Source organism: Mobula birostris, chromosome 12 (genome assembly GCF_030028105.1).
Source record: "Mobula birostris isolate sMobBir1 chromosome 12, sMobBir1.hap1, whole genome shotgun sequence".
NCBI lineage: Eukaryota > Metazoa > Chordata > Chondrichthyes > Myliobatiformes > Myliobatidae > Mobula > Mobula birostris.
In genome coordinates, this window is record NC_092381.1 from 110,427,981 (window position 1) to 110,488,928 (window position 60,948).

The 60,948-nt window shown below is 42.3% G+C and overlaps 1 pseudogene; it reads left to right on the forward strand.

Moving 5' to 3' along the window:
* Positions 1-19,745: 19,745 nt before the first annotated feature.
* On the forward strand, positions 19,746-59,937 carry LOC140206244 (cytochrome P450 2C18-like; annotated as a pseudogene).
* The last annotated feature ends 1,011 nt before the right edge of the window (positions 59,938-60,948 follow it).

Consider the following 60,948-nt stretch of genomic DNA (forward strand, 5'->3'; position numbering starts at 1 on the left):
TCTTTTCGCAATTGCAATTGAGCTTCTTTCTATTGCACTTAAGTCAACTACATTATTTCAAGGTGTTAGAAAAGGGGACATGGAACACCGTGTATCCCTATACGTTGATGACCTCTTACTTTATGTTAGCGACCCTGTAGGTAGTAGTCCTGCTATTGTGTCATTATTAGGTTAATTTGCAGCCTTCTCTGGCTATAAACTGAACTTTCAAAAAAGCAAATGCTTTCCCATTAATAACTTGGCCCTACAGATCCAACAGGAATCTTTGCCTTTTCCTTTATCTCAAGATGGTTTTGTATACCTAGGAATACACATTACTCACTCTTTTACATCTCTGTTTGAAGCTAACTACAGGCCTCAGGTTAGCCAGATGAAGGCTGATGGCGCAGTTTACCCCTTTCTATAGCTGGGAGAATTCAGTCAGTGAAAATGACAATACTTCCTAGATTTCTTTATTTGTTTCAGTGTTTGCCAGTTTTTTTATCTAAGTTATTTTTTAAATCAGTCGACCAAGCTATAACCTCCTTTAGTTGGGAAAATAAGGTCCCAAGGGTTATTAAGCGCACTCTCCAAAGAGGTTGTGACGTAGGTGGAATGGGTCTTCCCAGCTTTATTCATTATTACTGGACATCGAACGTTCAAAAGGTATTTATTTGGCTCCACCGGCCAGATATAAACTGGTGCCTGCTTGAGACACGGTCTTGCCACTCCTTGTCTCTCCCAGCTTCAGTGTATTCTTCCTTACTATTGAAATACTCTCAATTCCATCTAACCCGACCGTGCTCTCCACCATCAAAATTTTTAATCAATTTCGCTGCCACTATAAGTTCATATCAGCTTCAGTTTTGGGCCCCATTCATAAAAACCATTTATTTCCTCCCTCCACATTCAATTCACCTTTCAGACAATGGGGTTTGAACGGTCTTATGCGCATTAAGGATTTGTATACTGATAACATATTTGATAGTTTTGATAACATAGAAACATAGAAAATAGGTGCAGGAGTAGGCCATTTGGCCCTTCGAGCCTGCACCGCCATTCAGTTATGATCATGGCTGATCACCCAACTCAGAACCCTGTACCAGCCTTCCCTCCATACCCCCTGATCCCCGTAGCCACAAGGGCCATATCTAACTCCCTCTTAAATATAGCCAATGAACTGGCCTCAACTGTTTCCTGTGCAGAGAATTCCACAGATTCACCACTCCCTGTGTGAAGAAGTTTTTCCTAATCTCAGTCCTAAAAAACTTCCCCTTTATCCTCAAGCTGTGACCCCTCGTTCTGGACTTCCCTAACATCGGGAACAATCTTCCTGCATCTAGCCTGTCCAATCCCTTTAGGATTTTATACGTTTCAATAAGATCCCCCCTCAATCTTCTAAATTCCAACGAGTATAAGCCTAGTCGATCCAGTCTTTCATCATATGAAAGTCCTGCCATCCCAGGAATCAATCTGGTGAACCTTCTTTGTACTCCCTCTATGGGAAGGATGTCTATCCTCAGATTAGGGGACCAAAACTTCACACAATACTCCAGGTGTGGTCTCACCAAGGCCTTGTACAACTGCAGTAGTACCTCCCTGCTCCTGTACTCGAATCCTCTCGCTATAAATGCCAGCATACCATTCGCCTTTTTCACCGCCTGCTGTACCTGCATGCCCACTTTCAATGACTGGTGTATAATGACACCCAGGTCTCGTTGCACCTCCCCTTTTCCTAATCGTCCACCATTCAGATAATAATCTGCTTTCCTGTTTTTGCCACCAAAGTGGATAACTTCACATTTATCCACATTAAATTGCATCTGCCATGAATTTGCCCACTCACCTAACCTATCCAAGTCACCCTGCATCCTCTTAGCATCCTCCTCACAGCTAACACTGCCTCCCAGGTTCGTGTCATCCGCAAACTTGGAGATGCTGCATTTAATTCCATCACCTAAGTCATTAATATATATTGTAAACAACTGGGATCCCAGCACTGAGGCTTGCGGTACCCCACTAGTCACTGCCTGCCATTCTGAAAAGGTCCCGTTTATTCCCACTCTTTGCTTCCTGTGTGCCAACCAATTTGCTATCCACATCAATACCTTACCCCCAATACCGTGTGCTTTAAGTTTGCACACTAATCTCCAGTGTGGGACCTTGTCAAAAGCCTTCTGAAAATCCAAATATACCACATCCACTGGTTCTCCCCTATCCACTCTACTAGTTACATCCTCAAAAAATTCTATGAGATTCGTCAGACATGATTTTCCTTTCACAAATCCATGCTGACTTTGTCCGATGATTTCACCGCTTTCCAAATGTGTTGTTATCACATCTTTGATAACTGACTCTAGCATTTTCCCCACCACCGATGTTAGGCTAACCGGGCTATAATTCCCCGGTTTCTCTCTCCCTCCTTTTTTAAAAAGCAGGGTTACATTAGCCACCCTCCAATCCTCAGGAACTAGTCCAGAAACTAAAGCGTTTTGAAAAATTATCACTAATGCATCCACTATTTCTTGGGCTACTTCCTTAAGCACTCTGGGATGCAGACCATCTGGCCCTGGGGATTTATCTGCCTTTAATCCCTTCAATTTACCTAACACCTCTTCCCGACTAACATGTATTTCCCTCAGTTCCTCCATCTCACTGGACCCTCTGTCCCCTACTATTTCCGGAAGATTATTTATGTCCTCCTTAGTGAAGACAGAACCAAAGTAGTTATTCAATTGGTCTGCCATGTCCTTGCTCCCCATAATCAATTCATCTGTAGGGGCCCTACATTTGTCTTAACCAATCTTTTTCTTTTCACATATCTATAAAAGCTTTTACAGTCAGTTTTTATGTTCCCTGCCAGTTTTCTCTCATAATCTTTTTTCCCCTTCCTAATTAAGCCCTTTGTCCTCCTCTGCTGGACTCTGAATTTCTCCCAGTCCTCAGGTGAGCCACTTTTTCTGGTTAATTTGTATGCTTCTTCTTTGGAATTGACGCTATCCCTAATTTCCCTTGTCAGCCACGGGTGCACTACCTTCCTTGATTTATTCTTTTGCCGAACTGGGATGAACAATTGTTGTAGTTCATCCATGTAATCTTTAAATGCTTGCCATTGCATATCCACCGTCAACCCTTTGTGTCATTCGCCAGTCTATCGTAGCTAATTCTCGTCTCATACCTGCAAAGTTACCCTTCTTTAAGTTCAGAACCTTTGTTTCTGAATTAACTATGTCACTCTCCACCTTAATGAAGAATTCCACCATATTATGGTCACTCTTACCCAAGGGGCCTCTCACAACAAGATTGCTAATTAACCCTTCCTCATTGCTCAATACCCAGTCTAGGATAGCCTGCTCTCTAGTTGGCTCCTCAACATGTTGGTTCAAAAAACCATCCCGCATACATTCCAAGAAATCCTCTTCCTCAGCACCCTTACCAATTTGGTTCACCCAATCTATATGTAGATTGAAGTCACCCATTATAACTGCTGTTTCTTTATTGCACACATTTCTAATTTCCTGTTTAATACCATCCCCAACCTCACTACTACTGTTAGGTGGCCTGTACACAACTCCCACCAGCGTTTTCTGCCCCTTAGTGTAATGCAGCTCTACGCATATCGATTCCACATCCTCCCGGCTAATGTCCTTCCTTTCTATTGCATTAATCTCCTCCCTAACCAGCAATGCTACCCCACCTCCTTTTCTTTCATGTCTATCCCTCCTGAATATTGAATATCCCTGAATGTTGAGCTCCCATCCTTGGCCACCCTGGAGCCATGTCTCTGTGATCCCAACTATATTATATTCATTAATAACAATCTGCACTTTCAATTCATCCACCTTATTACGAATGCTCCTTGCATTGACACACAAGGCCTTCAGGCGCGCTTTTACAACTTTCTTAGCCCTTATACAATTATGTTGAAAAGTGGCCCTTTTTGATGCTTGCCCTGGATTTGTCGGCCTGCCACTTTTACTTTTCTCCTTACTACTTTTTGCTTCTACCCTCACTTTACACCCCTCTGTCTCTCTGCACTGGTTCCCATCCCCCTGTTGTGAACTAACCTCCTCTCTCCTAGTCTCTTTAATTTGATTCCCACCCCCCAACCATTCTAGTTTAAAGTCACCTCAGCAGCCCTCGCAAATCTCCCCGCCAGGATATTGGTCCCCCTAGGATTCAAGTGTAACCCGTCCTTTTTGTACAGGTCACACCTATGCCAAAAGAGGTCCCAATAATCCAAAAACTTGAATCCCTGCCCCCTGTTCCAATCCCTCAGCCACGCATTTATCCTCCACCTCATTGCATTCCTACTCTCACTGTCGCGTGGCACAGGCAGTAATCCCGAGATTACTACCTTTGCGGTCCTTTTTCTCAACTCCCTATATTCTCCTTTCAGGACCTCTGCCCTTTCCCTACCTATGTCATTGGTACCTATATGTACCACGACCTCTGGCTCCTCACCCTCCCACTTCAGGGTATCTTGGACGCGACCAGAAATATCCCAGACCCTGGCACCAGGGACGCAAACTACCATCCGGATCTCCTGACTGCGTCCACAGAATCGCCTATCTGACCCCCTCACTATCGAGTCCCCTATTACAACTGCCCTCCTCTTCCTTTCCCTACCCTTCTGAGCTACAGGGCCGGACTCTGTGGCGAAGGCATGGCCACTGTCGCTTCTCCCAGGTAAGCTGTCCCCCCCAACAGTACCTGCGCGGTAAGTATGGCCTTCCGCATAATCATTTTTTTAAATACCTGCAGATTCGCCACTTTGTCAAGGAAAAATTTCCCTCTTTTCCTGATCTACCACCTGCCATGTTATGGGAAAAACTCACTCTTAGCTTTAACAATAAAGGGGTGATCTCTGAACTATACTCTCAGCTGATGTCTTTGGGAGTTCAAGATCTAAACAAAACTAAGAGTAGGTGGGAGGATGACCTCGGTATGGATCTGGCTGAGGAATACTGGGCAAAATTATTGAATAGGGTCCATTTCTCATCATCATGTGCTAGATTGGGGCTCATACAATTTAAAGTTTTACACAGGGTACATTTAAGTAAAGCCAGACTTGCAGACATACACCCTGGGACAGACGCTGGCTGTGACAGGTGCTCCTTCTCTCCGGCTAGTTTAGTACATGCATTTTGGTCATGCCCTCGGCTTGATGGCTAATGGGCACTGGTTTTTAAAATTATCAGTGAGGTTTTGGGGGTGAAACTGAGACCTTGCCTACTTATAGCTGTATTTGGTGTGGCAGATGATGATTTGGGTTTAAATGCAAGCCAGTCAGATACCATTGCATTTACATCGCTATTGGCCTGTAGGAGAATTTTGCTGGTTTGGAAATCTGCCACTCCCCCATCTGCTGCTGCTTGGTTAGAAGGTGTAATGTTTTTTCTGAAATTAGAAAAGATTAAATTCACTTTGAGGGGGGTCTGTGAAAAAGTTCTATTCGAAATAGGGACCTTTCTTATCATGTTTTAGGAGTCTTAAGGAATTGCCTACTAGTTGAGGGCATTTGATTGTACTTGGGAAGTTGCCTCCCATTTAACACGCTTATAATTTACCTCACAGGGTGGTTGATGAATTGTAAACCTGAGTGTATTTTGGATCATCTGACACGTTGCAGATGTGTGTGAGCCGTCGTCTTGAAGTAGTGTGGGGGTATGGTTGTGAAATGTTCGTATTTGTATTTGTGAATTGTTGTGTTGTAAATATATTAGCTGCCATGGTATGTTTGGGGACGGTGGGTGGGGGGAGGTTTGTTTGGGGGTACGATATAAAAGCAAAATGGAGGAAAATGTAATCCATTATATATTCTGTATTGTGTCATTCCTTCAATAAAAAAAGAAAATCAAAAATCAACAAATTTCACGACATATGTCCGTGATAACAGACTGATTCTGACTCTGATTCAGATTATGGATTCACTCTGTCCAAGCCATCTTAAGGGGGTCTTGGATCACCGGGGCAGTGTCAATGTTTATGTCAGGTTTCTGTATATTAACTACAGCCCAGCATCTAACACAATCATTCCTACAGGTCTGATGAAAAAGCTCCAACCCCTGGGGCTCAGTATCTCTCTCTGCAACTGGGTCGTCAACTTCCTCACTGGATTGGAAATAACAGTTCTGCCTCAGTGACAAACAACTGACGCATTTCATTAACGCGTGCTTAGCCAACTTCTCCACTCTCTCCAGACCCATCTATAAACTTACTGACAACACAACTATTGTTCACGGAATCTCAGATGGTGACGAGGAGGCGTACAGGAGTGAGGTTGAGTGGTGTTGCAGCAACAACTGTGCCCTTAACATCAGTAACTGATTTTGCACTTCAGAAAGGGTAAAATGAGGGAAAACAAAACAGTCCTTATAGAGGGCTCAATGTGGAAAGAGGGAGCAATTTCAAGTTCCTGGGTGTCAATATCTCTGAGGATCTATTGTGACGAAAAACCAGGTTATCAGAAAATTGATGCTCATGAGAGAGACAAGTGAGACAATGGAGAAACATTCAAAATGTTAATGAAAGAGGAGAGAGAGATAACAGAAAGAGACACTAGTCCAAGTATTGACAGACCGATTGCTTTGAACCTGAACTGTTTGAAGTTTGATGGACAGGTGATACCCCAGCAGGGGGATAAAAAGAACAGGTTCGCTAAGGCAAGACAGACACCACGAGATCGCGAGATAATGACACCTTGGAAAAGCGGTGTTCCCCCACAAGTTGGTAGGAGTTGGAGGTCTGGTCGGGGGAACCGACCATAGACACACAGGGTGAAAAGGGTACGATCGATGGGAACCTGGTGTGTGTGTCCGCCCTTGCCTGGGTGCCGGGTTCACCACGGAAGAACGGTCATATCCGGAACGGAGGGGTCACAGTCGGTGACCACAGAAGACATCAAAAGGGTTCGCCCGAAAGCTAACTGCGAAGAACAAAGGTCTGTCTGAATCAGATTTGCATATCATCCTCTCTCTCTCTCTCCAACAGCACAACAGCGATTACTGCGAACTGTACTAAGCTGAACTGAACTCCGCGTCACTTGAGACTGATCATTTTACCCCTAGACTGTGATAGAGCGTGATTGATTCCTATTATCCTAGTTCTGTGTACATGTGTGTTTTATCATTGCTAACCTGTTGCATTTACATCCTTACGATTAGAGTACTGTGTTACTTATTTCTTTAATAAAACTTTTTTAGATCCGGTAATCCAGACTCCAACTAAGTGGTCTATTTCTGCTGGTTTGGCAACCCAGTTACGGGGTACATAACACTATTCACGGCCCAACATATTGATGCATTTACAAAGCAGGCACGACAGCAGCTACATTTAGTTAGGAATTCAAGGAGATTTGGCATCTTGCCAAAGACAGGCAAATTTCTACAGATATAGCATGGACAGCATTCTATGGGGAGCACTGCACAGGATCAGAAAAAAAGCTTCAGAGAGTTGTAAACTCAGTCAGTCCATCATAGGCACCAGTCTCCATAGCATCCAGGACATCTTCAAGGCGCGATGCCTCAAAAAGGCAGCATCCATCATCAAGGACTCCCATTACCCAGGACATGCCCTGTTCTCATTGCTACCATCAGGAAGGAGGTACAGGAGCCTGACAGCACACCTCAACGATTCAGGAACAGCTTCTTTCCCTCTGCCATCAGATTTCTGAATGGACATTGAACCCATGAACACCATTTCCCTACTTTATATTTCTATTTTTGCACTACTTATTTAATTCAACTTTTTTAGTATATACGTATAGACTTCGTACTGAAATTTAGTTTTTATTATGCATTGCAATGTACTGCTTGTATAACAATTGCATGACAACAAATTTCATGACCAATACCAGTGATATTAAAGCTGATTTCAATTGTGTTTGCTTTATCAAAGAGATGCCAGTTTGATAGGATGTTTAATCTGTGTTCTGGGTAACTGGAGAAAATGTCACGAGCAAGTTTAAGGCCAGTTTAATAATTGCCCGCACTGTGACTCCTGCTCTGCACTACTGCCACAGAACAACAAATTTCACACTGTATTTTTGTGACCTTAAAGCCGATTCTGATCCTGTTAGAATTGTTAATGGGAATGGAGATTGAGTCCGGGGTTTAGTGTGGTGACAGTTTTGTTTTGTACAGTGATCCAACTCCACTGAATGAATTTTAGCTGATTTCCTCATCCTAGATCCTGGGATTATTGGATTATCCATAGTATCCTAGAGTTATATAGATTGGAAGCCCAAAATGTCAGTGATGACTCAGCAAGTTGCTGACCTGATGAATTGGGAATGAAAGGGTTAATGTAAAAGGACTGTTTGATGGCTCTGGGTCTGTACTCACTGGAGCTTAGAAGAATGAGGGTGCATCTAATTGAAACCTGTCAAATATTGAAAGTCCTAGATAGAGAGGACTTGAACAGTGCCCATAGAAAATATTCACACACCCACCCCTTAAAAGTTTTCATGTTGTATTGCTGTGTCAAAGTGAAAACATATCTCTACAAAGTGATCTGAGTTAATGACAACTACAAAACACAAAATAGTTGATTGGATAAGTATTCAACCCCTTTAATATGTCACACCAATTAATCACTGGTTCAGCCAATTGGTTTTAGAAATCATATAAATAGTTAAACAGAGATCACCATATGCAGTTAACGTTTCAATTGATTGTAGTAACTATACCCCTGTATCTGGAAGGTCCAACTGTTGGTCAGTCAGTATCCTGGTAAAAACTACACCATGAAGACAAAAGAGCACTCTAAGCAACTCCACAAAAGAGGTTATTGAAAAGCACAAGTCAGGAGATGGATATAGGAAAATTTCCAAATCACCGAATATCCTTGGAGTACAGTTAAGTCAATCATCAAGAAATAGAAGGAATAGAGCACAGCTGTAGATCTGCCTAGAGCAGACCATCTTCAAAAACTGAGTGACCGTGCAAGAAGGGGACTAGTGAGGGAGGCCACCAAGAGACCTATGACACTTCTGGAGGAGTCCCAAGCTGCAGTGGCTGAGATGGGAGAGACTGTGTATCCAACATCTGTTGCCGGGTGCGTCACCAAAGAGTGCCAAAGAGAAAGCCATTGTTGAAAAAACACCCACAGGAAATCTCGGCTAGAGTTTGCCAGAAGGCATTTGGGAGACTCTGAAGTGAGCTGGAAGAAGGTCCAATGGGCTGAAACCAAAATTGAGCATTTTAGTATCAGACTAAACGCTATGTTTGGCTTAAGTCAAACACCACACATCCTCAAAAACACACCATCCTTACTGTGAAGCATGGTGGTGGCTGCATCATGCTGTGGGGATGCTTCATTGCAGCAGACCCCGGAAGGCTTGTGAAGATAGAAAGGGAAATGAGTGCAGCAAAATACAGGGAAATCCTGGAGAAAAACCTGATGCAGTCTGCAAGCGAACTGTGACTTGGGAGAAGATTTTTTTTCCAGCAAGACAATCATCCCAAGCATAAAGCCAAAGCTACATTGGAGTGGCCAAGTTAGAGTCCAGACTTTAATCCAATTAGGAATTTTTGGTTGGACTTGAAAAGAGCTTTTCACTCATGATTCCCATGCAATCTGACAGAGCATGAGCAGTTTTGTAAAGAATAATGGGCAAAAATTGCAGCGTCAGATGTGCAAAGTTGATAGAGACCTATCCACACAGACTCAAGGCTGAAATTGCTGCCAATGGTGCATCTACCAAATACTGACTTTAAGAGGGTGAATTTTCTGTTTTATATTTGTAATTAATTTTGATCACTCCCATCATTCCCACAATCCTGTTTGAGAAGTTGCAGAACCTGGGCCTCTGTACCTCCCTCTGCAATTGGATCCTCAACTTCCTAACTGGAAGATCCCAGTCTGTGTAGATTGATGATAATATATCCTCCTCGCTGACGATCAACACTGGCACACCTCAGGCGTGTGTGCTTAGCCCACTGCTCTACTCTCTCTATACCCATGACTGACTGTGTGGCTAGGCATAGCTCAAATACCATCTACAAATTTGCTGACAATACAACCATTGTTGGTAGAATCTCAGGTGGTGACAAAAGGGCATACAGGAGTAAGATATGCCAACTAGTGGAATGGTGCTGCAGCAACAACCTGGCACTCAATGTCAGTAAGATAAAAGAGCTGAATGTGGACTTCAGGAAGGGTGGGATGAAGGAACACATACCAATCCTCATAGAGGGATCAGAAGTGGAGAGAGTGAGCAGCTTCAAGTTCCTGACTGTCAAGATCTCTGAGGATCTAACCTGGTCCCAACATATTGGTGTAGTCATAAAGAAGGCAAGACAGTGGCTATACTTTATTAGGAGTTTGAAGAAATTTGGCATGTCAACAAATACACTCAGAAACTCCTATAGTTGTACCGTGGAAAGCATTCTGACAGGCTGCATTGCTGTCTGTTATGGAGGGGCTACTGCACAGGACCGAAAGAAGCTACAGAAGGTTGTAAATCTTGGGCACTAGCCTACAAAGTACCCAGGACATCACTAGGGAGCGGCGTCTCAGAAAGGCAGCGTCCATTATTAAGGACCTCCAACCCCCAGGGCATGCCCTTTTCTCACTGTTACCATCAGGAAGGAAGTACAGAAGCCTGAAGGCACATACTCAGCGAGTCAGGAACAGCTTCTTCCTCTCTGCCATCCGAATCCTAAGTGGACATTGAAGCTTTGGAAACTACCTCACTTTTTATTAATATATAGTATTTCTGTTTTTGCACATTTTAAAAATCTATTCAATATACATAATTGTTTTCCTTGTTTATTTATTAATATTATTTTTTTATTTTATTTATTTATTTTTTTCTCTCTGCTAGATTATGTATTGCATTGAACTGCTCCTGCTAAGTTAACAAATTTCACATCACATACCGGTGATAATAAACCTGATTCTGATTGTGACTTTCATTTTGACATGAACTTTTTCTATTGATCAGTGTCTAAAAAGCCAAATTAAATCCTCTGTGTTTCAATGTTGTAAAACAATAAAACATGCAAACTTCTAAGAGGAGATGAATACTTTTTATAGGAACTGTATAGTCTAGGACCAAAGGGTACAGCCTCAGAATGCAAGGATGTCACTTTAGAACAGGGATGAGGAGGAATTTCTTCAGCCAGGGGGTGAAGAAATCTGTGGAAGTTGTTGCCACAGGCAGCTATGGAGACCAAGTCATTGGGTACATCTAAGGCGGAGAAGGGGTTGGATACTTACGCAATCAATTATTTTGTATTTTATATTTGTAGTTAATTCAGATTTCTTTTTAGAGATCTGTGTTCACTTTGACACGAAAGAGTCTTTTTCTGTTGATCAGTGTCAAAAAAGCCAAATTAAATCCACTTTTTATAGGAACTGTACAGTCTAGGACCAAAGAGCACAGAGTACAAGGATGTCCCTTTAGAAGATAGATGAGGAGGAATTTCTTTATCCTGAGAGTGGTGAATCTGTGGAATTTGTTGCCACAGTCAGCTGTGGAGGCCAAGTCACTGGGTATATTTAAAACAGGGGTTAATAGGTTCTTCATTAGTAAGAGTGTCAAAGGTTATGGCGGGAAGGCAAGAGAATGGAATTGAGAGGGATAATAAATCAGCCATGATGGAACAGCAGAGCAGACTCGATGGCTGAATGGTCTGATTCTGTTCCTGTGTCTTATGATATCATTGAAAGGCCTAGATAGATTACACGTGGAGAAGATATTACCCATTGTGGGAGAGTTTCTGATTCGATAACTTTCCCTTTCAGATGTCAGTTTGATAGAATGTTTAATCTGTGTTCTGGGTTACTGGAGAAAATGTTATCAGCATATTCAAGGTCAGATTAATAATTGCCCACAATGTGACTGCTGTCACTCTCTTCTAATGTTACAAAACAATAAGTTTCGCAATGTTTGTCAACGGCATTAAACCCGATTCTGATCCTCTTAGAACCGTTGATGGGAATGGAGATTGTATCAGGGGTTTAGTGCAGTGACAGTTTTGTTTCGTAAAGTGATCCAACTCCGCTGAATGAATTGGAGCTGATTTCCTCATCCTGGATACTGGGATTATTATGTTATCCATAGCAACCTAGAATTATACAGATTGGAAACCCAGCTTGACCATTCTGACTCAGCAAGTTGCCTACCCAAGGAACTAGAAATGAAAGGGTTAATGTACAAGGAGTGTTTGATGGCTGTGGGTCTGAATTTACTGTAATCTAGAAGAATGGGGTGGGGGGGGAATCTCATTGAAACCTCCCCAACATTGAGGACATCTCAAATAGGTGATGTCTCAAGAAGGTGCCATCATTCAACATCACCGTCACCATCCAAGATTTGCTTTGTTCTCATTACTACCATCAGGAAGGAAGTACAGGACCCTGAAGACACACACTCACTGCTTGAGGCACAGTTTCTTCCCTCTGCCATCAGATCTCTGAACAGACAATGAACCCATGAACACTACTTAACTGCTTTTTTCCCCTTTTTTTTGCTCTCTTTTTGGACTTCTGGTCTTAGACCCCCCTACCATAGGAAACATCTTCTCCACATCCACTCTGTTGACACCGTTCAACACTCCATAGACCAGAGGACACAGCCTCAGAATTGAGAGATGTCCATTTAGAATGGAGATGAGAAGGAATATCTTTAGTCAGAAGGTGGTGATCTATGGAATTCATTGCCATAGGTGGCAAAGATTACAGGGAGAAGGCAGAAGGATGGGGTTGAGAGGAGAAAATAAATCAGCTACAATGGAATGGCAGAGCAGATAGCCCGAATGGTTTAATTCTGTACCTACAGTATGGCTTATGGTCTAACCTTCTGTCCTGTGACCTGTAGCTTGAGGGGATATGGGGGGAGGGTTAGAGGGAGTGGGGGGTGGTGGGAGAGGGAGCCTGTCTGAGATACTGAAGGGCTGATTTGTGAACTGTAGTTTGACGGGGGGGGGGTGGTTGGGGGGACCGGTTGGACAGCCTGTCTGAGATACCGAAGTGCTGGTTTGTGAACTGTATGTTGATGGACTCCTGATTAACAGGCTCTTTGGTATTTCTGCTGCTCCTTGCATGGTGGAGTGGGGGGGGGGTGGAATCGATTCTTCTGCTGGTGCGAGTTGGGGGGGGATGGTTGATACTTTTGCTGCTGCTTGAGTGAAAGGAGTTGGAGCGTCTTTGGGGCTTGATGTTTCTATCATTCTATGGGGTTTCCCTGTTTTAGAACATAGAACATAGAATAGTACAGCACAGTACAGGCCCTTCGGCCCACAATATTGTGCCAACCCTCAAATCCTGCCTCTCGTATAACCCCCCACCTTAAATTCCTCCATATACCTGTCTAGTAGTCTCTTAAATTTCACTAGTGTATCTTCCTCCACCACTGACTCAGGCAGTGCATTCCACGCACCAACCACCACTCTCTGAGTTAAAAACCTTCCTCTAATATCTCCCTTGAACTTCCCACCCCTTACCTTAAAGCCATGTCCTCTTGTATTGAGCAGAGGTGCCCTGGGGAAGAGGCGCTGGCTATCCACTCTATCTATTCCTCTTAATATCTTGTATACCTCTATCACATGTCTCCTCTCATCCTCCTTCTCACCAAAGAGTAAAGCCCTAGCTCCCTTAACCTCTGATCATAATGCATACTCTCTAAACCAGGCAGTATCCTGGTAAATCTCCTCTGTACCCTTTCCAATGCCACATCCTTTCTGTAGTGAGGCGACCAGAACTGGACACAGTACTCCAAGTGTGGCCTAACCAGAGTTTTATAGAGCTGCATCATTACATCGCAATTCTTAAACTCTATCCCTCGACTTATGAAAGCTAACACCCCATAAGCTTTCTTAATTACCCTATCTACCTGTGAGGCAGCTTTCAGGGATCTGTGGACATGTACCCTGAGATCCCTCTGCTCCTCCACACTACCAAGAATCCTGCCATTTACTTTGTACTCTGCCTTGGAGTTTGTCCTTCCAAAGTATACCACCTCATACTTCTCTGGGTTGAACTCCATCTGCCACTTCTCAGCCCACTGCTGCATCCTATCAATGTCTCTCAGCAACCTTCAACAATCCTCTACACTATCTACAACACCACCAACCTTTGTGTCGTCTGCAAACTTGCCAACCCACCCTTCTACCCCCACATCCAGGTCATTAATAAAAATCACGAAAAGTAGAGGTCCTAGAACCGATCCTTGTAGGACACCACTAGGCACAACCCTCCAATCCGAATGTACTCCCTCCACCATGACCCTCTGCCTTCTGTAGGCAAGCCAATTCTGAATCCACCTAGCCAAACTTCCCTGGATCCCATGCCTTCTGACTTTCTGAATAAGCCTACTGTGTGGAACTTTGTCAAATGCCTTACTAAAATCCATATAGATCACATCCACTGTACTACCCTCATCTATATGCCTGGTCACCTCCTCAAGGAACTCTATCAGGCTAGTTAGACACGATTTGCCCTTCACAAAGCAATGCTGACTGCCCCTGATCAGACCAGGTTGTGTGCTGTATTCATTCTCTGATATTAAATTTACCTTTGAACCAGAGAAACAGTGAAATGTAGATATGATTTGACTATTTGTCTATGATGTCTAAGCCCATCATTAAAATGACAGGATCCACCTGTTCAAAATTTACTCACTCTCAACACAAACTGAACTTCATTATCTTCACGAAATTCATTACAAGGATGTTGCGGGACTGGGGGACCTGAGTTAGAAGGAAAGATTAAATTGGTTAAGACTTTATTCCTTGGAACGTAGAAGATTCATGGCAGTTTGATAGAGGTATACAAAATTGTGAGGGGTGTAGAAGCTTTTTCCACTGAGGTTGGGTGGGACTACAACCAGGAATCATGGTTTACGGGTGAAAGGTGAAAAGTTCAAGGGGAACATGAAGGGAGCCTTCTTCACTCAGAGGGTGGTGAGGGTGTGGAATGAGCTGCCAGCACAAGTGGTGCATGCGAGCTCGATTTCAACATTTAAGAGAAGTTTGGATAGGTACATGGATGGCAGGGGTACGGAGGGCTGTGCTCCCGGTGCAGGTCGATCGGATTAGGCAGTTTTAATGGTTCAGCATGGACTAGATGGGCCAAGGGGCCTGATTTTATGCTGTACTTTTCTATGACTCTATTGAGATAAAGCATGGAATAGGCCCTTCTGACACTTCAAACCACACTGCACAGCAATCCCCAGATTTTATCCTAACCTAATCCAGGGCAATTTACGAAGACCAATTAATCTACCAACCGGTACATCTTTGGACTGTGGGAGGAAACCAGAGCACCTGGAGGAAACCCACGCAGTCACAGGGAGAAATTACAAACTCCTTACAGGCAGTGGCGGGAATTGAACGCAGGTCACCACTACTGTAAAGGGTTGTGCTAACAACTACGCTACTGCGCTACCCAGTTTCTTCCCACCGTCCTAAAACACACCATTTAGTAGGTTCATTGCTCATTGTAAATTGTCCCATGATTAGGGTTAAGTTGGCATTGCCAGGCTCTGCGTCTCAAAGGGCCAGAAGGGCCTATTCCACACTACACCTCAAGAAATAAAGTGTATCGAAACGGCAGGGCCCAGGTCTGAGAGTGACTAACGACCTGAGGTTTGGGTGATATAGGTACTGGGCCACGTTGAAAAGGTCCCGGTGTCAGGGCCGGAGATTGGAAAGGTCAGGGTGTGGGGGCTGGAGACGAGGGACAGACTGGTTCAGCTCACTGTTCCACGAGGTTTACCCATCTCTATGCTGAACTGTGGCTAAAACAGGCTCCTATATTGGCTGCAGTGATGACTGGCTTTGTGGCTGTGGACTTACTTTCACAAACTTCAGTTCTGAATTTTATTTGCTTTCTTTTATTGTTTGCACCATTTGTTTTTTGCTGCACATTAGCTGTTTGATGGCCTTTTTTAAATGGGTTCTTTCAGGTTCAGTTGTTTTGTGGCTGCCTGTAAGGAGACGAATCTCAAGGTTGTATATACTACACATACTTCGATAATAAATGTACTGTGAACAATCCAAAACTCCACCAGCTTTCCCACACTCATATTTTGAGGCTACTCCTCACTCGTATATACTGTCACATACCCCGTGATGGGTTAACGAACCAGCAGAAATGGAAAACACTGTGGAGTCTGGTATTGCTATTCACTAATATTATTTATTAGTAACTACGCAATTCAGTAATATAAATGCAGATATATCAAACAGGTTAGCAATATAAGTGTGGAAATATAGAAACCAAGCTTCTTCAAGCCTAGGGGTAAATAGGTACAGTCTTATGGTGATGAGTAAAGTTCAGTTCAGCTCGTGGTATTCAGTTGAGTAGTGATGGAGACAGAGAGAGATTTGTAATCCAGGTTAAACGTCGAGAGAAGGCAATTACGTCGATATTTCACAGATTCCACGACAGCAATACAAAATAACAATAGTAGTAGGTTTTATCTCCGAAGTTGTTCCACTGCACACACGAAGTATCACCGACAGTGATCTTCAACGAATATCCTTTCAACACAAGTGGTACCACACCCGAATTCAGCTACAGGTCATTCCAAAGTGGTGGCCACAGGATATTCAAACAGAATCCACATATGGATTATCACCAACAGTAGTCTATCACTAAAGGGACCGTCTTCAAGGGAACCAACCACAAACACACAACGTGATAGCCATTTAACCAGTTCCATGATATACAAAATAACTCCAACGGTGATTTGCCACAGGGGTGCCTTTCTTCAGTGAACCACCACACCCAAACAAGGGTAACACACAAGTGATATTCACAAAGGTACTCCCCTCACCAGAGAACTCACCCTTGTGGATTAACTATGTGACAGTCACACCTTTGTATTCGAATGGGACTCAAACTCACCCTTACAAGCTACTTTGAGGGAGAGAGTCCAAACAGTGACCTCTCTGTCACTAGGTTTCTTCTGTTTCAAACCTTCCTCTCCCCTCTTCTCTTCCTTTAAAGTCAACAAATGTGACCACAACAAAGGGAACTCTTCTTCTGTGGTGGTATTATCAACCCATGTGAGGGTGAGACACACAAATAACTCCCCACTGGTCACACCTTTTCCACGCTGCGAGAGCCACTGATCCATCCTCCAAAAACCCACGTTTCTGCGGGCACAATAAAGCTCATCCAGTGTCCAAAACCATGTGTCTGTGAGTCTATCATCTGACCTTCTATTTACCTCACCATGCTGAACACCAGCTGTCCATCAAATAGCTCCTCCCTTCTCTCTCTGTAAGAACTTATAAGCTGCCAGTGTCCTTGCAGAAGTGTAAACATGCCGCAGAGAAACTATAACACCATCTCAAAGCAGTCTTCGCCTTTCTCTCTTAATAACAACGTGCTTGTGTTGAACACTCTCTCTCTCTTTTAAAAGGTATAGTCCATAAAAAAAAATATGACCCCTAGGGATACATAACGATACTGACTCAGCATGTTTACAGTGGTTTTATTTTTTCTGTTTGGACACCTGGACTGATTTAATGAGATCCAAGTTGACATCAAACATATTTTCAATTGTAAATCAAAGCTAACTCAACGTTCAAAGCAATTGTGGAGGAGATGTTGCCAACCTGTAGTGACTGAGGTCTGTAAGTGAGGAAATCGAGGATCCACTTAGTGGAGTTTTTACTCCAAAAGCTCACGGTATTTGCAGTAGTTGCCTCTAGTATCTACATGAAGTTCTGTCCCAAAGTCAAAGTTCAAAGTAAATTTATTATCAAGATACATATACAGTATGTCACCATATACAACCCTGAGATTCATTTTCTTGCAGGCATACACAATAAATCCATAATAAAATAATAATAACCAGAACAAAATCACATCAAATTGGGAATTCAACCAAGTACAGAAGACAACAAACTATTCAAATACAAACAGAAAAAAAGAGTAATGATAAATAAATAAACAATAAATATGGAGAGCATGTGATGGAGTGTCCTTGAATAAGGGTACATTTCAATGATGGGGCAAGTGAAGTTGAGTGACCCACAACCACAGCCACGTATCCTTGCTGGGATCCATCAGCTCCCTCTGATGCTTTTCTCCTTTCCCTTTCTTCCATCCTCTTCTGTCAGATTCCCACTTCTCAGAAATTTCTCTCTTTCACCAATCAGCTTCCCAGCTCTTTAGGTCACCCTTTCCCCTCCCCCGGTTTCACCTGTCACCTGCCACCTTGTACTTTTTCCTCCCCTCCCCCCCCACCTTCATACTCTGATTTCTCATCTTTCCTTCCAGTCCTGATGAAGGGTTTTGGCCCAAAACGTCAACTGTTTATACACACATGCTGCCTGGCCTGCTGAGTTCCTCCAGCATTTTGTGTGTTGCTTTGAGTGAAGTTGAAGAGCCTGATGCTTGAGGGGTAGTAACTGTTCCTGAATCTGCTGGCTCCAGTACCTTCTTCCTGTTGGCAGCAGCGAGAGGAGAGCATGTCCTGGGGAGGGTGGTGTTGTCCCTGATGATGGATGCTGCTTGCCTGCAGCAATGTTTCATGTAGATGTGTTCAATGGTGGGGAGGGCTTTACCTGTGACGGACTGGGCTTTGTTCGCTATCTTATTGTGGTTTTTGTTGTAGTGCATCAGAGCCAGAGTAACGATCATTTCGTTTGCCTTTACACATGTTCTGGAAATGACATTAAACTATCTTGACAGCAATCAGAGGGTGGAGGGACCCAGGAGAAGCCTGCCTCTCTGCTGCTGCAAAACATGCCTCATACCCTGGTATGCGACACCAATGCCTTTGAACGGAAATGTCATGCAAAAGGTAGTGAATTTGGCTCACTCCATCACGGGTAAAGCCCCCCCCCCCCCAACTATTGAACACATCTACATGAGACACTGTCGTAGGAAAGCAGCATCCATCATCAGAGATCCCCACCACCCTGGACATGGTCTCTTCTCACTGCTGCCATCAGGTAGAAGGTACAAAAGACACAGGACTTGCACCACTGCGTTCAAAAACAGTTACTGTCTGTCTGTCTGTATCTTGTTTTACGGCGGTTGGCATCCAGCTTAATGGTGCATTACCGCCAAAACAGTTACTGTCCCTCAATCTCAGACTCTTGAATAAAAGGGGATAACTACACTCACTTGCTCCATTATTGAGATGTTCCCACAACCAATGATCTCACTTTAAGGACCCCTTATCTCATGTTCTCATTATTTATTGCTATTTATTTATATTTGCATTTGCAGCTTGTTGTCTTCTGCACTCTGGTTGATCTTTCATTGATCCTGTTAGAGTTAGTATTCTATAGATTTGCTTAGTATGCCCGTGGAAACGAATTTCAGGATTGTATATGGTGACATATATGAATTTTTGTAATAACATTCATTTGATCTTTCAACTTTACAATGGAATTTAAGTCAGACGGAATGCATAGAATCAATACATTCCAACGATGGCCGGAGGAATTCTCAGCTGCTTGCGGTCCGGTTTACCCAGCTTTTATCTTACAATGAAGGTGATACGGAATTGTCAGCCTTTTGAAGGCCATTTTATTCTCGATAGTTTTATTTGTTGAGAACTTAACTCACGCCCACTGACGTAAAGCCGCATAGGAACTCCGAAGGGCGGTCCATAATGAGACTTACCCAAATATATAAGTCATCAGCATGGACAGAAGTGTGAACTTCAATCGGCACTTTAATTGCCCTTAATTTAAGAGTAGTTTACTGTTTGAATCTGGTGAAAGTGGTACAACTGTGGATTTTGAGATACAGCCTCTCTTGTTTCTTTTTCAGAATCTGCGTAATCTGTCACCATGAGTTTTGGTGAACCGTTGACAACTTTGTTGGTTGTTTTACTGAGCGTCCTGCTTCTGGCGAGATTCTTTCAGAACAACCAGCGGCAGAAAGGCAGGCTTCCGCTGGGTCCCCCTGCCCTCCCGATCGTTGGCAACCTATTCCAACTGGATTTGAAAGCACCCCACAAATCCCTCATCAAGGTAGGGACAATGTCTGTATATTTAAATTACACACAGAGAGTATTTTTTATTAACACTTCCTCCACTCGAGGTAGCTTTCATTGATAAAACCGCCGAAGCAGTTGCGAGAGGGCTGATTTTTTTTTCAAATGTAAATCACGGCATCAAATTATCGGTACCTCGCTATTATCAACACGCACAAAATACTGGAGGAACTCAGCAGGCCAGGCAGCTCTATGGAAAAGAGTAGACTGTACTCTTTTCCAGAGATACTGCCTGGACTGCTGAGTTCCTCCAGCATTTTGTTCGTGTTGCTTGGGTTTCCACCATCTGTTCATTCTCTCCTCTCTGAAGTTCTTGACCTTCACTCTTTCTCTGAAGTTTTTGACCTAGCTATTGAAAAGTACAATGCAAAGGTCTTAGGCACATACATATGGCTAGGGTGCCTCAGAGTCTTGCACAGTACTGTTGTGATTTTATGTATTGCACTATACTGCCGCAAAAAGAGAAGAAATTTCATGGCATATGTGAGTTATAATAACCTGGTTCTGATATGGGCCTTTATTGTGGACTGAGAGTGGGAAAGGGGGCAGGGAGGGGAAGGGGGTTGGGAAACGGGAAGAACCAGAGACGTTCTATAATGATCAATAAACCAGCTGTTTGGAATCAGATCAAATATCGCTGTGATGATTGCACGTTCTAGTATCAATTGTTTGGCGACAATAAAGTATAAGTACCTTGCCTGGGGTCTCAAGGCTGGATGCGTTTACAACTACGCCACCCCCTGACCCTGGCACCCCTTCTCTGCCACCCGTCTCACACCCGTCCCAGGGTGCTCCACCCTCACCATTCTAAAATTCCTTTTCTCTGGCCAGTTTTACAAACTCGCCGTCCGCTCCCTATTGACAAATACAGTTTTCTGCTTAAGCCGTTTGGTCTCTGAAAGGAAAATTGTTATGGGTCTTAATTCTCCTCTAGCTAAATTGATTGTCGAACATCGTATGGAGTATTACATGTTAAAAAACAATATACATTCATTGTATCACCACAGCTGAGTGAACAGTATGGCCCCGTGTTCACCTTCTGGTTCAGCAGCTTCCCTGCGGTGGTGGTGTGTGGTGCCGAGGCTATAAGAGAGGCCCTTATTGGCCATGGGCATGACTCCAGCGGCCGATATCTCTTACCCGGCTTGGAAAGAATCTCTGACGGCTATGGTAAGAGAATTTTTAATTTAACTCAAGTTATTTTGTTGCTGCTTCCGTTCTCTTGAAATCTGAATATTTTTTGTTATTTATACACTTAGGGCTATTAATGCTGCTGAAAGAGACGGCACTTGCTGGTCGTTCTTAGTTATAATTTTAATTTATTATTTAGAAATAACAGTGCGGAACAGGGACTTCGGGCTCAAGGAGCCGCACCGCCTAGATACCGGGCTAATCACAGGACAATTTACGATGACCCATTCCCCACCTGGCGCTCAGCTCTCACCTGTGGCTCTAACTAGTTGTAATATGCGCAGCGGCCACACCCCGTTAAACCGTTTCGGCAGACGGGCCAAACCAGGTGAAGGTAGCCGACGGGGCTTCGACCCTCGGTGAGGTAGGGAATCTGCCTGTCCCGGCATGTGAAGTCCGGCCATGGCGGATTGAGCGGAAGCGACCGATTAATGGTCCAATGGTCAAGAAAGCAGGCCAGCAGATGTGGTGAAGCTCTAAGAGCACAAGGTATTTAGACATCCTGGTCATCCATCGCAAGAGGTGCCGATCTCTTTAAACTCACCCGGCAGAAGGCAAAGGCCAACCACTGCTGTCACTTGCCACGTACATGATTTCCCAGTACTGTACGTCAGTGCGGCGTGGAGGGAAAGCGTCCGCCAGCTGGAAATTCCAGATGCGACCTAACAACAACGACTCACACGGACTTGCACCTGGACCGTAGCCCTCAGTACCCCTACCACACATGTACCTATCCAAAGTTCTCTTCAACATTGAAATCGAGCTCGCATGCACCACTTGTGCTGACAGTTCATTCCACGCTCTTCTGCCCCTCTGACTAAAGAAGTTCCCCCTCATGTTCACCTTAAACTTTTCAACCTTTCACCCTTAACCATTAACCTCTAACTGTAGTCCCACCCAATCTCAGGGGAAAAGACTGTTTGCATGTTTTCTATCTATATCCCTCATAATTATCTATACCTCTATTAAATCTCTTAATCTTCTACATTTCAAAGAATAATTCCTAACCCAGGGGTCCCCAACCTTTTTTGCACTGTGGACCGGTTTAATATTCACAATATTCTTGCGGACCGGCCGTCCCGTGGAGGGTGGGGGTGGGGTGGGACGGGTAGCAGTCAAATTTGTTGGGGTTTACCCCGAGAAAGTCTACAATGACCATGAAGCCTTGCGCGGGCACCAGTGCACATGCGTGTACTTGCCGATCCCTCTCTCTTCCCCCCCCCCCAAAATTGTTTTCGGCGACTCTGGCTGGGCAGGGCAGGTTAATCACGACCGGCATAGAGGTGGTAAGTGGCTAATCAATTTCGTTTCTAAAAGGGTTTATCTAACGAATTTAATATTAAACACACAACGCATATTTTCCTCAAATGAATATAGTGATAAGTAAATTATCAGGGGAGCTTGAAGTAAGTGTTGAACAAACTTCCAGTAGAAGTGGTAGAAGCAGGTTTGATATCATTAAAGAAAAATTGGATAGGTATATGGACAGGAAAGGAATGGAGGGTTGTAGGCTGAGTGCAGGTCGGTGGAACTAGGTGAGAGTAGCGTTCGGCACGGACTAGAAGGGCAGAGTTGGCCTGTTTCCGTGCTGTAATTGTTACATGGTTATATCAATCAATAGTGTCATAACATTTTAAGTAACATTTGAATATTAAACACACAGCACGTATTTTCCCCGTATGAACATATAAAATCATTGCAACACACCAATATCGCTGAATCAGTGGGAGCCCTGGGCTTCTTTTCCTGCAACAAGACGGTCTCACCGAGGGGTGATGGGAGACGGCGACACTCGAATGGGGTTCCTTATGTCCAGTCTATTCCGCAATTTAGTTTTCGTTGCATTCACTGCAGAAATCTCCACTTCGCAGAAAAATGTTGGAAATGGAAGCAACGTTTTCACTGCTTTCGTGGCTATCTCAGGATATTTGGCCTTGACTTTGATCCAGAATGCCAGCAGAGATGTTATGTCAAACATACTTTTCAGCCCGCCGTCATTTGCAAGCTCGAGGAGTTGATCATCTTCCCGCGCTGACGGGGATGACGCGTGCGTCCAAGTTCAACAGTGGGCGTGACAGGGAATGAGGAAAGGAGCAGCTGACTCATATCGTTTCCTCACGGCCCAGTAGCACATGCTCTGCGGCCCGGTGGTTGGGGACCACTGTTAACCTATTGAATCTTTCCATATAACTCTGGTCCTCCAGTCCTGGCAGCATCCCTGCAAATTTTTGCTGTACTTTTTCAATCATATTTCTATCTTTCCTCTAGGTTGGTAACCAAAACTGTACACAGTACTCTAAATTAGGCCTCACTGACATCGTATTCAACTTCAACACAACATCCCATCTCCAGTACTCAATACTTTGATTTAAGAAGGCCAACGTGCCAAAAGCTTTCTTTACAACTCTCTCGAAATTTGCCACCATTTTAAATCAATTCTCAACTCTGCTCTACTAACCTCCTACCCCATATGTCTTCAGACTGTGGGAGAAAACCAGAGTGCCCGGTGGAAACCCAAGCCATTGAGAAGACAGCGCTGAGTATCCCGTACGCTGATATTACTTCCACGATGCTGCCTGAGAAGAGTGTTCCAGGATTTAGAACGTGACAATGAACGTGGGTATCGCGGTTGAGATACCGCTCTACCAAAGGAGGTGTAAGGGATGGGAGCCATGGAAGCAGGTGGTGGATGGTTGTATGAGCAGCTGGTGCATATCACAAGTCCTGGTAATGCAACCACTGACACCAGGCAGAGAATCTCTGAAAAATATTAATCATGGCTGGGTTCACCAATCTTGTAAAGACATTTCCCAGAAGAAGGCAATGACAACCAGTTCTGCAGAAAAATTTGCCAAGAACAATTATGGTGAAGGGAGCCAGATTGCTTATATCATATAACATGTCACATGATGAAGATGTTGATGAAGGAATACTGATATATATCCAAGGATTTGTGCAATGAATAGAAGGACACTAGGGAGTGTCGTGGAACAGAAGGACCTGAGATTCAGATTCATCGCATGAATGCTGAAACATACCGTGAAATGCATAATTGGTGTTAACAGTCAATACACCCAAGGATGAGCTGGGGACAACCTGCAAGTGTTGCCACAAATTCTGTCACTAGCATAACATGCCCACAATATTTCACAGGACAACAAAACTAGACACCAGCAAAATGTGCCCTAGGAGTACAAAGAGTCCTGATAAAGGGTCTCAGCACAAAATGTCCACTATTTATTCCTTTCCATAGATGCTGCCTGACCTGCTGAGTTCCTTCAGCATTGTGTGTGTGTGTGTGTGTGTGTGTGTGTGTTGCTCTGGATTTCCAGCATCTGCAGATTTTCTCATCTCTAGGAGGACAAGTACACTGTTTGTTGAAAGTTGCATCACAGATGGACATGGTGGTTAAAAAAAAAAGATTCAAAGTTCAAACTGATTCTGGAGAAGACATTGCCAACCCGTAGTGACTGAGGTCTGTAAGTGAGGAAATCGGGGATCCACTTGGTGGAGTTTCTTCGCCAACATCTGACGGTATTTGTAGTAGTTGTGTCTAGTATCTACATGAAGTGCTGCCCCAAAGACAAAGGTCAAAGTAAATCTATTATCAAAGTACATACATGTCACCATATACAACCTTCAAATTCATTTTCTTGTTGGCATACTCAGTAAAAAACTGATAGAATAATAACCATAACAGAACCAATGAAAGACTACGCCAACTTGGGTTATCAGCCAGAGTGCAGAAGACAGCAATCTGTGCCAATTCAGAAATAAAGAAATGATATAACAAATAAGAAATAAATATTGTGAACCTGAAATGAAGAATGCTTGATAGTGAGTCCATTGGTTGTAGAAGCATTTTAATGATAGGGCAAGTGAAGTTGAGTGAAGTTGTTCCCCTTGGTACGAGAGCCTGATGGTTGAGGGATAATAACTGTCCCTGAACTTGGTGGTGAGTCCTGAGGCTCACACACTGGTCTTCATCAGTCAGGTCACTGAGTACAGGAGTTGGGGTATTGTAATGGGCTGGGTTGACCAGACCCATAAGACCCAAACAATTCGATTGTCCAGGAGATGTGGTAATAAGCACACAAGTACAATGAAATAACTTAAACCTCATGTTACTAGATATTGTCCAACATTCTGAGCCATATAACATAACTGGATAAACGTAATATTTCAGTACTCTGAGGCGGGTTGTCATGCCTAGTTTAGTATTGGTCAGTATACTCTTCATTCTCATAAAGGTGTCTTTTGCCATCCCTATTCTTCTTTTAGTGTCCAAGTTACACCTGCCATCTGATGTCACCCAGCTTCCTAAGTAGCAAAAGTTCTTTACAGGGCACTTGTTTTATGTCTTTCCCATTTATTCTCAGCCTGCAGATAAGATTCTCCTACTTTTTGGATATCACCATACATACTGTCTTTTTGCAATTGATAGATAGACCCATTTTTGCACTTTCTTCAACAATTATATCAATTAAGTTTTGTAGTTCTTCCTCCATACTTGCAATTAACACAGTGTCATCTGCATATCTGAAATTATGGATGTTTTCACCGCCAACTTTGATTCCCAAGATATCTTTTATTTTTTGTAATATTGTTTCACTGTACACATTAAATAAATCAGGGGAGAAAATATAGCCTTGTCTAACACCTCTCTTGATTTTCGTAAACTGACTCACTTCTCCATCTATTCTTACAGCAGCAGTTTGTTCCTAGTACAGATTTCTGATTAGGCGGAAGTCTTTCGAATCTAGATCTAGAGTTTTCTGTAATATTTAAAATAACTTATTGTGCTTCACTTTATCAAATGCTTTTGTGTAGTCGATAAAACAAACAAATCTTTTTGCACTTGAATAGCTCATTCTGATAGTATCCTTAACATCAATATTGCATTTCTTATACCTTTGTCTTTCACAAAACCACATCGTTCTTTGCCTATTTCAGCTTGTATCTTACTTTTAGCTCTTGTTATTAAAATTCTTAGAAGTATCCTGCTGATATGACTCATGAAACTTATGGTCCTATGTAATTCACATTCTATTGCTCCAGCTTTCTTAGGAAGAGTGATAAATACTGATTTTTTAAAAAATCTCTTCTGGCATTATTCCAGTCTCATAAATGTCATTGATTAAATCAGTAAGTTTTTCAATTCCATGATCTTCAAGGGCTATAATTTGTTCTATTACTAATTCATCAGGACCTGCTGCCTTTCCTTTCTTCATCTTATTTATTGCATTACGAACTTCAGATTTTAAAATACTTGGACCTTCAGTGTTTTTCTGAATTTCTGGTTTTTCGCCTTGATCATCTTCAAACAATTCCTGAATATACGCAGTCCATCTGTTCATAATCTCATCTTTTTCCATGATAATGGTACTGTCCTTTGCTTTCAAACATCCACCTGCAGAACAGAGGAGCTTTTTACCAGTGATATTCTTGATTTGTTGATGTAACCTTTTTGGATTAGTAATAGGGATTCTTTCTATTTGCTCACATTCCTGGTTTAACCATTCTTCTTTGGCTTTTTGACATAAGCTTTTAACTATTTTTTATCAAGGACTTGCATTCTATAGGATTTGCTTTCTTCTGTCTCCTTTCTTCCATTAGATTTTTGATTTCATCTGTCATCCATTTATTCTTTGTGCTTTTTTTCTTTTTTAGGAATCACTGACTTTGCTGATTCTACCAAGGCATCCTTTAGAGTTAAATTTCATTTCTAAATGATTACTATCATCTTCAACAGGTTCTATTTCTAGACTTTGAAATCTATTCCTTACTTCAATTGTAAGTTTTTGTCTTAAGTTTTCTTCTTTAATTGTGAGTAGTCAAGGGATTGTTCAGGTTTTTGCTTCTTTAGTTTTTTAAGTTTTACTTTTACATGACATACTACGGGGTTATAGTCGCTATTACAGTCTGCACCTGGATATGTTTTGCATTGAGTCACTGAGTTTCTAAATCTTAGGTTTATAGTAATAAAGCAATTTGATCTCTAGTGTTATCACCTGGACTTTTCCAGGTCCACAGGCGTCTTGGACGGTTCTCAAAGTAGTTATTCATAATGGCCTGATTATTCATCTTGCACCATTCTACCCATTTCTCACCTCTTTCATTTCTTTTGCCTAGTCCAAATTTTCCTATGGTATTTCCATCAGCACCTTGTCCTACTTTTAGCATTTAGATCTCCCATGACAATAACAATATCTTGAGATTTGCATCCATTCTTGTTCAAGCTCTTCACAGAATTTATCTATATCTTTATTTGTTCCATCTGTTGGTGCATATACCTGTATAATTGCTAAATCAAATGGTTGTCCTCTGAATCTAACAAGGAGCACTCTTTCTGATATTGCCCAATGTCCTAAAACACTTTTTGCCATGTTTTCATCCATAAGAATTCCTACTCCATTAGTATGGGATGTTCCACAAGAATAAACTAGTGTTTTATTTCTAATCTGACATGTTCCAACACCTTTCCAATGAATTTCACTAATTCCCATGATGTTAATCTTCAGTTTTTCCATTTCATTTATCACATTGTCCAATCTTCCTGCTTGACATACGGTTCTTGCATTCCAAGTGGCAATAATTTTCTTTTGTGTTACTTTAATTTTATGAGCAGTCACTTGATGACGGTCAGGGATCCCCTGCTGGCCAGAATCAACCCTACCGAGCGAAACATCTTCAGAGTTGTCTTGAAGATCCTCTTGACACTGTTGTTGTGTGATACATTTTGTAAATTTGACCATGGTTTTCTTAGCAAATTACAATGGTGGTTTGCTATTGCCTACCATTGGACGAACTAAAGAAATAACCATTTCTCTTCCCAAATGTTCATCCGCCCATACTATAGCCGTTGACATTTGAGGTCCTAGCTCAACCGCCTTCTCCATCATAAGTTCAGTTACTGAACCTGCCGGATCTGCCGTTGGCCTTAGCTCGTATCCTGAGCAGGAACCCTTGCAGGTGCTATCATTCCGGGTCAGAGCGGCCCTGGGAGCAATGAATGACTAAGGGGTATCCACTTTCCTCAAAGTTCTGGAAGTCCCCAATCAGAGCCTCATCACCAGTTGCAGTTTAGAGTCATACCCAGGACTGGTTTAACTTGTACAGACACCTTACATGCTGCGAGCTAACAAAAAGTTAAAGTGTCACTTTGAACCGTTCAGATTTTCATCCAGTACTTTACAAAATTTGAAACAACAGATATTATATCACAGGCGTATAAGTTGTTAGTGTGACCACACTTGGACAGTACACAGTTTTGGTCACCTTGTTATAAGGAAGACTTGGTTTCAACTGGAAAGAGTGTAAAGAATCGTTATGGGATATGGCCAAGACTAGAGGGCTTGAGTATGGGGAGAGAGTAACCTGGCTAGGTTTTATTCTTTGGAACAATGGAGAATGAGAGGAGACCCTATGAAACAGAGAACAAAATGTTCAAAATTGTGAGAGGCATAAACAGTGGACGGTAAAGGACTTTTCCTCAGGGTAGGGGAGCTAAAAGCTATGGGTTAAAGGTTTAGGGTGAGAAGGGAGGGGAGAGAGAGATTTAAAAAGGTTCTAAGGGCAACCTCTTCTTTCAGAGTGTGTGGAATGAGTTCCCAGTGAACGTGGTTGAGGCAGGTACAGTAGTATCATCTAAGAAACACTTGGATAGACACATGGAAACTGGGGCCTGGGGGAGATGGGTCAAATGCAAGAAGCTGGGACTAGCTGTGTGGACAATGTGGTCAGCATGGACTGTTTAAGCCAAATGGCCTGTATCCAGGCTGTAATGCTCTACGACACTTAAGTGACTTCAGTGGTTCAAACGTTCAGTTTAAAATCAGAGAATGTATACAGTATACATCCTGAAACTCTTTCTCTTCACAGACGTCCACAAAACAGAAAAAATCCTGAAGAATAAGTGACAGAAAAATATTAAAACCTCAAAGCCCCCCTTTCCTGACTTGCTTCAGCAAAAGTGTAAACCCCACACCACTCACCTTGCCAGCAATAGGCTTTAGCTGGTTGAAGCTGTGACAATGTTAAATCTTCAACTACTGTCCATTTTAAATGTATTTTTTATAACTGCAAGATCCTGCTGGACTTTAAGAACTTAGTGCTGCAGGTGTGCCCCATCAGTGACTTGCTGGTTGGTGGAGACACTGAAGGAGCTGGACTTGCTGCAGATTGTGATGCTGCTTGCATCAGAGAGGCTTTGGAGGAGTTGGTGAGCGAAGGAGGTGTACAGTGATCACAAGACCCTTTTGGACATTGTTCATGTGAAATGCTGCAAGTCCGATTCACTGATTTATTGGGAGACGGCAGGGGCAGACGGCCGAGCAGCTGCTTGGCCCTGGTCATAGTGAGGACTAGGCCTCAGACTGCAGTGTCACCTGTTTTACAGCTGCTCGCAGAGAGGCGTTGAGCTGGGGGGGGGGAAGTGGGGTAGTTTGGAGCGGTTACCAGGCTGGAGAGGCGTTAGAGCTGGTGGGAGGGAGGGGGAGGGGACAGTTTGGAGCAGTTACCAGGCTGGGTTGGTGCTATCCCCCAGTGTTCAATCCCATTTTTATGTATTCATTTATTGAGATTACAGTGTGGACTGGGCCCTTCCAGACTTTAAGCTGCATCACCCAGCAATCCCCTGATTTAATCACGGGACAAGTTACACTGACCAATTTACCTATCTGCAGGTATATCCTTGGACTGAAGAAGGAAACCGGAGGACCCAGAGGAATCCCACACGGTCACAGAGAGAATGTATAAACTCCCTACAGGCAGTGGTGGGAATTCAATCTGGGTTGCTCTATTGTAAAGCGTTGTGTTAACCACTATGCTTCTGCGCTGTCCCATAATTAGACTATAAGGCATGGGAGCAGAATTGGGCCATTTGGCTCAATAAGTCTGCTCCACCATTCCATCATGGCTGAGTTATTATCCCCCTCAACTACATTCTCCTGCCTTCTCTCCAAGGCCTTTGACTAATTAGCCTCCACTTTAAATATACCCAAGAACCTGGCATCCTTAGCCACCAGTGACAACAAATTACACAGATTCACCACCATCTGGCTAAAGAAAATCCTCCTCATCTCCGTTCTAAATGGATATCCCTCCATTCTGAGGCTCCATCTCTGGTCCTAGACTCTCCAACCAGAGGAAACATCCTCTCCACATCCAGGCTGACTAGGCCTTTCAATATTCGACAGGTTGCAATGAGATTCCCCCTTCATTCTTCTAAACTCCAGCAAGGACAGGCCCAGAGCCATCAAATGCTCCTCTAACCCTTTCATTCCCACTTCCTTGGGTAGGCAACTTGCTGAGTCAGCACGGATAAGATGGGCTTCCAACCTATATAACCCTAGGATAATCCCGGAATCTAGAATGAGGAAATCAGCTCCAATTCATTCAGTGGAGTTGGATCACTCTACAAAACAAAATTATCACCGCATTAAAGCCTTGATACAATCTCCATTCCCATTAACGATTCTAACAGGATCAGAATCAGGTTTGATGTCACTGATGTACGCTGTGACATTTGTTATTTTGTGACAGCATGAGTCACAGTGCAGGCAATTATGAAACTGACCTCAAACTTACTCATGGCATTTCCTCCAGTGACCCAGAAATCACGTTACACGTTCTACTGAACTGGCATCTATTTGATGAGGCAACTGTATCATATCCGAAACTCTCCCAGTATAGGTAACATCCTCTCCATGTGAACACTGTCTAGGCCTTTCGATATTCGGTAGGTTTCAATGAGACTACAAGACATAGGAGCAGAATCAGGCTGTTCAGCCCATCGAGTCTGCTCTGTCATTCCGTCATGACGGATGTATTATCCCTCTGAACCACATTCTCTTGCCTTCTCGCCATAACCTTTGGTGCCCTGACTAACCAAGAATGTATTAACCTCTGCTGTAGAACATTAGAAAGTTCTTGACAAAAACAGGCCATTTGGTCCAACAAAGCTTGCCAAATTCCTATTCACATATTGTGCTGAAATAACCATCGAGTTTAGATTTGGAAGTCTCTAAGGTACTACTCTCAACTACTACTAGGTAGTTTGTTCCATGTGTCCACAACTCGCTGTGTAAAGAAATGTTTCCTGACGTTAGTCTGAAATCTCCCTTTAACCAGTCTCCACCTGTTACCCTGTGTCCTCATTGATGATTAATTTTGAAGTAGCAGCAGGACTGCTGTCCACCTTACTCATAATCTTAATGATAATGAACACTTCTGTCATGTCTCCTCTCATTCTACGTCTACTGAGACGAAAAAGATTTAATTCTTTCAATCTTTCTGAATAGCTCATACCCTGCAGAGCTGGAATGAGTCTTGTCGTCCTTCCCTGAACTATCTCCAGTTCCTTTACATCCCTCACAAAATAGGGAGACCAAGACTGTATGCAGCACTCAAGGTGTGGCCTCACAAACACATTATGCAGCTTAAGGAGAACATTTCTAGACGCAAACCCCACTGAGCGCATTATATAGCCCAACAATCTATTAGCCTTCCTAATCACTTCTGTGCATTGTCTAGATGTTGATCGTGATGAGTCTACCAGGACGTCCAAAACTTTCTCATACAGAGCACTTTTTAACTCAAGTACCCCCATTGTATATTTATATCTAATATTTCTACTTCCTATATGTAATATTTTACATTTACTTACAACTTTCATCTGCCATTTATCTGCCCAAATCTGGATTTTGTTCAGATCTAACTGTATTGATTCTGCTGCCTGAATGTTTTCAGCCCATCTCCTTAATTTTACATCATCTGCAAACTTAATGAGTTTATTTGTTATGTGCTTATCCATATCATTAATGCAAATTAAATCAGCAGCAGCCCCCAAAACTGCTCCCTGCTGAACCCCACTTTTAACATCTTCTAGGTGTGAAAATGATCCTCTCACCTTAACTCAAACAACAGGAATTCTGCAGATGCTGGAAATTCAAGCAACACACATAAAAGTTGCTGATGAATGCAGCAGGCCAGGCAGTATCTCTAGGAAGAGGTGCAGTCGACATTTCAGGCCAAGACCCTGAAACGTTGACTGCACCTCTTCCTAGAGATGCTGCCTGGCCTGCTGTGTTTACCAGCAACTTTTATGTGTGTTGCTCTCACCTTAACTCGTTGTTTCCTGTTTTACAGCCAATTTTGCGCCCATTCACACACCTTATCCTGAATCTCTGCTTCTTGTAATTTGATTATTAACCTCTCATGAGGTACGTTGTCAAAAGCCTTCTGAAAGTCCAAATAAATGATATCAATCACTCTATTGTTATCAAAATTTTTAATTGCCTCCTCATAGAACTTCAGCTTATTAGTAAAACATGATTTCGCCTTTCTCAACCCATGCTGGTTGTCTGCTAACATGCCTGTTCTTATCAGCTACTTTTCCACCTCATTCTTTATTAATATTTCCATTATCTTACCTGTGATGGACATCAAGCTTACTAGGGTCTATAGGTCTATAGTTACTAGGGTCAGTATGGTCACCCTTCTCTTATATTGGGACAACGTTAACCCATTTCCAGTCCTTAGAGATTTCACCAGTCTTCACCAACTTTTAAAAAATATATGTTAGGGATTTGTATACATAATCACAGACCTCCTTAAGTTCCTTTGGATATATGTTGGATGGCCCTGGAGGTTTATTAACTTTCAGCCTTTTCAGCTGAAGCAGGAGCTCACTTTCTAAGATCTCTAAGTCACATAAAACAACCTTACTTTTCTCTACACTGATTGGCATATTAACATTTTTGTGGGTGAGTACTTCAGCAAAACATGTGCAAAGGGTATCCACTATGCCCTTCTCTGCATAATTTATCACCTTACTATTATTCCTAATACACTTAATTTCCTCCTTGACTTTTCTTTTACTATTAAAGTATTGAAAAAATCACTTGGGGTCAGTCATAGCATTACCAACAATATCCTTCTCAACCTGCCTTTTGGCAATATGAATTTCCCTCTTTACTATACCTTTCATATTTTCAATGCCCTACGGTTAACTTCATTACTATTTTTTATTTATTCTTTATATTGCTGTCTTTCTTCAATAATTCTTATGTATATCTTTAATTATCCATGTAGTTGATCTATTGCTTTTATTGCTTCTCCTGGTCTTGGGTAGGAACATTTCCTGCACTGTGTGTATTACCTCTTTAAATTGACCCCATTGTTTCTCAACTGACTCGATGTCAAGCACTTCCTTCCAGTTTACTTTCTGAAGCCTTTGCCGCATCTGCACAAACTTTGCCTTTCTGAAATTCAATTTAATAGTTTTGGTTTTTACTGATATACTTTTACACAGAGCTTCAACACTAATAATGTTATAATCGCTTGTTCCTAAAAGCTCAACGACTTCTGTGCTCAAAATTCTATCATGATTGTTACAGAATATCAAATCTAGACAGGCTTTCCTTCTTGTTAGTGCAGTTACATATTGGGTCAAAAGCAATCAATCAATAACTCAATGAATTCACATTCCTCTAATTCTTGAGTCACTGGGTTCTCCCACTCAATACTTGGGAAATTAAAGCCCCCCCATAACTATAATTCTTCGGCAGTTGAATGGGCACGACTGCGCAAGTGCGTGGAAGTCGGACCGTGAGGCAGCGGGAGAGTTAAAAAGCGAACAGATTAACAGAGCGGGCGACAGAGTAGTGGGAGACAGAGTAGGAAGGCTTTGGCTCGAGGGGCTTCGGCGAGCAGAGGCTGAGGACGAGCTTGCTCTCAGTGAGGTAAGGCCAGGTAAGTTCCTTTAGTTAATCAAATTAACTTAGGAGTGGGTAATGGAGGCAGCAATTAGGGCAGTTGAGTGCTCCATTTGCAGTATGTGGGAAGTCAGGGCGAGCACAATTGTCCTTGATGACTACATCTGTAAAAGGTGCATCCAGCTGCAGCTCCTGACAAACCGAGTTAGGGAACTGGAGCTGGAGCTGAATGAACTTCGTATCATTCGGGAGGCAGAGGCAGAAATAAACAGGAGTTACAGGGAGATAGTCACCCTTAAGAGTCAGGAGACAGGTAGCTGGGTGACTGTCAGGAGAGAGAAGGGGAATAAACAGAATGAGCAGAGCACCCCTGTGTGGCTGTTCCCACCAATAATAAGTATATTATTTTGGATACTGTTGATGGGGACGACCTATCAGGGACAAGCTGCAGTGGTTGCATCTCTGACACCGAGGCTGGACCCTCAGCTCAGAGTGGAAGGAGGGAAAAGAGGAGAGCAGTAGTGATAGGGGATTTGATAGTTAGGGGGACAGATAAGAGGTTCTGTGGAAGAGTTTGAGAATCCCGGATGGTCTGTTGCCTCCCTGGTGCCAAGATCCTCAATATCTCGGATCGAGTTCTCAGTATTCTCAAGAGGGAGGTTGAGCAGCCAGATGTCGTGGTCCTTGTAGGGACCAATGATGTGGGTAGGAAGAGTGAGAAGGTCCTGAAAGGTGGGTTTAGGGAGTTAGGTGCCAAGCTAAAGGACAGGACCTTCAGGATAGCAATCTCAGGATTGCTACCAGTACCATGTGCAGGCGGGTTTAGAAATAGTAAGATAGACCAGATCAACATATGGCTGAAGACATGGTGCAGGAAGGAGGGCTTCAGATTTATAGATAATTGGGCAGTTTTCCGGAGAACGTGGGACCTGTTCTGGAGGGATGGTTTACATCTGAACTGGAGGGGGACAAATATTCTTGCAGATAGGTTTGACAGCGAGGTTCCAGTGGATTTAAACTAGATACAAGGGGGGAGGGGAACCAGAGTGGAGGAACAGATGTAGGGGAGAAGGAAGAAAAAGAAGATAGTAGAGTTGTTTGCACTGTTAGTGATAAACAGAGTAAGATGTGGAAAATTTCTTAAATGCATTTACTTTAATGCTAAGAGCATTGTAAGAAAGGTGGAAGAGCTTAGAGCATGGATTGACACCTGGAAGTATGATGGTGTAGCTATTAGTGAAACATGGTTGCAGGAGGGATGTGATTGGCAACTAAATATTCCTGGATTTCGTTGCTTCAGGTGTGATAGAATCGGAGGGACAAGAGGGGGAGGTGTTGCATTACTTCTCAGAGAAAATACTACAACGGTGCTCTGGCAGGATAGATTAGAGGGCTCGTCCAGGGAGGCTATTTGGGTGGAATTGAGGAATGGGAAAGGTGTAGTAACACTTATAAGGGTGTATTATAGACCACCTAATGGGGAACGAGAATTGGAGGAGCAAATTTGTAAGGAGATAGCAGGTATTTGTAGTAAGCACAAGGTTGTGATTGTGGGAGATTTTAATTTTCCACACATAGACTGGGAAGCCCATACTGTAAAAGGGCTGGATGCTTTGGAGTTTGTAAAATGTGTGCAGGATAGTTTTTTGCAGCAATACATAGAGGTACCAACTAGAGAAAGGGTAGTGCTGGATCCCCTGTTAGGGAATGAGATAGGTCAGGTGATGGAGGTATCTCTCACAACACGCTGGAGGAACTCAGCAGGTCAGGCAGCATCCGTGGAAAAGATCGGTCGAAGTTTTGGGCTGGAGCCCTGCATCAGGACCAGTGGAGGGCAGTGCATTCAGAAACAGAGGTATCTGTTGGGGAGCACTTCGGGTCCAGTGATCACAGTGCTATTAGTTTCAATATAATTATGGAGAAGGATAGGACTGGACCCTGGGTTGAGATTTTTGATTGCAGAAAGGCTAACTTTGAGGAGGCGTGAAAGGATTTAGAAGGAGTGGACTGGGACAATTTGTTTTATGGGAAGGGTGTTATAGAGAAATGGAGGTCATTTAAAGGTGAAATTTTGAGGGTACAGAATCTTTATGTTTCTGTTAGGTTGAAAGGAAAGGTTAAAAGTTTGAGAGAGCCATGGTTTTCAAGAGATATTGGAAACTTGGTTTGGAAAAAGAGAGATATCTACAATAAATATAGGCAGCATGGAGTAAATGAGGTTCTCGAGGAATATAAAGAATGTAAAAAGAATCTTAAGAAATTAGAAATGCTAAAAGAAGATATGAGGTTGCTTTGGTAAGTAAGGTGAAAATAAATTCAAAGAGTTTCTACAGTTATATTAATAACAAAAGGATAGGGAGGGATAAAATTGGTCGCTTAGAGAATCAGAGTGGACAGCTATGTGTGGAGCCAAAAGAGATGGGGGAGATTTTGAACAATTTCTTTTCTTTGGTATTCACTAAAGAGAAGAATATTGAATTGTGTAAGGCAAGGGAAACAAGCAGGGAAGTTATGGAAAGGATGACAATTAAAGAACAGGAAGTACTGGAGCTTTTACGGAATATAAAAGTGGGTAAGTCTCCGGGTCCTGACAGAATATTCCCTAGGACCTTGAGGGAAGTTAGTGTGGAAATAGCAGGAGCTCTGACAGAAATATTTCAAATGTCATTAGAAACAGGGATGGTGCCGAAGGATTGTCTTATTGCTCACGTTGTTCCATTGTTTAAAAAGGGTTCTAAGAGTAAACCTAGCAATTATCGGCCTGTGAGTTTGACGTCAGTGGTAGGTAAATTAATGCAAAGTATTCTTAGAGGTGGTATATATAATTATCCGGATAGACAAGGTCCGATTAGGTACAGTCAACATGGATTTGTGCGTGGAAACATAGAAAATAGGTGTAGGAGTAGGCCATTCGGACCTTCGAGTCTGCACCGCCATTTATTATGATCATGGCTGATCATCCAACTCAGAACCCTGCACCAGCCTTCCCTCCATACCCCCTGATCCCAGTAGCCACAAGGGACATATCTAACTCCCTCTTAAATATAGCCAATGAACTGGCCTCAACTGTTTCCTGTGGCAGAGAATTCCACAGATTCACCACTCTCTGTGTGAAGAAGTTTTTCCTAATCTCAGTCCTAAAAGGCTTCCCCTTTGTCCTCAAACTGTGACCCCTCGTTCTGGACTTCCCTAACATCGGGAACAATCTTCCTGTATCTAGCCTGTCCAATCCCTTTAGGATTTTATACGTTTCAATCAGATCCCCCCTCAATCTTCTAAATTCCAACGAGTACAAGCCCAGTTCATCCAGTCTTTCTTCATATGAAAGTCCTGCCATCCCAGGAATCAATCTGGTGAACCTTCTTTGTACTCCCTCTATGGCAAGGATGTCTTTCCTCGGATTAGGGGACCAAAACTGCACACAATACTCCAGCTGTGTTCTCACCAAAGCCTCGTACAACTGCAGTAGTACCTCCCTGCTCCTGTACTCGAATCCTCTCGCTATAAATGCCAGCATACCATTCGCCTTTTTCACCGCCTGCTGTACCTGCATGCCCACTTTCAATGACTGGTGTATAATGACACCCAGGTCTCGTTGCACCTCCCCTTTTCCTAATCGGCCAGCATTCAGATAATAATCTGTTTTCCTATTTTTGCCACCAAAGTGGATAACTTCACATTTATCCACATTAAATTGCATCTGTCATGAATTTGCCCACTCACCCAACCTATCCAAGTCACTCTGCATCCTCTTAGCATCCTCCTCACAGCTAACACTGCCGCCCAGCTTCGTGTCATCCGCAAACTTGGAGATGCTGCATTTAATTCCCTCATCCAAGTCATTAATATCTATTGTAAACAACTTCGATCCCAGCACTGAGCCTTGCGGTACCCCACTAGTCACTGCCTGCCATTCTGAAAAGGTCCCGTTTATTCCCACTCTTTGCTTCCTGTCTGCCAACCAATTCTCTATCCACATCAATACCTTACCCCCAATACCGGGTGCTTTAAGTTTGCACACTAATCTCCTGTATGGGACCTTGTCAAAAGCCTTTTGAAAATCCAAATATACCACATCCACTGGTTCTCCCCTATCCACTCTACTAGTTACATCCTCAAAAAATTCTGAGTTTCGTCAGACATGATTTTCCTTTCACAAATCCATGCTGACTTTGTCCGATGATTTCACCGCTTTCCAAATGTGCTGTTATCACATCTTTGATAACTGACTCCAGCAGTTTCCCCACCACCGACGTTAGGCTAACCGGTCTATAATTCCCCGGTTTCTCTCTCCCTCCTTTTTTAAAAAAGTGGGGTTACATTAGCCACCCTCCAATCCTCAGGAACTAGTCCAGAATCTAACGAGTTTTGAAAAATTATCACTAATGCATCCACTATTTCTTGGGCTACTTCCTTAAGCACTCTGGGATGCAGACCATCTGGCCCTGGGGATTTATCTGCCTTTAATCCCTTCAATTTACCTAACACCACTTCCCTACTAACAAGTATTTCGCTCAGTTCCTCCATCTCACTGGACCCTCTGTCCCCTACTATTTCTGGAAGATTATTTATGTCCTCCTTAGTGAAGACAGAACCAAAGTAATTATTCAATTGGTCTGCCATGTCCTTGCTCCCCATAATCAATTCACCTGTTTCTGTCTGTAGGGGACCTACATTTGTCTTTACCAGTCTTTTTCCTTTTACATACCTATAAAAGCTTTCACAGTCAGTTTTTATGATCCCTGCCAGTTTTCTCTCATAATCTTTTTTCCCCTTCCTAATTAAGCCCTTTGTCCTCCTCTGCTGAACTCTGAATTTCTCCCAGTCCTCAGGTGAGCCACTTTCTCTGGCTAATTTGTATGCTGCTTCTTTGGAATTGATACTATCCCTAATTTCTCTTGTCAGCCACGGGTGCACTACCTTCCTTGATTTATTCTTTTGCCAAACTGGGATGAACAATTGTTGTAGTTCATCCATGCAACCTTTAAATGCTTGCCATTGCATATCCACCGTCAATCCTTTAAGTGTCATTTGCCAGTCTATCTTAGCTAATTCACGTCTCATACCTTCAAAGTTACCCCTCTTTAAGTTCAGAACCTTTGTTTCTGAATTAACTATGTCACGCTCATAAGGTCATGTTTGACAAATCTTATTGAATTTTTTGAAGAGGTTACCAGGAAAGTTGACGAGGGTAAAGCAGTGGATGTTGTCTAAATGGACTTCAGTAAGGCCTTTGACAAGGTTCCACATGGAAGGTTAGTTAGGAAGGTTCAATCGTTAGGTATTAATATTGAAGTAGTAAAATGGATTCGACAGTGGCTGGATGGGAGACACCAGACAGTAGTGGTGGATAACTGTTTGTCAGGTTGGAGGCCAGTGACTAGTGCCTCACGGATCTGTACTGGGTCCAATGTTGTTTGTCATATACATTAATGATCTGGATGATGGGGTGGTAAATTGGATTAGTAAGTATGAAGATGATACTAAGATAGGTGGCGTTGTGGATAATGAAGCAGGTTTTCAAAGCTTTCAGAGAGATTTAGGCCAGTCAGAAGAGTGGGCTGAAAGATGGCAGATGGAGTTTAATGCTGAAAAATGTGAGGTGCTACATTTTGGTAGGACTAATCAAAACAGGACATACATGGTAAATGGTAGGGCATTGAAGAATGCAGTAGAACAGACAGATCTAGGAATAATGGTGCATAGTTCCCTGAAGGTGGAATCTCATGTGGATGGGGTGGTGAAGAAAGCTTTTGGTATGCTGGCCTTTATAAATCAGAGCATTGAGTATAGGAGTTGGGATGTAATGTTGAAATTGTACAAGGCATTGGTGAGGCCAAATTTGGAGTATTGTGTACAGTTCTGGTCACCGAATTATAGGAAAGATGTCAACAAAATAGAGAGAGTACAGAGAAGATTTACTAGAATGCTTCCTGGGTTGCAGCACCTGAGTTACAGAGAAAGGTTGAACAAGTTAGGTCTTTATTCTTTGGAGCGTAGAAGGTTGAGGGGGGACTTGATAGAGGTATTTAAAATTATGAGGGGGATTGATAGAGTTGATGTGGATAGGCTTTTTCCATTGAGAGAAGGGGAGATTCAAACAAGAGGCCCTGAGTTGAGAGTTAGGGGGCAAAAGTTTAGGGGTAACATGAGGGGGAACATCTTTACTCAGGGAGTGGTGGCTGTGTGGAACAAGCTTCCAGTAGAAGTGGTAGAGGCAGGTTCGATATTGTCTTTTAAAGAAAAATTGAATAGGTATATGGACAGGAAGGGAATGGAGGGTTATGGGCTGAGTGCAGGTTGGTGGGACTAGGTGAGAGTAAGCAGTTGGTATGGACTAGAAGGGCCGAGATGGCCTGTTTCCTTGCTGTAATTGTTATATGGTTATATATAATATCACCCTCAGAACTTGCTTTTTTAATATTCTGATAGTTGTTTATTAAAATCACTATCAGCATGACAGGGTCTATAACATACACCCAATGTTATTCCTTTATCCTTATAGCTTTCAATTCTCACCCAGATATCTTCACTAAGTCTCGATTCATCTCCTATCACAAGGAGCCTCATGTTTAAATTCTCTTTCTGTATGTGGCTACACTACCACCTTTACCATCTTGCCTATCTTTACTAAATAAATTATATTCTTTAATGCTATATTCATCACCATCCTTTGAGGTCAGCCAGGTTCAGTTATTGCTGTTATATCATACTTATACACACTAGCATATAATGCCAGCTTATTTATTCTTAATACTTCTTGCATTCATACAGGCCATCACTGAAGTTTTTCATCCTATTCTGACCCATTTTTATATTTTTGAAGCCTATAATTGGTTTATGTCCTAATATGTTATTCTCCACGATAATGTTTAAACAGCTGAGCCCACCCTCTTCCTGGTACCCTGCTCCTCATTCCCTAGTTTAAACAGATCTCAACTAACGGAAGCATACACCTGCCCAGTACACTAGTGCCCCTTCAGTCCAAATGCCACCGGTCCCAGTGCTACAGGTTCCATCAGCCCCAAAAGGTGTCCAAATGTCCCATAAACCTATGCCCCTCTAGCCTACACCATGATTTGAGCCACACGTTAAATCTTATCTGCTCCATTTTCCATGGACTGGTACCTTTAAATATATAATTGTCTGCGGCAACAAATTCCACAGATTTACCCCTCTCTGGCTGAAGAAATTGCTCATCATCTCTGTTCTAAGGGATGTCCTTTTACTCTGAGGCTGTGACCTCTGGACCTAGACTCCCCCAATATAGGCAACGTCATTACCATGGGCGGCATGATAGTGTAGTTGTTAGCTTCATAGCACCAGCGATCCGGCTTCAACTCACATCACTAACTGTAAGGAGGTTGTACGTTCTCCCCATGACTGCGTACGTTTTCCCCAGGTGCTCCTGTTTCCTCACACAGTCCAAAGATGGTCTTGAGTTGGTAGGTTAAATGGTCGTTGTAAATTGCCCTGTGATTAGGCTAGGGTTAAATCGGGGGATTGGTGGGTGATGTGGCTGGAAGAGCTGAAAGGGCCTATTCTGCATCGTATTTCAATAAATAAATAGATAAATCTTCTCCACGTCCCTTCTAGGCCTGGTTTCAATGAGAACCACCCCCCACCTCATTCTTCTAAACTCCAACAAGTTCAGGCCCAGGGTTATCAAATGCACCTCAAACATTAACCCTAAAATTCCTGAGTTCATCCAGCAAGTACAGTGCTAGAGTTATCAAATGCTCCTCTTACATTAACCCTTTAACTTCTGAGATAATTCTTGTGAACCTCTCCAATTCTTTTACGGTTCCTTTTTGTTCGTCTTGTGATATCTAATCAGGGAAACCTTGGACTGTGTTTGGTGACCAGGAACACCAGCTGATTTAACTGTGGAATTCTATAGTAGCAATTCCTACCTAGAAGAACGAGCACTGAGATGAGGAGCTTAGAACAACTCGGCAGTTGTAAGGAAGGGTAAAGAATAAATTGGGAAACTGGTTAAGAATGTTTGGCCCTTAGACAGTAGACAACCCCTTCCAAAGGGACGATAACCTGAGGTCTCTCTTGCAGGAGTTGCTTTCAGCAGTGGCGAGAGATGGAAGCAGCTTCGGAGATTCACTCTCAGCACCTTGAGGAATTTTGGAATGGGGAAAAAGAGCATTGAGGAGAGGATTCAGGAAGAAGCCCAGTTCCTGGTAACAAGCTTCAGGAATAAGAAAGGTTTGTCACTACAGCATTCGATGACCTGCTTTCTCCCCGTATCCCTTCATGCCCTGACTAATCATGAATCTATCCACCTTTGTCTTAAGTATACCCAATTACCTGGCCTCCACAGCCGCCTGTGGCAATAAATTCCACAGACTCACCATTCTCTGGCTGAAGAAATTCCTCCTAATCTCTGTTCTAAAAGGACATCCCTCTATTCTGAGGTTGTGCCCTCTGGTACCAGTCTCCTCCACCATAGGAAACATCCTCTCCCCATCCACTCCATTGAAGCTTTGCAACATTCGATCGATTTCAATGAGGTCACCCCTCATTCTCCTGAACTCAAGTGAATACAGTCCCAGAGACATCATATGACAAGCCTTTCAATCTAGAATCACTTTCGTGAACCTCCTCTGGATCCTCTCCAATGTCAGCATATGCTTTCTTAGATAAGGGGCCCAAAACTGATCATCATTCTCCAAGTGAGTCCTCACTGGTTCTGTATCAAGTAACTAACTGATAACTTTTGAACAGCGATGTATTAAATATCTATAACACCACACACAAAATGCTGGAGGAACTCAGCAGGTGAGGCAGCATCTGTGGAGAGGAATAAACAGTCGGTGTTTCTGGTGAAGACTGCTCATCAGGACTGGAAAGGAAGGGGGAGACGCAAGAATAAGAAGGTGTCAAAGGTTATTCTCCCTTCAACCTGCCTCTCACCTCTCCCTGGTGCCCCCCTCCATCCCTTTCTCCTATAGTCCACTCTTCTCCTTACAGATTATTTCTTCGCCAGTGCTTGATTCTTATTTCAAACCCCCCACCCCCACCCAGCTGGTTTTGCCTATCACCTTCTAGCTTGCCCTCCTTCCCCTCCCCCTCCCCCTCCCCCCCCCCAGCTCCTTATTCTGGCTTCTTCCCTCTTCCTTCCCAGTCCTGATGAAGGGCTTTTGACCCAAAACGTCAACCGATTATTCATTTGCATAGCTGCTACCTGACCTGCTGAGCTCCTCCAGCATTTTGCGTCTGTTGCTCTGGATTTCCAGGATCTGCAGAATCTCTTGTGTTTAACGTCCAAAGAGCATTTAGACTTGCCCCAAAATTTCACTTTAATGCCCTGTGATTTTCTAAATGGCCTCTTTAACTCGACCAGGTGAACCTTTCAACCCAAACTTTCTCCTGCGAGGTGCAACGTCAAACATTATCTGTTCCATCACCTTTGGAAAACGATTTGATTACGAAGATAAACAATTTCTCTGGCTGATAGAGATGGTTGCAGGAATTGCCCGCAGTGTCAGTAGCCCCTCGTTACAGGTATGCCTCTTTACAGTGGATTGTGAGTTACTGAAGTTAAGAGCAAACATATTTTTATCTGAGACTCAGGAGGTCAATGTGTAAGTGAAACTGAGAGATTCAGAATCAACATTAATTATTTATCAGCAAGATAGGGGGAGTGCATTTAATATTAACAAATGTATATTTAAACAACACACACAAAATGCTGGGGGAACTCAGTAGAACAGGCAGCATCTATGAAAATGAATAAAGAGTTGATACTTTTGGGCCAAGACCCTTCTTCAGGGCTGGAAGGGAAGGGGAGAGCTGCCAGAATGAGAAGGTGGGGAGATGGGAAGGAGGATAGCTGGAAGCTAATGGATGAAGCCCAGTGGGTGGGAAAGATAAAGGGCTGGAGAGGAAGGAATCTAATAGGAGAGGAAAGTGAACCACAGAAAAAAGGGAGGGGGAGGGGAGCCGGTGGGGGGTGGGGAATGGGCGGGTGAAGAGGCCAGTGTAGGGGACAAAAGAGAGGAGGGGTGGAGGGGGAGGGAGAAAACTTCTTACTGGAAGGAGAAATTGATGTTCATGCCATCAGGTTGGAGGCTACCCAGACAGGACATCAGGTGTTGCTCCTCCACCTTGAGATGGCCTCTTCTGGGCACAAGATGTCGTCATGAACCAATGCGTCAGAATGAACAGGAATTTAAATATTTGGCCATCAGAAAGTTTCACTTTTGGCAGATGGAGCAGAGGTGCCCAGCGAAACAGTCCCCCAATTTACAATGGGTCTCACCAATATAATATTTTTGTGATATTCTTTGTCGTATATTTGCAGTTTTGAATTCAGATCTAATTTTGGATGGCTATTTCCATATTGTTGCCTCCAAACTATTTTAATGCTTGTAACAATGCACAAGTCTACTCATCTCTCAGTCTGCTGACTGTGAAATTGCTCATCAAAGATTCCGATTCATTTGTTTACCACCTGTATACTGAAACATACAGTGAAATGCGTCATTTGTGTTAAAAACCTACACAACACAAGGATGTGCTGGGGAAAGCCTGCAGGTTTCACCAGCTCTCCGGTTCTAGCCCAACATGCCCGCGGTCTTTGGCAGAACAGCACAACATGCGAGCCGCTTTTCCACTCTCCCACCTACTCTCACAAACAGGTCTCCAACCTCAGGTCAGCCTCTGACCAGCAGTCCTTGGCCCCGGACTCTTGGACTTGCAGATATTAGGCCTCCACAATCTCTAGTCCCTCCAACTCACTGATGTCGAACCTCTGACTACCGGACATATTGACCCAGCGACTGATTGCTGGATTTGCCCTCCAACTTTGACCTTGGGTATTGACCCCAGGACTTGCCATTTGCAGGACTGTGACCTCTAGGCCTCAAACTCTGAGCTTGCACAGACCGTACACACCGAGCTGGTGGGAAACCCACACTCATCCTCAGGATCATCAACCTCAATCACTGACTGTGGGGGTCGCTAGTCTTCACCCTTAGTGCCTGCAGAAAGACGTGTCCCAGAGCGAATCACTGGGCAGTGTGGTTGAGGCCCAGAGCATTTTGTTACAGCAGGGCTCAGGTCCTAATGTGAGGAAACCCACACCCAGTTACACGGAGTATGTACAAATTCCTTATAGACAGTGGCAGGGTGTTTAAGATCCAGATCAATAGGTGATATATTTGTAATAAACCATGATGTACATTAAGCTATTGTGGCAGCATAACCATTAGCATAGAGCTTCACCGCGCCAGCAACCTGGGTTCGATCCCCGCTGCTGTCTGTAAGAAGTTCGTACATTCTCCCTGTTACTGTGTGGTTTCCTTCCAAGTGCTCTGGTTTCCTCCCACAGTCCAAAGGTGTAGAGTTTAGGGTTAGTGAGTTGTGGGCATGCTTAGTTGGCAGCAGAAACATAGTGACCTTCGGGCTGCCTCAGCACATCCTAAAACTGTGTTCATCGTTGACACAAACAACGTATTTCACTGTATGTTTCGGTATACGTGTGACAAATGAAGCTAATTTAATCAAAGTTCAAAGTAAATTTATCGTCAAAGTACATATATGTCACCATACACAACCCTGAGATCCATTTTCTTGTGGGCATACTTAACAAATGTATACAATAATAGCTATCACAGAATCTGAATCAGAATCAGATTTACTGTCACCTGCATATGTTGTGAAATTTGTTAACTTTACGGCAGCAGTACATAGGAATACATAATAAATAAATATGGAGAACCAAGCCGAGTTACATTAAGTTATATATGTTTATTAAATAGTTAAGTTAAAATAAGTAATGCAAAATAACAAAAATAAGAGATAGTGAGGTAATGTTCATGGGTTCAATGTCCATTCTGAAATTGGATGGCAGAGGGAAAGAAGGGGAATTCCGCCTGCAGCTCAATGGAGTAACATATAAACTCTGTGGCTGCCTTTAATTCCTCCTTTTCCCCAGTTTAATCCTTGAATTATTCAACTTTTATTTTCTGGATGTTGGAGGGAAATAGTGGTTATTATGTCGTATCCTTTAAGAAGTGGAAAACAGCCTTTTGAACCCAGCAATGGAAAGGGAAAAACTTCGAAAGAAAAATCAGAAGACATGTCTGTCTGGGCTGAGCATTTGGAACGTATGTTGATGGATCTAGATAACAAAATGGATAATAACACTTCTGAGTTGAAGTCGTTCTGACAGAGTTTACACACTATTGAGGAAAATATTCTTTCCCTGATTACTAAGCTTAAAGAATTGAAATGTCAGATTGCGGATATTTCAACCCAATTGGAACAGGCTCAATGCAAAATTGTCGATTTAGAGTCAAAGTCTCGAAGAAACAACATTCGTATTTTAGGTCTTCCAGAAGGCCCAGAATCTGCGGATCTATTGGATTATTTTGCCAATCTGTTTCAATCTCTGTTCCCGGATATTCTATCCCAGCCTCCCGATATTGAAAGAGCTCACAGAATTTTCACTGCATCAGGTAAAGCTCGGCCAATTTTAGTCAATTTTCTTCACCTTAAAGTTAAAGACCAAATTATAAAATGTGCAAGAAAACAAAGTTTTTAAATTTAACGATTCCGAGATCCGTTTTTATGAAGATTATCCACGGGAAATTATGCAACAACGGATTAAATTCATACCGGTCATGAAGATTGCTTACGAAAAAACTCTGTTTCCATCCCTGAGATATCCAGCGAGACTTAAGCTATTTCCTAAAGACTCTACTCCTCGTGTCTTCTTGGATCCCCAAGCGGCATTGGATTTTGTCAATTCTGTTGGGGTATCATCTGATGTATGAAAGATATTAGAGTCTCTGAATAATTCTCTGAAAGAAAACAGGTTTTGAAGATCTCAGTATGCTGGAGATATCTTTTGATCGATGGATTACTTAAAGAAGAGGTGGTCTTCTTGGCTTGATTAAAGAATGACTTTTTCTTGAAGACTGTTTAGTACACGGAGTGAATTAATACAGCGGATAGATTGTGAACTGGTTTGACTATTTGTTTCTATTTTTCTTTATTAATTGATAGGTTGCTTGCAGTTTATATAGATTTTTTTTATTTTTTGGAGTGTTTAGTAATAGATAATTAGCTTTAATTCTGTTGTTAAATAAGGTAGTAAGTTAAAGAATAATGGCGCTGCTTTTCTCTCTTTAGAGATTAAACTGTTTGGGTTAATAGTATTGTTTTGGCCTCTTTGGAGATTGTCGTTGCATTCCTTTAGTTTATGTTTATTGGTTAAGTATAAACATTTTTTCTTTGCTGGGCTTTTTTTTAATCTTACTGTTACGTATTTTCTTTGTAAGGGGGAGGGGGGAATTGGGAGAAAAAACTTTTAATCATTATTTAAACTGAGCGGCACGCGGAACTCCGTTCTTGTGTCTCTTCTTGGGAAAGCATTCCGGTTTTTTCTTTCTTTCGCCGGATTTTCTTCCTTGGGGATGGTGGGATGTTTGGGGATACTTTAGTATTTTGGGGTTTATTGTGGGATTTTTTTTCCACACACACTTTTTGTATTTTTTCCCATTATGGAGTTCCGGAGCATGCGCATTTTCTACTTGGTTATGTTCATAGAAACATAGAAAATAGGTGCAGGAGTAGGCCATTCGGCCCTTCGAGCCTGCACCGCCATTTATTATGATCATGGCTGATCATCCATCTCAGAACCCCGCCCCAGCCTTCCCTCCATACCCCCTGATCCCCGTAGCCACAAGGGACATATCTAACTCCCTCTTAAATATAGCCAATGTACTGGCCTCAACTGCTTCCCGTGGCAGAGAATTCCACAGATTCACCACTCTCTGAGTGAAGAAGTTTTTCCTAATCTCGGTCCTAAAAGGCTTCCCCTTTATCCTCAAACTGTGACCCCTTGTTCTGGACTTCCCCAACATCGGGAACAATCTTCCTGCATCTAACCTGTCCAATCCCTTTAGGATTTTATACGTTTCAATCAGATCCCCCCTCAATCTTCTAAATTCCAACGAGTACAAGCCCAGTTCATCCAGTCTTTCTTCATATGAAAGTCCTGCCATCCCAGGAATCAATCTGGTGAACCTTCTTTGTACTCCCTCTATGGCAAGGATGTCTTTCCTCAGATTAGGGGACCAAAACTGCACACAATACTCCAGGTGTGGTCTCACCAAGGCCTTGTACAACTGCAGTAGTATCTCCCTGCTCCTGTACTCAAATCCTCTCGCTATAAATGCCAGCATACCATTCGCCTTTTTCACCGCCTGCTGTACCTGCATGCCCACTTTCAATGACTGGTGTATAATGACACCCAGGTCTCGTTGCATCTCCCCTTTTCCTAATCGGCCACCATTCAGATAATAATCTGTTTTCCTATTTTTGCTACCAAAGTGGATAACTTCTCATTTATCCACATTAAATTGCATCTGCCATGAATTTGCCCACTCACCCAACCTATCCAAGTCACTCTGCATCCTCTTAGCATCCTCCTCACAGCTAACACTGCCACCCAGCTTCGTGTCATCCGCAAACTTGGAGATGCTGCATTTAATTCCCTCATCCAAGTCATTAATATATATTGTAAACAACTGGGATCCCAGCACTGAGCCTTGTGGTACCCCACTAGTCACCGCCTGCCATTCTGAAAAGGTCCCGTTTATTCCCACTCTTTGCTTCCTGTCTGCTAACCAATTCTCCATCCACATCAATACCTTACCCCCAATACCATGTGCTTTAAGTTTGGACACTAATCTCCTGCGTGGGACCTTGTCAAAAGCCTTTTGAAAATCCAAATATACCACATCCACTGGTTCTCCCCTATCCACTCTACTAGTTACATCCTCAAAAAATTCAATGAGATTCGTCAGACATGATTTTCCCTTCACAAATCCATGTTGACTTTGTCCGATGATTTCACCACTTTCCAAATGTGGGGTTATCACATCTTTGATAACTGAGTCCAGCAGTTTCCCCACCACTGACGTTAGGCTAACTGGTCTATAATTCCCCGGTTTCTCTCTCCCTCCTTTTTTAAAAACCACCATCACCACCATCTTTGATTAGCCCGCGATGAAAATCACCACCATCTTTGATTAGCCCGCGATGGTATGCGTGTATTGTAGTGTTCAGAATAATATCCAATGGTATTTAAACAGATAAACGTTTTTAGGTGGAACGTATGTGGCTGGAATCACCCTATTAAGCGAAGGAAGACATTTAAAGTTATTATTCGATTCTAGCCCGATTATAATTTTTGCTCAAGAAACGCATATCAGAACGGGCGATCAAAATAGATTTTTTAAAACATGGAAGGGCCTTCAATATCATGCTACTTGTCAAAATAAAACAAAGGGAGTATCTATTTTATTAAATCTAATATTAATTCAAGAAGACATTGTTTCAGATAATAATGGCAGATTTTTAATTATTAAAGGAACTATTTGTAATAGAGAAATTGTCCTGGTTAATCTATATGGACCTAATGCAGATGATCCTTTTTTTAAAAATGTATTTGGTTTATTACCAGACTTAAATGAATATATGCTGCTGATGGGAGGTGACTTGAACCGTTGCTTAAATCCTTTGATTGACAAAAGTCCAACCAATCAGCAGCTTCTGAGTCGTTCGGCAACACTTATTAATTCCTTTTTAACTGATTATGGTTCGATAGAAATCTGGAGAAATTTACATCCTAATGACAGAGGCTATTTTTATTCACATGTTCATAATAAATATTTGAGAATTGATTATTTTATAACTGATTTCCGATTTTTGTCCAAAGTCCAGAAATATGAATATGATGCTATTGCAGTCTCGGATCATGCGCCTTTAAGTTTAACTTTTGAGTTAAATGATGTTAGTAATATGAACTTGCCTTGGCGCTTTCCAGAAAATTTATTACAAAGTTTAGACTTTGTTAAATTTATAGAGATTCAGATAAAAGATTTCTTTCTTTTTAACAATACGGGAGATGTTTCGAAATTGATTATATGGGATACACTCACAGCATATTTACGAGGTCAGATAATATCTTATTTGGCTAAATTTAAGAAACAGACAAAAATAGAATTAGATAGAATTTCCAAACTAATTAAAGATCTAGATAATACTTATGCAGTTTCTCCTAATGTTGATTTATTTAAACAAAGGGTTGAACTTCAATCTCAATATAATTTACTATTAACCTATCCGATTGAAAGTCAATTTTATATGTCTGGAGATAAAAGTAACAAGCTATTAGCATCTCAACTTAAAGCAGTTAGAGCTAAAAGACAAATTTTAAACATTCGTAAGAGAGATGGTAGTTTAGCTTGTAATTATGAAGATATTAATAAAATTTTTCAAGACGATTACAGTGAACTCTACAAATCTCAGTTTCCAGCTGACCCTTCTAATATGTATGCCTTTTTACAAAAGATTGATTTTCCTAGAATATCTGTTGAAGATCAACAAATTCTTGATGCTCCTTTTACTGAAAGAGAAATTCAGAAAGCGATTCCTTCAATGCAATCTGGTAAAGCTCCTGGATTGGATGGTTTTACTGTAGGATTTTATAAAAAATTTGAACATTTGCTTACTCCTTATATAAAGATCCTACTGATTGTGCTTCATATAGACCTATTTCATTATTAAATGTGGATGCCAAAATTCTTTCAAAAATAATGGTTAATCGGATGGAGAATATACTAGCCAAAATTATTTCTCAGGATCAAACGGGTTTTATAAAAAGCCGTTATTCTTTTTCTAATACTCGGATATTGTTAAATGTTATATACTCATCCCTCTCTAAGACTCCCCAATGTGTTGTTTCTCTAGATGCTGAAAAGGCATTTGATAGAGTTGAATGGAAATATCTATTTAAAGTTTTAGAGAAATTTGGCTTTGGTACTAATTTTAATACATGGATTAGATTGATATATAAAAGCCCTATTGCCACTGTTCACTAATAACTGTAGATCCTCCTTTTTCCAACTTTCTCAGGGTACGAGACAAGGATGTCCATTAAATCCTCTGTTATTTAACTTGATGTTGGAACCCTTGGCTATTGCACTTCGTGAAGCTAAAAATATTCAAGGAAAATTCTATAAATGGGACTATTCATAAGATCTCCCTTTATGCAGATGAACTTTTGGTTTATATTTCGAATCCCGAAGAATCTATTCCTAGCTTATTGAAATCATTAAATGAATTTGGATTGTTTTCAGGATATAAATTAAACCTGCATAAAAGTGAATTATTTCCTTTAAATGATTCCACTTCTATATATGACAACATTCCTTCAAAAGTTACGGATTTTAAATATTTAGGTATTACCATTACTAAAAATTATGGAGACCTTTATAGAGCTAATTTAGTTCCCCTATTGGATTTTATGAAACAATTTTTTTTCTAGATGGAATCCACTTCATGCAGTTAAAATGATGATTTTACCAAAATTTTTATACATATTTCAAAATATTCCTATTTTTCTAACTAAGAAGTTTTTTGATCAAGTTGACTCTATTATTTCATCTTTTGTTTGGAATAATAAAAGACCAAGAATTGGAAAATGTCATTTACAAAAATTAAAAAAGGATGGAGGTCTTACTTTGCCTAATTTAAGAATGTATTATTGGGCGGTTAATATAAGTTATGCGTGTTCTTGGTTGTATTGGACCGATTAAAAAGGAACGACCATCTTGGGTTGACTTGGAATTGAAAACTGTGAAACAATTTCATTTAGCTTCGTTATTAGGAGCTCCTTTACCTGTACAACTAACCAAAATTTCTATTCTAAATATAAATCCTATGATTAATCAATCATTACGAATTTGGTATCAGTTTTGTAAGTTTTTTTTAATCTTAAAAAAATTAACCTTCTTAGTTTAATTTATCGAAACTATTTATTTAAACCTTCACTTAATGATCTTACCTTTTCTCTTTGGAGGAATAAGGAATTTTTTCCTTTATGGACTTGTTTCAAGAAGGACAATTGATGTCCTTTGAGAAATTAGTAACTAAATACTCTCTCTCACATTCACATTTTTTGTAATATCTTCAGGTCAGACATTTTTTACAAGAATATTTAAGTAATTTTCCATATATACAAGATTCTGACCTGTTACACATTATTTTAAAAATGAACCCTTTAGTGAAAGGCTTTATTGGGAAAATTTATAATTTACTATTACAACAGGACAATTATCCTTTACTTAAGATCAAGCAAGATTGGGAAAGAGAGCTTAATATGACCTTGATAACAGAGGATTGGTTGCGAATTTTGAGGCTGGTTAACTCTTCTTCGATTTGTGCCAGTCATTCTCTAATTCAATTTAAAATTGTACATTGTTATTATTTGACGAAGGAGAGGTTGTCTAAAATATTTCCTAATGTAAATAGTCAGTGTGATAGATGCAAAACTGAGATAGCTACATTGACACATATGTTTTGGTCACGTTCTGTGTTGAAACAATTTTGGAAATTTATTTTTTCTATACTCTAAAGCTTTGAGAATCAATTTACAACCTAATAAATTGACAGTTTTGTTTGGTATAATTCCTCAACATATTCATGGTATTTCTATATCTGACCAATATGTAATTGCATTTGTCACATTATTGGTAGAAGGGCTATTTTAAAATGGAAAGATGTCTCTGCTCCCACTTTGATACAATGGTTCTCTCAGGTGATGTTATGTCTTAGTTTGGAAAAAATTAGAAGTCGAACTTTTGATCCTAAATTTGACTTTGAGAAAAGGTGGGGTTCTTTTGCCCGTTATTATCATTTGACTTGAGTTAATTAAGATGGTCCTTTTCTGATGCTTGATTATATGAATTTGGTTGGCGGTTTGATGTCTTTTTTTAATGGAAGCTTGTATGGCGCATAGCTCTGGGTTTGTGCTCCAAATGCTTTTTTCCCCCTTTTTTTTAGTTATTAGGGGTTTTGCTCTGTTTTAGTTAGTAGGGGTTTTTTTTCCTCCTTTCCTTTTTTCCATAAAAAAAAGCTTTAATACTTTGTTTTTTGATTATTATTGATATACTGTTTAGCCTGGTTGATAGTTTAACTTTTACTCTACATATGGATATGTTATCTTGATTATTTTGATGTATTTTTCTCTGTTGTTGATTTTCAATAATAATTAATAAAAAGATTTAAAAAGAAAAAGAAAGGAAAGAAGCTGTTCCTGTATCGCTGAGTGTGTGTCCTCAGGCTACTGTACCCCCTCCCTGATGGTGATAGTGTGAAGAGGGCATATCCTGGGTGGTGGAGATCCTTAACGATGGAAGCCACATTCCTCTGGCACCACTCCTCGAAGATGTCTTGGCTACTACGGACACTGGCATCCATGATGGAGCTGACTAATCTTACTAGTTTCTGCAACTTATTTTGATCTTGTGCGAAAAGCCAATGAGATTTCATCTGTTGTAGACCTATTTATAGCGAGAGGATTCGAGTACAGGAGCAGGGAGGTACTACTGCAGTTGTACAAGGCCTTGGTGAGACCACACCTGGAGTATTGTGTGCAGTTTTGGTCCCCTAATCTGAGGAAAGACATCCTTGCCATAGAGTGAGTACAAAGAAGGTTCACCAGATTGATTCCTGGGATGGCAGGACTTTCATATGAAGAAAGACTGGATGAACTGGGCTTGTACTCGTTGGAATTTAGAAGATTGAGGGGGGATCTGATTGAAACGTATAAGATCCTAAAGGGATTGGACAGGCTAGATGCAGGAAGATTGTTCCCGATGTTGGGGAAATCCAGAACGAGGGGCCACAGTTTGAGGATAGAGGGGAAGCCTTTTAGGACCGAGATTAGGAAAAACTTCTTCACACAGAGAGTGGTGAATCTGTGGAATTCTCTGTCACAGGAAGCAGTTGAGGCCAGTTCATTGGCTATATTTAAGAGGGAGTTAGATATGGCCCTTGTGGCTACAGGGGTCAGGGGGTATGGAGGGAAGGCTGGGGCGGGGTTCTGAGTTGGATGATCAGCCATGATCATAATAAATGGCGGTGCAGGCTCAAAGGGCCGAATGGCCTACTCCTGCACCTATTTTCTATGTTTCTATGTTTCTATTGTGGCGATAGGCAATCTTCAGTGGTTCAAGGTCCTTTCTGAGACAGGTGTTGATTCTAGCCATCACCAACCTCTCAAAGTATTTCATCACTGTAGATGTGAATGCTACTTCACGATAGTCGTTGAGGCAGCTCACAGTATTCCTTGGGCACTGGTATAATTGTTGCCCTTTTGAAGCAGGTGGAAACTTCTGGCTGCAGCAGTGAGAGATTATAAAGGTCATTGGATACTCCCACCAGTTGGTTGGCACAGATTTTCATTGCCTTACCAGGTAGCCCATAGTGCCCTGCTGCTTTGCACCCTCTTGAAAGACAGCCTGACGTCGCTCTCTGAGAATGATGTCACAGGGTCATCGGATGCTGTAGGGACCCTCATAGCTGTGGTTTTATTCTCTCTCTCAAAGCAGACATAAAAGGTGTTGAGCTCATCTGGTAATGAAGCATCGCTGCCATTCATGATGTTGGGTTTTGCTTTGTCGTAAGAAATGGCCTGTAAACCCCACCAGAGTTGACATGGATCTGATTTCGCCTTGAACATCTCCTGGAATTGCTTCTTGGCTCTTGAAATAGCCCTCTGCAAGTCATGCCTGGTTTTCTAATACAGAGCTGGGTTGCCAGACAGAAGTCTGGATTGTCACAGATCTAGCCCTCAGCAGAACCTGAATCTCCTTGTTCATTCACAACTTTTGTTTTGGGAACGTACAGTAAGTTTTTGTAGGCACACACTCATCTACATGAGTTTTAATGAAGTCAGTGACAACTGTAGCACACTCACTCAGGGTCGAAAGTAACTCTCTGAACACAGACAAGTCTACTGATTCAAAGCAGTCCTGTAAGCACTCCTGTGCCTCCCTGGTCCATACCTTCTTGGTTCTCACTTCTGGTGCTGCAGTCTTCAGTCTTTGCCTATACTCAGGGAGTAGAAGTACAGCCAGGTGATCAGACTTACCAAACTGTAATCCCAAAATCAATAAAAGACCACCATACTAAGGTGTTCAACCAGAGTGCAGAATACGTATCGAGACATGAGATGAAGAGTCCTTGAAAGTGAATCTATAGATTGTGGGGAAAATTTTAATGAGGGAACAAGTGAAGTTGAGTGAAGTTATTCCCTTTGGTTCAAGAGCCTGATGGTTGAAGGGCAATAGCTATTCCTGAATCTAGGGCATCAGTCCTGAGTTTCTTGTACCTTCTTCCTGATGGCAGCAGTAAGAAGAGAGCATGTCCTAGTCCTTAAACTTAATAACTCATTGGGGACTAGACCTCAAGCTGTGTTGTTGCCTGTTCATAGTTACCCATGAGAGATGCATTGGATTTGGTGCGCTCCATTGGAGGCATCCACACGGCTGTTGCTGCCCCAAGTGTTCGCTCAGCAGAAGACAAGCTGGTATCGCATTTGATTGCAGACTGCTGCAGTGTTGATGGACTTAGGGACTTGAACCATATTTTTTTGTGATTTCCAGCAACTGCAGACTTTCTCTTGTTTGTTCTTATTATATATGCTTGCTATTTTACATGTGCTATATGTGACTTTTCTGTGTGTGACTGTTTGTACTATGTTTTGCACCTTGGCCCCAGAGTAATGGGGTTTCATTTGCCGATATTCATGTATGATTGAATGATATTTGAACTTGGGGAAAAAAAATGCTAACAGCACCAGATGTTTAATAATAATGCAACCATAATTACACCAACTCTGCCTTGGATGATCCCAAAAGGAGGAGGGTTGGTATGGCTCTAGTAACCCCATCCCATAAAAATCACAGAGCTACAGAAACTCTAAAGACCTCATCCCTGGGAGAGGAAGGAGAAGATGGGCTACACCTGGGGATAACTTGAAAGACTGGCTCAGGACAGAGAACTCTGGCGGGATACTGTCGGGGGCCTTTGTTCCAGGAGGAGTGATGAGCTGAAGACGAAGATAATTAATGCCACGATATGTTTCGATGTACATGTGACAAAGCTAATTTCCTACCTCTAACCTGACGCCTTTACCTCTTCTTTTTCTTCCAAATGTGTTTCTTCGATTGATGAAGCCTGTGATCTAAACTATGGTGGTGTGTTTTTGGGCCAATTCTCGAGGCCAGGAAACCTGGAGATGGGACGCGAGCCCATAATTGACTCTATTTCTCACTGATCTTACCACTTGAGGACTCAAGGAAGATTGAAATCCTCGAGGCAAGAGCAGAAGATGGGCAGGTGTTAGGCGCCATCTAGCAGCCTCTCACTCGCAGCTGCCAGAGGAAGGTGTCTCTGTCTCTGTCTCTATCTCTTCTCCCCCACCCCACCCCTACATTTCACTTGCTGCTCCTGAAGGAAGGTCCCTTCTTTTGAAAAAAACTTTCTCTCTCCTTCATACTTGATACTGCCGGAGGATTGTACTGGAGTCTTGGGTCTTGGATGAGGTTTTTTTCAATGCAGTTTGTGGATTGAATTGAAATGAACTGACTTTATTTCTTACATCCTTCACATACATGAGGAGTAAAAATCTTTATGATACATCTCCATCTAAATGTGCAATCATAGTAATTTATAATAAATAGAACAGTCAATGTAATATAGAGTACACAAGTCAGCATGAGTTCATCGGTCTGATGGCCTGGTGGAAGAAGCTGTCCTGGAGCCTGTTGGTCCTGGGTTTTATATTGCAGTACTGCTTCCCAGATGATAGCAGCTGGAATAGATTGTGGTTGGAATGGCTGGGAGTCCAGTGATCCTACGGGCCCTTTTTACACACCTGTCCTTGTAAATGTCCTGACTCATGGGAAGTTCACAACTACAGATGCGCTGGGCTGTCCGCACCACTCTCTGCAGAGTCCTGTGATTGATCTAAGTACAGTTCCCACACCAGGCAATGATGCAGCCAGTCAGGATGCTCTCAATTGATCCCCTGTAGAAAATTCTTAGGATTTGGGGGCCCATACCAAACTTGCTCAACCGTCTGAGGTGAAAGAGGGGCTGATGTGCCTTTTTCACCACACAGCTGGTGTGTACAGACCACGTGAGGTTCTCGGTGATGTGGATGCCGAGGAACTTGAAGCTGTTTACCCTCTCAACCCCAGATCCATTGATGTCAATAGGGGTTAGCCTGTCTCCATTCCTCTTGTAATCCACAACCAGCTCCTTTGTTTGTGCGATATTGAGGGAGAGGTTGTTTTCTTGACACCACTGTGTCAGAGAGATGATTTCTTCCCTGTAATTATTTGAGGTAAGGCCAATCAATATAGTGTCATATTAGCAGATTAGAGCTGTGCATGGCGATACAGTCATGGCTATACAGGGAGTATATTGGACTCTGTACTTCACGTTATGATGTGTTTCTGGTCACTCCTTGTTTTTTTTTTGCTATTTTCAGTGTCTGTGATGAGGGAGGCTTGCAGGTAACGAATAACGCAGTGCTAGATTGAACTGAGCTGAACTGAACATGCCTGAACTCTGCAGATTTTGTGTTTTATATTCTGTGCTTTATATTTTGTTGGCAGTTGTGCAATTTTTTTGCATGTGGGGGTGGGTTTTGATGTTTTTCTTTAAAAACTTTACCTGGTTTTCTTTGTTTTGTGGCTGTCTGTGGGAAAAAGAATCTCAGGGTAGAATGCTGCATACATACTTCGATAATAAATATCCTCTGAACTTTGAACTTTTTGAACTGAGCATTAGGTATCCAGTGTAGCACCATGTCAGTGAAAATGGTGTGTTTGTTTTGCAGTTGTACAACAACTTCCCAAGGATCATGGATTTCCTGCCCGGACCTCACCAAAAGGTGTTCCAAAATGTCACATACTTGAGAAGTTTTCTGGCCAAAACTATTCAAAGCCACAAGGAAACTGTCCAGAAAGACTCCCCAGGGATTATATCGACTGCTTCCTCATGAAGATGGATGAGGTAATGGCAGCAAGTTTCTTCTCACATTCATTCATTTCCCACTGTCCTACCAAATATACTGAAGATAATAACTTTTCTCTTCTTATTTTATTTTAGAGACACGACACAGAACAGGCCCTTCTGGCCCAAAGAGCTGCACCAACCAGCAGCCCATCTATTTATTCAGTTTAGTTACTTACTGCCCATTACACCGCTGGTGCTTAGGGCAGCAATGAAGGTCCTCCATCTCTGTCTGTCCTTGGCCATCTTCTCTATTGTGCCCCATGTGTGGTTAAGGATCCTCATTTCTGCCTCTACAGTACAGCAGCAAATTGTCTTTCCTCTGCCCTTCAGGGGTTCAGTGAAGTGCTGTCTTGATGATGGCATTGGCATATCTTCTCATCACATGCCCAACCCATTTTCAACATTTTCTCATCGTGATTGTGGCCGTGTCCTCTTGGTGACGCTGAAGGAGTAGGGTGTGGTTGGAGATCTTTCTTGGCCAGAAAATACAGAGGCTCATGGTGTGGAATGACGAGGTCACTCCCTTTCAAGCACCAACATTCTGACCCGCACAACACAGCTCTGGTACAACTTCACCTTGGTGTGGACATTGTACTTTGTTGATCCCCATATATTGCTCAACCATAACCTAATCAGGGAACGATTTTCAATGACCAATTGACCTTTGGGCTGTTGGGGGAAACCAGAGCACCCGGAGGAAACCCATGCGGTCATGGGGAGAATGTACAAACTCCTTGCAGGCAGCACTGGAATTGAACTCCGAACTTTGGAACATCCTAAGCTGTAATAACATCGCAATAACCACTACGCTATCATGGCACCTGACTTTTCTTAATTGGTAAGTTAGATCAGAGTTGAAAAACACAGAAATAGGCCCTTCAGCCCTGTTGGCCACCGTGCCTGTCTATACTAATTCCATTTACCTGCATTAATTCCATATCCCTCCTTGTTCTGCTCTGTTAATTTTGCAGAGAGGTCGTATTTATTAATTTATTTATTGATTGATTGAAATACAGCAAGAGTAGGCACCACCCAACAATCTACCAATTTAATCCTAGCCCAATCAGGGGACAATTTACAATGACCAATGAACCTCCTAATCTTTGGGATGAAGGAGGAATCTTTAGCACCCAGTGTTTCCAACACGGTCACAGGGAGAACATACAAACTCCTTCCGGGCAGCGACTGAAATTGAACCCGGGTCGCCTGTACTCTAAAGCATTATACCACTGTGCCGCCCAAAAAAAGTTATCTTTTTCAATGAAAACTATACAACTGCTAGAAATCTAAAGTAAGAAATGAAAATGCCTTACGTTCTCAGTGCCTTTAGAAAAAGAATCTGGCATTTTGTCTCAACAGTCCTTTGACATGGATGCTGCCGAGCTTCCTAAAAGCTTCTATGATTATCTGTTTCTTTGGGAACTGGTATTGCAAACATTTGCCTATTATAGAGCACGATAGCATTAGGGTGGCACCTTAGTGTAGTGGTTAGCACAACGCTTCACAGTACAGGTGACTCAGGATCAATTCCCACCGCACCTGTCAGGAAGTTATCCCCATGACTGTGTGGGTCTCCTCTGGGTGCTCTGGTTTCCTCCCACAGTTCAAAGGTGTTCTGGTTGGTAGGTTCATAGGCCATTGTAAATTGTCCTGTGATAAGGCATTGCAGGGCGGTGTAGCTTAAAGGACCAGAAGGACCGATTCTGCGTTGAATCTTAATAAAATAAAAAAAAATAAGATGCCAGGAAGGCATGAATTGAATTAAAGTTGAAAATCGTCTGAAGGGTGTTAAAATGTACTCCTTCCCTCCCTCCCCCCATCATTTTCTAGCTTCTGCCCTCTTCCTTTTCAACCTTGATGAAGGATCTCCGGTTGTAACAATGTCAACTGCTCACTTAACCTCATAGATGCTGCCTGACTTGCTAAGTTCCTCTGGCACTTTGCGTTTGTGTGTATGTGTTGCTCCAATTTCTAGCATCTGCATAATCCCTTCTGTTTAAAATGTGGATTTTTGCTTGCTTTGCGTCAGGACAAAGATGAGCTTAACTCCGAATTTTTTCATAAAACTTGCTGTTGATGACGCAGAACTTATTTCTGGCTGGAACGGAAACAACCAGTACAACACTGCGCTGGGCTCTTCAAATCCTAACAAAGTATCCGGAAATTCAAGGTAAGCTTTAATTCAATTCAAATTTAATTATCACCCAACCATACATGAATACTCAAGAATACAGCCAAATGAAAGAGCGTTATTCCAGCGTCAATGTCAAAAACACAGTGCCAATGGTCACACACAGCAGAAAACACTCACAAGATAGCAAGCACAAATGGTATCATGATCACACAATAAAAGACTCAAAAACTCACTCCATCAGTCTCCAGTTGATTTCGATAGAGCCCGTCTCTGGTGAGCAAACACGGTGGGGGGAACTGGCTCCAGCCTGGACACGGCACACCGACCCTGGAGGAGTTCACTGGCCCTGAGGCTGACCACCCCCCCCCCCCACCCGACCCCACCAGGTGAAACTGCAGCTTGAGGCCCAGTCCTCACAGATAAAAGACAACAGGCCCATAACAGAATATCAGTAAAAATACAACCAAACAAACGGTATAGTCCAGACCTTCAGTCCATTGAACTCTTCAGTCAACCATAAAATATTCATGGTCATAGTCATACCTTATGGATCCAGAGGAAATTTGGTTTTGTTGCAGTTGCACCAACCAAGAACAGTATAAATATAGTATAACAGTATAACCATAAATAATTAAATAGTAATATGTAAATTATGCCAGGAAATAAGTCCAGGACCAGCCTATTGGCTCAGGGTGTCTGACCCACCAAGGGAGGAGTTGTAAAGTTTGATGGTCACAGGCAGGAATGACTTCCTATGACGCTCAGTGTTGCATCTTGGTGGAATGAGTCTCTGGCTGAATGTACTCCTGTGCCCAACCAGTACATTATGTAGTGGATGGGAGACATTGTCCAAGATGGCATGCAACTTAGACAGCATCCTCTTTTCAGACACCACTGTCAGAGAGTCCAGTTCCATCCCCACAACGTCACTGACCTTACAAATGAGTTTGTTGATTCTGTTGGTGTCTGCTACCCTCAGCCTGCTGCCCAGCACACAACAGCAAACATGATAGCACTGGCCACCACAGACTCATAGAACATCCTTAGCATCGTCCGGC